The following is a 72,089-nucleotide window of genomic DNA, read 5'->3' as shown; positions in this document are numbered from 1 at the left end:
AGAATGAGGGTTGGGGTAAGTTCAAAACTCACCCACCACATGTCAAGGTTTTCAGAAAAGCTTGAGCACGCAAGAAAGCATAAAAAACTTCAGGGGTTTTATAAATCAATCCAAAATTTCAATGATTTTATTTGGTTTCCTCATGCTTAATGAGGTTATTTTCGAACACATTTGTGTTAGGTTTGAATTTGACCTCTTAGTGGTAGAAAATGTAAATTTAAAATGTCAATAATAGCCCTATGTCAATTTCTAGGTTCAAGAGGGGTTTCTTTGGGGTTTTTTGGTTCTTTTGGTCTACTTGGCTTGTCCTAATTAGTCTAATGTGAAAGGAGGGATTAAGTAAAGAGCTGGCAACAACCTTTACACTTTTGAGGTCTTAGGTTGGGATACATGAAGTGATGATTTAATCTAGTACGTTGAAATAAAATTATTTAATAGTCAAATAGGTTAATTATGTTGTGAAAATTGATGTATTAGGGTTTTTTTTTTGGTCTCTGATCTTGGTGGTTAATATGAATGGCAATGGGGCGGGGCGGGGCGGGGATAGGGAGCCCCTCCCCATCCCCGTCCCCGCTAACGGGGACAAGGTTATCCCCATCCCCATCCCCACAGGGATCCCTATTTCCTGTGATTTTTTATAATGTTAACCATTTTGTTTTTGTCTTTTTATTTTATTTTATTTAAAAAATAAAAATAAAATAATTAAAATTTACAATCCTATTAGAAAAGATTCAAACAAATTCAACTATATTTTTAAAAATATTAATATATAGATGTATGTGTACATGTATACATAGATAACACATGCATACATATACACATATATATTAGTGGGGATCCCACGGGAAGGGGATCGGGGTCCTTGTGGGGTGGGGAGTGCTCTCCCCATCCCCACTAACGAGGATGAAAATTTCCCCATCCCCGTCCTGTAGGGGGGAAAATCATCCCCATTTGGGGCGGATCCCTACGGGGGTCGGGGAAATGGGGAAATTTTCCATCCCTAATGGTGAAGTCCAATTAGTCAAATAAGGCCTAAATTATGGAGATTCACAATTGATAAGTTTTAATTAGTTAAATTGGCTGAAATGGAATCTTAACTTGATGGAGGGTTAAACGAAAGAATTTTGGGATGAAATTTGTTGGGTAGGCATTTTTTGATATCTTAAATTTGATGGAAGTGATGGATCTTTTACTAGAGGTGATATGGATTGAAATATTTGGTTAATGTCCAAGTTTTAAGCTTATAGTCTATCAATCAATAAGGATGCTTGAAATAAAATCTCACTTAATGGTAAAAATGTAAAATGGAGGGGTTTGACTGTGAAATTTGACGTATTAAGGTTTTTTTGGATCTTTAACTACAATGGTGAGGTCTAATTGGTAAAACAAGACTAGAATAATAGAGATTTACAGATGATAATCTTTGATTAATGAGATTTACTAAAACATAATCTTTGCTTGATAAAGGGTCAAATGAGAGAATTTTTAGAAGAAATTTGGTGGGTAGACATTTTTGGACATTCTAAATCTGACGGAAGTGATAGATCTTTGATTAAAGGTATAGGTTGAAAGATTTGGTTCAGATCAAATCTTTTGACTTATGACTTACCAACTAATGAGAAGATCCAAAATGGGTTCTTTCTTGTTTTGGAGGGAATTAGAGGAATGAAATGAGAAACAGGTTATTTTGAAGATTTTGGACTTAATGATAGGTGCTTGGTTGCTTGGGCTATGACTTCTTGTACGATTTAATCAAATTGGAATCTTTGTTGATCAATCAATTAAACAAGGGAGTTTTTAAGTTGAAATTTGGCATGTGGACAAGGAGCAATTGAGTAGGTGGCTCAAATTTGAGAAAGGATTTGTTGATCTTGGTTTTATAGTTCTATTCATTTAAGGCTGTCAAAATGGGATCTTAGAATTTTAAGCTTGATCATTGTAGATTTGAGGTGGGATTTGAGGTGGGGGGTTGATTATATCCTAGTATCTTTTAGGTAAAGGAGATGTTGGATTTGATGTTGTGGAGTTAAGGTTTTAATGTTGCATGGATCGAGACCATTGGAGCGAAGATTGATATGATGAATGGTGGATCTTTGGAGTTTGGTTGTGAAATTTAATTCACAATTGTGGGTGGGGTTTACATGTGAAAGTAGATTTTGGGTTTCGACATGTCTCAGGCTGGTTTGGTTTTGTTTTTATGTTTTGGGGTCTCAAAATTGGGTATAAAGAGGTGGGGTAAAGAAATTGAACAAAAATTGGGTGTTGACACTAATCATATACCCACACGAAATCTTTCTTTAGCTTGTGAAGATTTTTGAAGGGTGATGCCGGATGTGATCTTGATTCTAAGAAACATGTATCAAATGACTATGTCAATTAAACACATCTACAAATTCTCTTGATGAAAATTCTTAGAATCCATTTTTTTGGAAGTATTTTGAGAATGATAATTTTCAGAATTGATGCCAAATGCGATCTAAGCTACTAAGACCAAAACCAGACTATCCTATTAAAGTGTTAAGGCTACCCTTCTTATATTCTTTTGGGAAGTCATCGTGCAAAAAGGGCTCTTTTTCATCCTCAAGTAGAAAGGGGTATCATCCTCTCTCCACATTTAAATGGATAAAATAGAATTTTATTTGTTATTTTTCTTTGATAAATGAATAGGCATTAAGGGAAAAATGTAAAATTAGATTTCCATTAAAATAAAATAGAAGACGGGTGTAAACTACAAGGGGTGTCTTAGTAATACATACATACATACATACATACATACATACATACATACATACATACATAGCAAGATGGTCCACATCACCTTGCTTCCATAGGGCTTTCTCTCTCCCCCCCCATACCTCACCTCTCTCATTTTTTATAACAACCAACCTTCTCTCGTTAATTAGCTCAATATATGTTTTACTCTCTCCTTCACTTCTATCTCTAATTCCCCTCTACTCTCTCCACTTTCCCATAAAAATAGGACCATAATTTATTAAGATTTGGTATAACAAATCAAACAATATTTATATCTATAGACATGATTTCAAGAAAAGAGAGGGGAATAAGGGGAATTTGATGTTTCCTATATATTCATGACATCTTCCATTATTGTTAAATAATCCATTAGTTATGAAAATTATTAAAAAATTCTGGAAAATTTTCTGCCAAAATTTATAGAATAGTTATTTTAGAAATAATCCATTATTTAACAAATATTAAATAATTTAATAATCTACCAAAAATTAATAAATAATCCATTATTTAATAATTTTTTGTTATTAATAAATGTTCAAAATTTCAACATTTTGTGTAATTTACATTAATCATTGTAATTTAAAAAATTTTCATCAAATTTTTACAATAAGGATTATTGATAAAAGATATTACAAATTAGTGTAATTTACTAATTTCTATAAAATCAATATAGCTAACAATTATCAAATAATTTAGGGAACCTCTTTAACTAATAATCCATAATTATTTTTTAATAAGTAATTAAGAAAATTAAGAAATTAATCTATGAAAAAATATTATCCAAAACTAGTTAAATAATAACCCATTATTATTATTCAACTAAATAATTACTAAAAAATTTAGTGAAATTAAATTAGGAAATTAATCTATCAGAAATTGTTTCATAATTATTTAAATAACAATTCATTATTTATTTCAATAAATAATTATTAAATAATTTAGGAAAATTATTAGGTCTATCCACACACCAATCTAGACCACTTGGTTGACTTCGACCATTCCTAGTTTTACATTAATTAACAACAAATGGTTTACTTTTAATTAAAAATAATGCAATTTACCATAATTACATTAATTTACTATACTTGCATTTACTTTGATAAATAGTACATATTTTAGGCTTAAAAAGTAAATATTACATTAATTTATTATTATTGTAAATAATTAATTAATATACTTTACTACTAATCAATTCAATTTCAATAATTTTTTGGAAATTATCATAAAATATTATAATTTATTATTATTCAGTTTATTGTTAGTTAATTAGTTATAGAAAATTATTAGAATTGTAGGGATGACAATTTTCCCAGTAAAACTAAGGCCCTACCCTGTCCCACCCCAACAAGGGAGGTTTTCTCAAATCTTAAATAAGGACAGGGTAGAGATAGGGTGGGGATATAGGGATGGGGTTTGCATATAATTCCTCGAACTCGATGGTAAATTAGTAAAATATCCATGGATATAATATTGATTTTTAAAATATCTCTAAGATTTCATGATATTCTTATAATCCTAGGATCCAATAATTTCATTTATAAAATACCTCAAATTATCATAATCCAATTCCTAAAATATCCCAAATTCACATAATCCTATTTGTATAATATCTATAATTTAGATTTTTTTAGGAGGTTGCCTCACGCTGGGGAAAATTTGGGGATTCCCCATCCACGATGGGGAATGGGTTTCTTGCCCTAAACCTGCCCCACCACTAGGGTCAGAGGGCAGGGATGGAGTAGAGTGTCTTGACGTACGGGAGCAAGAGACAAGGAGGGGACATCATGTGCATCACACACACACACACATTAGTCTAGAAATTTTCTCATTTTTTTGAATTTTTTCTATTCCATGTCATTTTTTAAACAACCAATGAGTTGCTCTCCTTACCCATAAAAAAATTACCTAAAATCTCTCTCTCTCTCTCTCTCTCTCTCTCTCTCTCTCTCGGCCACATGTTATCAATAACCTAAACAATATCCTCTCCTAAAATTTCTCCTAAACTACCTCCCCCACTATCCTCCACTTTCACCTAAATTGTCTATAATTCCTATTTATCTCCTAAATTATCTCTAATTTAGTAGAGAGTTTCTATCCTATTTTGAATTAAAAAATTTTTAAATTATTTAAATATTCTAATGAAATTATATAATAACTTTAAAATATTTATAAAAAATACAAAAAAAATTATAATATATTTAATAATATTCATATTATTAATAATTTTATATTTTTACAAAATTCATCACGAAATTTTGCACTAACAATATAAATTATGGTTTTCTAGATTATTCAATTTAAATTTTATTTAAATAATAAAAATTTAACATTAAAAATAAAATACTATTTAAATATTTAAATAACTAAATATCTTAAATAAAAAATATTAAAAATAGCTAATTAATTATATAACAAAATATTTAATATTATGTAATAACTTTAAAACAAATGAAATTCAATTAACGAAAAATTTTAAATATTTTATATATTATTTTAATATTTAAATAACTAAATATTTTAACTAACGAAATATTAAACATAACTAGATTATCTAAAAATTTCTTAAAACTAGAAAAATAATAATAACATAATATTCAAAATAATAATAATTTAGTATTTTACAAAATTTATAATGAAATTATATAACAATAGTGATGTAACCGTTTTTGGTCACGTACCATTTTTTGTGATGTATAAATTTTTTTTGGCTAAGTACCTCGTGTTTGACCTGGTGATGACGTGCCTTGGTGATGAGCTACTTGGTGGCGAACTCCCTGGGGGAGAACTACTTGGTGACGAACTGCCTGGTGATGCTCCCTGGTGGCGAACTGCCTAGGGGCGAACTGCCTGGTGGCGAACTGCCCGGTGGAGAACTGCCTGGTAGTGCTCCCTGGTGGCGAACTGCCTGATGGCGAACTGCCTGGTGGCGGACTGCCCGGGAGTGCTCCCTGGTGGCGAACTGCCTGGTGACGAACTACCTGATGGCGAACTGCCTGGTGGCGAACTGCCCGGCAGTGTTCCCTGGTGGCGAACTGCCTGATGGCGAACTGCCTGGTGGCGAACTGCTTGGTAGTGCTCCCTGGTGGCGAACTGCCTGGTGGCGAGCTACCTGGTGGCGAACTGCCTGGGGGCGAACTGCCTGGTGGCGAACTACCCGGCAGTGCTCCCTAGTGGCGAACTGCCTGATGGCAAACTGCCTGGTGGCGAACTGCCTGGTGGCGAACTGCCTGATGGCGAACTCGTCACTTGACTTGCTCCTAGGCGGTCTGCAACTCAGAGGATGGTGGAGCTCCCTGGTGCAACGCAACCCGACTACCCTCCGCATGAGGTGATTCTCTCTCCTTTGTAGACGGCGGGAGCTGAGGGACCTGCGAGAACTGAATCAGAGGACCCGGGGGTATTTTCCCGGCGGGGACTCTCCGATGCCTAAGTTAGCATTCTGATTACAGAGGGCTTGGAGAGAAAATGAGAGAGCTAGAGAGCGGGGGTTCCCATACCTCTTTCCCTTTTTTTTCTGGCTTTGGGGGTCGGAGTCCTTATATAGTGGTGCCCTCGCGGGTTAGGTGGGTGAAAAGCCTTCAAATGGTAAGACGTCATATCCCGTCAGAACCGGGGTACGGTGATGAACTCCTCGAGGTTGTCAGGCTGGCGCTTGTGCCAGGCGGCCAGGTCAGCGCCTGGGCCAGGTTGTCAGGTCGGCGCCTGTCAGTCGACGAGTCGGTGTCCGGGCCAGGTTGCCAGGCCGACGCCTGTGTCTGTCGGCGAGTCGGTGCCCGGGCCCAGGTCAGCGCCTGTGTCAGTCGGCGGGTTGGTGTCCGAGCCAAGTTGCTAGGTCGGCGCCTGTGTCAGTCGGCGGGTCAGTGTCCGGGCCAGGTTGCCAGGTCGGCGCATGTGGCAGGCCGATCCGGCCAGGTCGTGTAGGTCGCGCCAGGTCGCGCGCAGGTCGTGCGCAGGCCGCGCCAGGCCGCGCCAGGTCGCGCCAGGCCAGCCAGACCGGTGCCCGGGGGGGGACCAACTTGGTAAGTTGTTGCCTGGGGGCTTGCCTAGTTGTCACGAGGTGCCACGTGTCGCAATTTCATTGGAGGGCCAAATCTGCCCTCATCAAATAGTATAAATTATAATTATACAGATTATTAAATGCAATAAATAATTAATATTTTAAAATTGAAATACTGATATTCTTTAAATAACTAAATAATATTTTAAACAATTAATTTCACTTATATCAATTAATAATTCTAGAAAATATCTTTTCAAAAAATTAATATTTATTAATAAGAAATGTAAAATCTTAATCTATATTTGTTATATATTTATATATATTCTAAAATTAACATTCATTGTATTTTCATTAACTATTTATTCTTTTTATGATAAATACATTTTTATTATTTATCGTATTTTCATTATCAATATATTTTCAATAACTTTGCATTTTCGTTATAAATTTTCAATAATTATTGGAGATGAAACTATTGTTATTTAGGGGTGTTCATGGGTTGGTTCAGTTTGGTTGTAGGTTGTTTGGCCAACCATATCAACCTGATCAGGTTAGAGAGTTGGTCACCCAAAATTGACTGACCACTAGTGAAAAATGGCCAACTCGGGTTGTATCGGTTTGGGTCAATTTTCAGTTTGGTCGGTCGGTTCAAAAGATTTAAACTTAAAAAATTAAATTTATGATCTAAAATATTTTAGACTAAGAAATATGGTACTTTTTCCATTTTTCCGTATTAATAAAATTATATTAAAAATATAAAATATTAATATATATCTATATTTGGGTTGTTCGATTTTGGTCGATTTACAAATAGCCAAAGCGAAAATGATCCAACTTGGTCAAGTTGGAAAATTGTTTAACTGAAACTGATAGAAAATACTAGAAATCCGACCAACTTGGGTTGGTCGGTTTCATCAATTTGATGAACAACCCTAGATGAGATTAATTATTGTTATTTTTGTATTGTAAAAAATTATTAAAAGTAGTATATAAAATATAAGGGAAAATCTATGATGCGGTAAAGATATGGTATCGAAAGAGTTTTGACCAATCAAAATCCCCCATTAATTTTGATAAATGACAATTGATTGGCTACCATGTTTATCATACCAGTTGATTGGTTAAAAAAACTTCGATATCATATCTTTCTCATATCATAGTCGAACCCAAAATATAAATAATTACTAATTATTTAAAATGTTAAAAATATAAGCCAATTATATACTTTTGTGTATTTATATTATTTAACTTTCGCTTAGCAAACCTCATGTTTCGGGGTCCCTACTAGTATGCAAACTATAAGGGTGTTTTAAGTAATACGATAAAGTACCGTGAGTGTCTTAATAAAGGAACCTTAAATTTTCATGTAAAAGATATGTGCATATAATATGGTTTAAACCCAAAACAACAACTATTCTGACCATTAGGCTATGTCTTGACAAGTCATTAAGAATTAGTTTTCTTTATTTTTTTTTCTGAAGACAAAATCATTAAGAATTATAGAATAAATACATATTTCAGGACCTCTCCTAATTAGTAGTTTAAGCTATTAGGTTGATCAACCCTTGGGGATGGTATCGGAATCTGTTTGACCAAAGCGGTGTTTGGCATTAATGCCATTGCTTCCAAAGCTCCACGTCTGTGCCACATCAGAAAAACGGTGTGCCAAGAAATGCAGCCTTTGTTTAGAATCATTGTTCCGGAAAATGGCCATGCATTGGAATTTGGGAAAGTGTGGTTCGAAAAAACATCAAATTTGATGTTTTTTCATTTTTGGAACTATTGCATTGCTGTCACCAGTACCATGACATGGCATCATGTAAACCATTGGATATGTGGACCGATATTGAAAACAATTATAGAGCATTGCTACCAAATAAAACTAGTGCCTTTTCCCAGAAAATATTCTAGGTAACATCATCTATGCCAAACAATAAAAAGAAACCATTTTCTCAAAAAACGATGCAACAGATACAACACCGTTTTATCATATAACGGCTCTGAAGCAACGCATCAGTGCCAAACACCAGCCAAATGGTCCGGCTGGGGTTTGACTCCATTAACAAATAATTAAATTTCAGTACAAAGGTATGGATGAACTTGTGCTTGTTTACACTTGAAGCCTAAGGATTGAGGGACCTTTCCTAAAAGTTTAAGCTTTTTGATGGAATGATTATTTAAGAGGTTTTGACTTTTAAGCTATTATTTTATAAAACTAAAATCGGGTAATGGGTTAGACAGATTTGATTTGAAATCAACCCGTTTAATTCTTTTTTCTTTTTACAATGGATCATTAACCGGGTTTAACCCAATCCCAACATTCCCAATCGCCACCCCTGACCATCATCATCCCTTTGTTGAAAGAGACCAGCCAGGAAGGCTTATGTCTTCAATTTGACATGAATGTTTTACAGTCGGGTGATTTGAATTCAACCCATTTAATTCTATTTTCTTTTTACAATGGATCATTAACCGGGTTTAACCCAATCGCCACCCCTGACCATCATCATCCCCTTGTTCAATGAGACGAGCCAGGAAGGCTTTATTTCTTCAATTTGACATGAATGTTTTACAGTTGGGTGGTTGGTAATTGCTAGGTCAGGTCGCTTCTGGGTCTATCCTTTTCTTGATTCTATGTAAGTGAATTTGGCCCATTTATGTTCTTTTACTGTTTAAAAGAGTTGGATCCGTACCTGTCGAGTTGGTGAGCCACGAAAACACCAATGCACTTTTGTTCTGTATTTTTTTATTTATTTTTTAATTTTTTTAAACTATTTAATTCAGAGTCTTCGTTCAATCCGTGTCTGACGGGGTAGAGGGTATTTCCGTAGTTTAGCCAAACTGTTCTAATTTTGGTCTTGCAGAAAGCTTCTGTGTTGGGCTGATCAAACCAAGGAATGAATTGTTCTTCTCTGGTTAGAGATCCTCATTTAATGTCAATTTTTTAATTGATGTATGGGCTCTGGTGTAAGGATACATGGTGAGTCCGACCCGAATGGATTGAAAATCTCCTAAAGTCAATACTCCTACAACTAGTCTGTAAAGATTCAGCTTAGGTCATGTTTGGTTCCCTGAAAAATAAGAGAAAAAAAAATGAAAATTATGGAAAAGTTTTGTTTGAAGAATTTCATGAAGTGCCTTGAAGACTTTCCCATAAATCCCCTTGTCATTAATGTTCTGACAGACCAAATACAGCCTTAGGCAATTTGGTAAAAAAAAAAAAAAAGTGAGAAGAAACAAAGTTTCAAACAGCTGGTAGACAAAATGGTGGGATAGACCCAAGAGGTTACTATAAAATAGTTTAAAATAATTAGCCAAGTAATTAAGCTTAATAGAAAAGTTCCTTGAAACATGATAAACAACTGATAGCTTTTTTATAGTGGAATTCGGGAGGAAAGAGAATTATGGTTGCGTAAGTTGACCGAAGACATGAAACCATCTTCTCCTATAAATGGCTCCCAACCTGCTGTCCTCTGTGCATAATCAGATTCATTCTCCTCTTCGTTGTTTAGGGCTCTCAATCCCTTGCAAAAGGGTTCATCCCACCTTTCCTTCATTCCCATCAAATTTCCTACCTTTCCTTTGCATTTCCCCTTTCCTATTGAAGAACCTCCCTCTCCCTCTCTCTCTCTCTGAAAATGAAGTTTGTTGGGGAGAAGAGATTTGCTTTATTCTTAGCAGGTAGAGATTCTGATCATGTGAAGAAAGTGTATGGTGGGTACTACAATGTGTTTGTTGATGCATTTGGAGAAGAAGGAGAGCAGTGGGACTTGTTTAGGGTGGTAGATGGAGAGTTTCCAGACAAAGAAGAGCTTCACAAGTATCATGGGTTTGTGATTAGTGGGAGCCCTTCTGATGCTCATGGAAATGATCCCTGGATCTTGAAACTCTGCTTGTTGTTGCAGAATCTGTATGCCATGGAGAAGGAAGTGCTTGGAATATGTTTTGGCCACCAAGTATTATTCTTTTAATTATTATTCTCTTAGAGAAAGTAATCAAATTTAATTTTCCTACTGATTTTTAGTTATCTTTCGTTCATATTTTGCTATTTACTTTTAGGTGTTGTGCAGAGCTTTGGGTGGGAAGGTAGGGAGGTCTTATACTGGTTGGGATATTGGGTTGAGGAAAGTAAAGCTGATGCAGGATTTGCAAGCACATACTGTTTTTGGTTGCTTAACAGAAATCCCAACATTCCTTTCCATCATCCAGTGTCATCAAGATGAGGTATCTCTCTCTCTCTCTCTCTATACTATCTATCTATCTATGCACTGAATGTAAGCATCAGGTATGGGAGATCCCTGCTGGAGCTGAGTTGATTGCCTCCTCAGATAAGACAAGAATAGAGATGTTCACTCTTGGAGACCATATATTAGGCATTCAAGGTCACCCAGAATACACCAAAGACATTCTATATGACATCATTGATCGTCTTGTCAAAAACAACAAGATAGAGGTAATCCGAAGCTTCTTCTTCTGCTTCTTTTCTCTATGTCATCTAATCTTGGGCTGACTATTTTTTCAGAAAGAGTTCGCTGAAGACACAAAATCAAGACTTGAGGTGGCTGAACCAGATAGGAAGACATGGGAGAAGATTTGCAGGAACTTTCTCAGGGGAAGATAGATCTTATTACCCGCATCATTGGGTTTGTAGTAATCCTTTTGAATTTCATGCAAGAGATTGTAAACAAGTCGTTTACTCTTTTTCAAGGACAAATAACAAGCAACAATGTTGGCTTATTTAATTATTTAATTACAAGTCCTGGACTTATTCAAGATGATGTAAGCTATATATGTTATTAGTTGGAGATCGGGAAGGTCCAATCTTTAAATTAAGGCCCACAGATTGAATGTCTTGTTTAACTAAAAATATGCATCCACTAATTAACAATGTGCTAGTAGCTAGCTAGGAGTAGTTAATTAATTCTGCAGCTGAGATATAATTTAAATGGGTATATATAAAAGAGTTGTCAAGCAATGGGGATCTGTTTGATTGATCTTTTGGGAGGCTACATGTACAGATCTATCTGTATCTATATAAGGTTAGGTTCAACTACTATATAGGGAGGCTTTGTTCTCAACACTCACATGGGCCTCCTTCTCCTCTCCTAACCTCCCTTCTCATATTAATTTTTAAATTCAAAATATAAAATCACATTCACAATAAAACCCTCTCCTAAGCAAATGAGCCATTCTCAAATTCAAATTGTCAATCAAACACTCATAATCCCAAGGTTTTACCATTTGACCACACAATTCTTAAACATTCTTCCTCTGATAATTAATTAGTTGGGACCTGTGCAATGCACAGGCTTTGTCAAGTTGTTAACTCAATTAAAATTTTTTTTTGGGTTATGTTTAATCGGTTCAAGTGCAGTTTCATTTCTGTATCATACCCAACTGATTTCCTTTATTTTAAATAACAATTTTCTTGGGTTTTTAAAGAAAAGTTATACATAGACTCCTCTTTTCTTTCCATCTATTAAGTTTCCAAAGATAAAAAAATGTTTTGACTATGATACCAGAAAAAATTGTAACCAATTAACTGGTATAAAAAAATGTGGTAATTAATTAGGTGGTTATTTATGAATTTCAGGGTGGGGTAAAACCCCTTCTAGTATCATGTCTTTTGATCAGCATAGATTTTTCCATAAGAAAATTACGTCTTTTGGTCCGAAAATAATAAAATTATGTTTTAATTATTATTTTCTTTTAAAATTTTATTTTCAAATAGAATCCAAATAATTTCAAAATTAAGTTTTTAAGAACCATATAGGAAATGATTTAGCTCTCACCTATATTATGAAATGCATGGTACCATGCACCATAAACTATAGGTGTTCATAAAAAAATGAAAAACCAAACTGAATCAAGAAAACCAAACAGAAAGGTGCGGTTAACAAAACCAAAACTCAATATTCATATTTTTATATAACATATATGTTTTATATTTTATATGTAATATATACATAAGTATATCTTATTTTATATTAAATGTAAAAGTTTTAAGTTTTATTTTAATATATAAATAAATATTTATGAATTGATACATGTCAGCACATGTGTCAACACTTGAGTCAATTCAAATATGAGAATTGTCCTCCTAAGTAAGGCCTTATATAGATGAAGGCAAAATCTTCATTGTCCTTCCATAAGAAATGTGGGACTTAGGAAAACACGAATTGGATTTGGTCCTCAAAGTCACTTGCAGTTGTGCATTGTGAATATCTCCCCATAAATAAAAACATAAAAGTATACGTAGATATTCCCAATACGCAACTGTGAGGTGCTAATAAGACGGTTTTGTGAGGACCAAATCTGAATCCAAAAAACACTAAATGGTTGCACTAATTATTTAGTGTTGTTCCTAGTCCCACATTGCTCAAGAAAGGTCTTTCCTTCATCTATAAAAGGATACTAAACCAAGCCAAATCAAACACAACAGTTAAATGAGGCTCATGCCTTATTTTTTGTGCCATAGGCCTAAAGCTTAGCTAGAGGTGTAAATTGGGTCATACCACTCGCGGCCTACATGCCGACATGGCCTACGTGGCATGACTTGCAAGCCTGCACCATACCAAGCACGGTCCACTTGAGAAAACCATCAACAACAAGTTTAAGCCTTTTGGGAGGGTTATAGAAATACCCCCCAATACCTATAAACAACTATACAGAGGGTATTTATGTATTTTGGCTTTGGGGGGAAAGAGAAATGACAACAATGGCCATCTAACAACTATTTAACAACTAGTTTGGGGGCATTTGGGTAAAGTGATAAATGACTTTATAATGATCAAAATACCCCTCCCAATAACTAAAAAATTACTAATTTTTTGGGTATTTTGGGAAATTAAATTATTTTTAATTCCTATAAATAGTCATATCCTCCACCATTCTCATCACACCAATTCTCATACTCTCTGTCTCTCATACATACATACAATCTCATACTCCCTCTCTCTACTCTCCAATTCTCAACTTTATTCAAATTTCAATAAATAGGCTTGCTCAAGTATCTCAAGTTAACAATTTGGGAGGCTTTGAGGCTTCAACTGTTAAAATCAAGTTGAGATTTTGAATCAACAATTCAGGTAAGTGCAATTAAATTCATTTTTACTTTTTAGAATTAAAAAAAAAATGGAATACTCCTCTCTCAAAACCAATTCCCCAACATGTTTAATGTCAATGATGCTATGTTCAATTGCAACATAATAGTGTTAGCACCGATATGAATACTATTGATATTGTTGGAGTTCCCACCCCTAGTACTGCTACTAGGGAAAAGAAAAATAATGGCACTAAATTGAGTAGCCCAATTTAGAAAATATTCAACATAGAGAAAGTTGAGTAGCCTAGTTTGCTCTCCCATGTGAAAGAAGAACAAGAAAAAGGGAAAGAAACATCACAAACACAAATTAGGTGTGGGGTTTTGAGTAGTTACAAATATTCTCAAGAAAAAATGAGGCAAGAGTTAGCAAAATATATTGTACATGCTGAACAACCATTTTTATTAACTTAAGATACTAAACTTGAAAGATTTTTACGTAATTCTATATATCCACAATTTAAAAAAGTTTCTAGAAACACTATTAGAATAGATGCTTTAATAATTTTTTATTCATATAAACAAAACTTAATTTCTTTTTCATCGAATCTTAATTCTAGAGTTGTAATTACTTCTGATATTTGGACCTCTAAATTTAATATCAGTTATATTTGTGTTACCAACCATTTTATTGATGAATATTGGATTTTACAAAAAAATAATTTTAAGTTTTACTAGTCTTGAATGGGCACATATTGGCTAGCTATTACTTCAAGTATTTTAAATACTTTACATGCTTGTGGAATTGAAAATAAACTTTTTTCTATTAGTTTTGATAATGCTACTAATAATGATTCAATAATAAATATATAAAAATCTTAATTAAAACCATACTTAAATGATAAATTATTTCATATTAGATGTGCATGTCACATCTTAAATTTATGTATTCAGGAAGCTTTAAATATTATTTCTCATTATATTTCTAATATTAGAAATTGTATTATATATATATATATATTAAAGTTTTGAACTAAGAAAACAAGAATTTAAATATTTATGTCAATATTATGGTTTAAAATATAAACATTTTGTATTAGATGTTCAACATAGATGGAATCCTACCTATTCTATGTTATAAAGTTGTATTTCTTACAAGCAAATTATTACTGATTTTTATAATGCAAAAATGCATGATATTATACTTAAGGAAGACTAGGAAATGATAATTTGTATAAAAAGATATTTTACAAAAATTTTATGACGAAACTAATGAATTTATGATTAGCGAAGGTTTTGCAAAATATACAAAAATTTCACAATTTAAAACTATTGTTGAAATAATGAAAAATAAATTTGAAAAATATTGGAAGAACATTTCTCCTCTTTATTTCTTAGCTACAATATTAGATCCTAAGATTAGGAAAGATGGTTTAGATGTTTTACTTGAATCTTATTATGAAAATATGAATATTAAAATTGAAAATAAAAAAAATAGTAATTTATTACTTAAAATGTGTAGTTTATATGAATCTCAAATGATAGGGCATAGGAAACTTACAACCTGTATAGGTGCAACTTCCACTTTTGAAACAACTAGTACAATTAATGGAAAAGAAAATTTCCGGTCTCTAATAAGTAGGAGGCAAAAATCCGGTGCCACTTCATCAACAAGTTCACTTGTTGAACTTAATTTTTATTTACTAGAAAATTTTTCTAGTTTAGGTGATTCCTTCAACTCAGAGAAAATGAATAATTTTGATATTTTAGCCTAGTGAAGTGGACATGAAAAAAATTATCTAGTCTTTGCTGCAATGGAACCTTATCTACTATAGCTCTATCAAAGTCTTGTATTAGTGTAGGTACTAAAGTGCTGGGCGATAGGAGAAGCTGCATGAGTGATGAAAGTCTAGATGCTAAGGATAGATTACAAGACAAAGGAGGGCATGACAATACACATGATGTTTCACTTGAAGTAAATGATCAAAGTCAAGGAGATGGAAATACAAGTGAAACTTGAAAAAAAAAATATGAAGTCAATATTTTTTTTGTATACTCAATAATTGTGTAGCATTTTTTAAAATTATTGTAAATTTTGGTTTTGAGTTTTGTGTAAATTATTTGTTCTTTTTTCAACAATGTAGTTTTTTATTATCAATTTATAATTGGATTATATTTTTTATATTTTATTCCATTTTCCATATTTCATCATCCATTAACCATTGTATTTATCAAATTCAAATGAAATAAAATTCCCATTTTTCCACTTTGTTGGCCATTTTGTATATTGTTAAGTATTTTCTTATTTCTTTTAGATTTTTTTATTTTTTTCAATTTGTTCTCATAGGAAAGTTAAGTATTTTAGTTTTACTTAGCAAAAAAAATTAAAATGTCGAAAAAAAACAATCCTACCTAATTTGATCGAGGCCCAAGGCCTGACTCGTAGCCTAGCTCGGATTAAATTTGAATCGAATCAAGCAATATCCAAATTCAAATCCAATTAGAAAATCTGATATCCGAATTCGATTCGATATCCGATAAATATTGAAAATTAATATTTGAATTCAACCAAATAATTATTTTAGGTAATTAATAAATATATAAAATAAATATTTTATTTATATAAAGTATATAAATATTTTATATATTATATATAATAATTATTTTAGTTATATAATTTAATTATTTTATATATAAATTATATAAAACATTTAAATATTTTATATATTATATATAATAATTAAATAATCGGTCAAATTTGGATATTTATCGAATTGAATTAGGTCATATCCAATTAGCTATTCGATTTGAATAGGGTACCTAAATTCGACCAATTAGATATTCGAATTCAATTTGATTATGTCGAATCTCAAATTTGAAATCAGATTTTCAAATACCGTTGACACCCCTAGGCCTCGTGTGATGCACAAAATTGGACTTAAAACTTATTGTTCTATAGAGCTAAACAACCCAAGGGTAGGGATGGCAATTTTGTCCATCCCCGCCAAGTACCCGACCTCCCCGATCAAGCAGGGATGGGATGGAGATTGCCTTGGTGGGGATAGGGTGGGGATGGAATTAATAGGAATATTTGATTGGAGACGGGGAGTGAAGTCCAGACCTCGCCCCATCCACGATTTTATATATTAAATATATGTGTACATATTAAATTAAATATAATATTATTTACAGTATTTTTATATTATATATATATATATGTGAAGATACATTTACAATATTATTTGCATTTTAATTTTTTCTTTATTTTAAATAAATACATTTCTAAAAACAAACTTTTAATAAAAAACTTCAGGGATTCAGATCCCGATGGGGAAGCCCTCTCTATCGAGGACCAAGGATGTAGACTAAAATTTTTTACAATGATTAATTTAAAATTCGAGGTCAGGATGGGGAGTGTGATCCCCGCCCATTTCCATTCCTACCTTGGGAGTCAACCCCTAAACCTATAACACCCCCAAACCCATAAATATAGTTCCACTAATTATGGTAATTATAAATGTAGTATGCAAGACTTATGAAAATTATTAAAATTTTCTAATTATTTATTTAAAAATTGGAATTTTAATGATTTAAGTTTCACTAAATTAACAAAATCACTAATTATTGCTCAAAATTATAGTAAATATCAAATTTACTGAAAATATAAAAATAAATTTATATTTATTAAAATTAATTTTCCACAAAAAAAATTACTATTTTTTTTAATTATAGTAGGTCTCTTTCATCTCATTTTGATATTCCAGAGGGAAATGGGGGGATCTTCCTGTCTCTACCCCTACCCCTTAAGTCATATTTCCAATAAATAGGGGAGGATTATTAGAGAAGTTGCTCTGGTTCTTTGTTTAGTGAGCAGATCCAAACTCCCATTATTGAAACATTTATGTGCTACAAAACAGGAATAAATAACAGAAAAAGTTAAAAGCAAAATTCAATAAATGTTGTATCAAGTTGGCTTTATTAACAAACTTGATTATGGATGTAGACTAACATCAGCCCAAGTATTGACTTGCAATGCTGGACTTATTTTCTTGGGGCTCAAGGTTAAACCTCAATAACTAGCTAGAAACTCAAAAAAGAAAGAAATATTGCTTGGAGTTGAAGTCGTTAGTACTATATATTGTTAGGTTTAATATTGACTAAGTCGAGCACTAAGTCCTTGCCTTCCTTGGTTATAAGAAAGCTGCGTGGGGCCTACAAGTGGAGGAACAAGTGCTGGCATCGGTTTGGGGGCACAGTTTCTACTTTCTAGTGTTTTGAAGTGGGCCCCACACGGGAGTGTCAGAAGTTGTGTTTTGCAAAAATCTGAAAAAATAACATGGGCTTTCCAAACACTGTTTAAATTTGAATCAATTCTGAATAGCTTCTCCAAAACACCGCGTTCAACCACCACAACACACCCCAAATGCATAAGCCCTCCCAAATGGGCTGTAAGTTAATCTGCTACCAACTGCTTTGAAGAATTTCTGGTAAGCTATTTCAAAGAGGTTGAAGTGGACAGCACTTCAAATTGACTGACAGCCAATTTAGGCTCTCCAAATTTTTTATCAAACATAGATTATAAGCTGTCTATGCAGGGTCCACTTCAGAAAGCCAGAACCCTCCCAAACGGGCACCAAGGTGCATACATTTAGATTTAGATGATTTGTCAATATAATAAGATTTTAGGGTTAAACTCCATATACCCCCATATTATAGGAGTTTAGGATTGTTTGATTTAACTACCCAAATTTCATTTTATACCAGATTCCCCTTAGGCTGCATTTAGCATTCATTTTAAGGACTTAATTCCTTTTTACAATTAAAATGCCCTTATGAACACTAAATTATTAATTGCAAAAAAGAGATAAATCCTTAAAATAAGAAATATCAAATGCAGCCTTAAACACCTCCATTGAAACATCAATAAAGAGTTAAATACTAGACCGATCAAATAAACGATAGATTCTCATAAGCATAAAAAAAGATAGAAAATAAACCAAGCCTTGTTCACTTGAAAAAAAAATAAAATTTGCCTTATTATATTTTCTTTTATTTATCAATGTCTCAGGATTAAAGAATTTTCTTTTGAGGCAGTGTTTGGTTCTGGTGCAAAAATAAATATGTATCATTCAAAACCCCTCTAACTGGTTCATGAATTCAAATTGATTTAATTTTACATCGATAAATTTTATATTCCAATCAAAAGGTTTCTGGTTGTAATGAATTCTAAGACTGAAATATACTTTTTTTTTTACATTGATTAAGTTTTTATTAATTTTTTCCCTACAAATTAACTTTGTTCTTATTTTGAGTATAAATATGTGATAGCTGTCATTATCAATATAAAAATTTATGCTTACCAAATGCTTGCAAAACTGAAGAATACAGTTATATATTCAAGGCATTTGCACCACAAAGAAAGGCAGTGTAATTTGATTTGCTTGTTTGAATGAAGTTTAGAAGAACACAAATTTAGGTTTTGCTTGTTTGCAGTGCAATTTCGTTTATATTGTAAATTGAAGAAAATTGCATAAACCATAAGCAGAAGCATTCTCATTTTGAGTTTTAAAAATTAATTAACTGAAGATTGGTCGATACAAGTTGAAATTCTCTCTTTCCCTCTTTCATCCCATAACAAGTTGAATTCCAGAAAAAAAGAAAAAAAGAAATCGTCATCATCTTTCCTAAACTGTAATTATAAGGAAATGAAAAGGTAAAATATAAAAGATTTTTGAATAGCAGAACAGGACAAGGGTGGAGGATGCACCTGCCCGAACCTCTTGAATATATCCTGTAAAAACGAATGAGTTTTGGTTAAGATGATCCTTTAAACAAGATCATCGTTTGAAAAACAACTTTTCAGACTTCAGACAAGTTAAATCCATTTGGGAGCGCTTTCATGTTGTGGCTTTTGGTTTTGGGAGTTGCTTCTCATCCATAATCCCTATAAACAATATGGCCAATAAAAGAGATATTAAGGTGCATTTGGATAAACTTCAGTATTTGTGCTTTTAAAGCCCAAAAGAACAAAACCCAAAAATTAGATTTTGTGCTTTGGGTCTTAAAAGTGTTTTAGCTAAAGAGTATTATATTCTTAAAAGCAATTCTTACCAAACGCTTACAAGTTATGGGTGGCCACGAGTTGAGCTTTTCATGAGCTATTTGAGTTTGTCTTATAAAAAGCTCAATTTGATTCGGTCTAAACGAGATTTGAGCCGAGATCGAACCTAATATATAGGCTCATTTGTTAATCGAGTGAAGCTCAAAACCAATAAATAGGTCGAGCCTGATGACTTAGGCCAATTGGCAAGTTGAACTTGAATAACTAGATATTTGGCTCGATTTTGCTCAAATCCATCCCTTCACAACACTTATTGGCTTTTTGGCTCAATTTTGTTTGTACAGCCAAAGCTCAAAAGCAAAAGGTTAATCCAAAATGGAACCTCAACCTACAATCATTTAAGGAATTTCTCCAAACAAACCTCTTCCAGTAATTTCTTCCGGGCAGCTGAACCAAGCCTAGCACCTCTTTTACTTAAATAAATTAAAAAATAAACCTAAGCCCTCTTATACTCAAAAATGAAAAAAAAAAAAAAAGCCAAAGCCCTCTCAAGCCTCTAAAACAGACAAACCTAGAAATTCTAATTCGTTTTCTTCTTATACGAAAATGGATGAGCAGGTTGGTAGTGGGTCAGATCACACCCATTTTGGAAGATATAGAAATTGAATCACACCAAAGATTATGTCGGATTTGGATTCACCACCACATGCCCGTTCCTGTTCAAGCAATATCGCAATCTGACCCGCTCCATCGGATTAAACTCTAGTGACTGGGGACAGGGCATATATATATATATATATATATATATACGTGTGCTTTATTTGGACCTCAGAGAATTAGGACCCACATCTAATGGGCCTAAGACAAGAGACTGATTGCACCAAAATCCACATGTTCAATTAAGTACCATTAAATAATTGCTCATTATATATGTTTTGTTTGAACTTTAGAGAATTAGGGCCCATATCTAATGGGCCTAAGACAAAGACAAGGGACTGATTACACCAAAATCCACGTGTTCAAATAATTGATCATCGTATGTGCTTTGTTTGGATTTTAGAGCATTAGAGCTCAAATCTAATGGGCCTAAGACAAGAGACTGATTGCACCAAAATCCACACTATCAATAATTATAAATCCCAACGATCTTTTATGTGCTTTACCTCAGTTCTGGAAGCACAAAAGCTGCCCATATGGACTATGGCAGCATGGATTTGTTGAGGTTAATAGTAACTGTCTTGAACGGAGAGATACATGAGGCCTATCCGATCGTGAGATTTGAGCCCTTGACATCCTTGCCAGGTGTTCAAGCCCATTTTGTAACCCTTGAACAGATGTACCACCACTTCTGCCCAATACTAAGAAACTTGAAAATATTATCTGACTTAGCCTAATGGTTGTGTACGAACCTACCTTAATTAGATTGGTACATGAAGCTATCCACAGTAAGGTTTAAAGTATCGACATGTATCATTCAGGGACCCCTCTAATACGCCCTTATAGTGAGTGTATTGGGGGTCTGATCGGTTCAGAGGATAAAATCAGTTCCCCTGAACCTGTTTTGAAAAAAAATTAAAAAAAAAAAGTAAAAAAAGGGTATTGATTCATCCAATATGCCCCAATCGACATATCAGGCGTATCGATATTGTGAATCTTAATCCACAGTGTGAAAACCTAATGGATATTCATAGGGGTGCAATTCGGGTTGACACGAATTAGCATTTTACACTATTTTGGCCGGGCCCATTCAAATCTTGACAAAACTCACCTCTAGTGAAGAATATATGTCGTGATTTCTTTCCTGCCGCATCCTCCATTATGTCCCATTTAGAAACCTTAGATATCAAATTGTCATTAGAAAGATCCTTGGAATTTCAGCTCTTTGGACAAATGGATTGGAAATGAATTCAAATTCAAATTCGGACAAATGGATATCATTTTAGCCCTATTTATACAGGGTTCATTTGACGTGTGAATATATCATCATGTGAGAAATTATCATCTAGTTTTTGTTTTCTTGCACATCTGCAAAATATGTTTTTAAGTGAGATTAGAGAGAACGAATCTGGTCTTCATTTTATCTAAAGTTCAAAGTATCAATACTTTTGATATGAAAATTTTAACCGTAGATGTGTAACATCACATATAATGTTTAAAACAAATAAAATCATGTAACTCTCATTTTTTACAATATCAATGACCATGAAAATCAATAGGTATTGGTTGATATGGATTGATTGTTCCTTGATTCAAAGATAAGAATCCATCATCGTTTAATCAAGCCAAATTAACAATTTGAATTGAACAGCATGATTGAAGGCGCCACACATGAAATGTATGTCTGGTATTACTTAGATGAATGATTTGATATAAAGAGATGGATTTGATAAATAGAGGTGCATAGTGGAGAATGAGAGTAGAGTGAGAAGCACAAACAGGATAAAGATGGGAAGAAAGGTAGGGGACAAGAATGAGAAAACCAAGAAGAAATAGTAGAAGATTCTAAGGCTATGTTTAGTTTGAAGGAAAAGGTAAGGAAATGAAGGGAAATGTAGGAAAACCTTTATAAACCTTGTAGGAAAAGTGAAGAATCCACCAATGGAAGAGAGTAAAACACTATTTCATTTCATATAAGTTAATAGATGATTAACAATAGATTTGTGAAAATGGGCATGTCAAACCATGTTGAGTCCTGGTTATTAGGACTGATGGCCTTACTAAAGAGGGGGTGAATTGGATAGAGATTTAAAAATCAATATTTGATTTCAAATTTGAATTCTTTGACTGTTAATCAGTCAAGGTCAAAACCCTTCCTCTCAAACTAAAGCTAAGCCTTCTTGATGGTAAACTCGAGATGTAGTGGAATGGAGGCTTAGTCAATTTAGTTCAACATTTAATCGAAATGTTACGTACTCTTTCATTAACCTAACTGCTGAGAAAAAAAGAAACTATAACTACAAAACAAATAAATAATATGATAGTAGGAGCTACATGTGTTAGCAGCCAACAAATAAGACTAATAATACCAATCACTACTAACGAGATGATAGCAATTGATAAGTAGATAAAACAAATAAATCTGCAACTTGTTATTGATTGGTGGTTCTACAGTTAAAACAAATAAATGTAAACAACTGTAAAAAATAAAGGGCAGCTGAATGTAAATGGTAGTTCCATCTAGTGGTGTGTGTTTGAGCAATTAGAGAGAGAACCAACCCCTAACAGTAGCAGAGAGATAGACCTTCTATAACGTGGTAGCTAAGATAAAAACCAATTATCTAGGTATAATCAATTTGAGATTCAAACAGTGATTAACTGCTACTAGAATCTCAAGGAAAAATCTAACTATAGAAATATAAATATGGTTGAACAAAAATGAACAATAAGCAGTTAGAATAATGGTTAGCAGTGGAAAAATGTTAGTAAGCAATAAAAGCTCCAAATTTGCTAAACTAAAGAGTTAGTGCAGTTAGTAATGTTAGTAACTTAGTAACTTAGTAAATGTACTAAATAACCTTGTATCTTGTAAGTGTAAACAATGAAAGACAAAATAAAATAAGATTTGCAAGATCTCAAGGGATCAAGTTATTTCAATTATGAGAATGTTAGCAATGAATAATAAACTTCAAAACTTCAAAAGAAAATGCAAAATCATAAGACACACAAGATTTTTATAGAGGTTTAGCTAACCTTGCCTACATCCTCTACCTTAGACCATCATTCAAGATTTTCACTAACTGATTAGACTTCCTAGAAACCAACCAAGCCTTTATAAATAGTAGGACTTAACAAGTGCCTGTAATACTTGAAACTAGCTGGACTTTATGGGCATTAATACAACCTGAACTAGTAGGGCTTTCGGGTGCCTATAAAATCTTGTAGCTAGACTTAATAGAAGTGCCAACAAGATCTTAATGGTGTTTAACAAGTTGAACACCTACCTGCTCAAAGATCTTTCTTTCTTTAGCACATGAGTAGACTTATAAGCAAGAGAAGCCTCCCAATAGATAGGTGGGATTATGCAAGCTCAATGGCTTCTCAACTTTGCTCACCTCTAACACTATTGAAATTCACAGATCTCTTCAAGAAAATAACTCTAGCCTAACTTGCTCTCTCTGAAAAACATTTATATACAATATGTACAAGGAATGCACTTATTGTTTTTCACAAGCCTAGATCAAATCTCTTGCTTTTTATTGATCTTTTGAATCAAGTTGAATTCCTCTATTTATAGAGGATTTGGGAGAAAATAATCATTTTATAGTTATTAGAGGGGTTTTCTTTCTTTAGTAATAATTCAAATTTCTCCCAACATGTTAAAACGCTTTCTAAAGATGGTAATAGTCATTAGAGCCTTCAAACAGTCAATTTTTCTTCCAAGTAATCGACTATTAATTTTGTTAGTTGACCACTTGATGAAGGGAAGAAATCTTTTTTCTCTCCTGGTCGACTGGTTCCTCCATAGCAGTTGACTAGTAACATATAAACTCAATTTGTCTGGGTTAGCCGACTATGCTTTTCTAGAGAGCCAGTCCAATACATAGCAGTTGACTATTAATAGACAATCCAATACTTAGAAACCTTGAAGATTTTGGTCCAAAGAATTAAAAACTCTTTCATTGGATTCAACGGGTATTTTCTTGATTTTTATCTCTTGTTTAATCTCAAGAAAACCTAGGAATCAAACCCTTTAAAGTTTATGGTTTTTAAGGTTGATTTTACCGAGTTCAATCTTGTTGAGAATCTAGTGAGTGCATCATACAACTGATCACAAGATCCTAAAAATAAAAATACAATTTGAACACTGCTTAATGTAGTCTTCTCCTTGGCTAGATGTTGTAGCAGATGTTTTTTAAGCAGCTCCAAACGTACTAAGTCTCTTAATAGCCTTGATGCTTGAATTTCTTGGATTTTCCTCAACTTAGAGAGATGATGATAGTGTAGAAGCCTTTGAAGCACAACCAGCCACCTCAGCAAAATTTCCACTTCATCTTTGATAGCATTCTAGTTTTAATACTCTTTTAGCCTAGAGAAACTTAGTTACACCATTAATACTATCAAATATTAATGAGTTTGTTATCAGTTATCATCAAAACGTATAGGTCCAATGTAGTCAAAAGGCCAAACCTGATTTTTATGCTTAATGGGTCTCCCCACCATGGCCGGATCTAGTCCCAACAAGCCATTGATGGCATATACATCAGGAACATCTCACCAACGGCTTGTTGGGAGATGTTCTCGATGTATAATTGCAATGGCTTGTTGGAACGTGTTGGGACCAGATCCAAACTCCTCTCCATCCAAGTCCAGAAATAGAACATCAATGGTGACAGCTCACATCAAGACCTAGGCTCAAATCATACTTCATTTTCTTTGAGATGGGTAGGGATGTCAATCCATCGGGTTCAATACAATTTTGCTTTCACCTTAACCTAACCCTCTAATTCTCCCACCCGAGTTAGATATGATTCTGACCAAATAACAAGTAGTTTCTAAACCCAACCTGACACCATAGAGTTCAACTTAACCAGCATCTTCAATTTTATTTTTTATAACACATTTTGAAAACCCAAGATCTATTTATAGGTTCCAAGGTGTCACTTCCTTCACTAAAAGAAGAAAAACAAAAACAAACATGACTTCAAAGCTATATGGAGTTAGATGCCGTATCACATTGCAAACCCAACGGGCTAGGGCAGCAAAACCTTAATCCAACTTAGGTTGAAGAATCAAAACCCTAACCCAACTCTACACCCGAGTAAACCTGACCTTAACCCGACCCTATACATAAAATCCGGGTGCTCATTGGATCACAGTTTTATGATTTTATCAATTAACCAGGAATTCGGTTTTTTCAAATCATACAGATCATCATTTAGCTGGGACCCAGAAAGGTCATTGGGTTACCGAATCACTGGTTCAATTTTCCTGTTCGATCCGAGTCTTACAACAGTAACCACACTGGTCGTGCCAAGCTTGTAGGATCTCCAAGCCTCAATATATTTCTTTACCAAAAAGAAACAAAAGCCTACTTCCCATTGCAGTGTTTATCAGAGTTTTTAAGAGTTCTAACGTAATTTTCGCGCACCGTCCAAGTTCTGTAAAAGTACTATAGCTCGATTATACTCAACCAAATCACAGTTCTCTTTGCTGAGACCCACTGAAGTGTAGCTATCTTGGGGACCCAACACCTTCCTTTCAGGAGTCTTCTAGTAGCAGACTGTATTACTCATGATGCTAAATTTATATCAAGATATAAAGAGAAAAACAAGGTTAATTTCCACTTGTAGGCTGGCAAAGAAGCTTGATTACTACGTTGATGTCAGTTGGTTTACTGAGAGTTATGGAATCATATTTCCTGAAGTTTTACTTTATAAAATCCACCACCCTCTCCTGGAAGGAAACACAGCTTGGTTCAGGTTCTTATTCCGCATTGGGAAATTGGCTCTCCAACCCTCCACCCCTTCTAGATCTCCTCACAAATTCCAAACCCAGCTGGGCTCGATTCTTTCTTTATTTTCAGTTCAGTGATCGACCCTTTTGCTATTCATTCTTCCAATTCAGTCTCATAGTCTGTAATTCCGCTCTCTTGCCTGCAAAGTACAAACCATCGCTCATACTCTATGAAGGTTCCAAGGGAGAGAAGGTATGCTTTACTGCTAGCTGCAAATGACTCTGATTATGTGAAGAAAGTATATGGTGGGTACTTCAATGTGTTTGTTGATACGTATGGGGAAGAAGGAGATGAATGGGACCTGTTTAGGGTGGTGAATGGAGAATTTCCCAAAATGGAAGAGCTTCACAAGTACCATGGCTTTGTGATCAGCGGCAGCCCTCATGATGCTCATGCAAATGACCCTTGGATCTTGAAGCTTTGCTTTCTGATACAGACACTGGATGCTATGGAGATGAAAGTGCTTGGAATATGTTTTGGGCACCAAGTAAGTTGGATAACTGTTTTCATTTGTTTCTGTTTTTGGGTTGTGTTAATTTCATAGAGGAAAGTAATCATTTAGAAACAATTAGGTGCAATTAGCTCATAAAGCAAGCATTAGCCAGATCTAACAATTGGAGATCTCTGTCCTTTGTAGAGAAGAATTTATTTTGATGACTTTATATATCTGCCAAGAGATTTCTATGCTTCTATATATCCACCAAACCTGGGCCTGAAATATTCCAACAGATGCACACTATAGTAGAATCACCTGCTTTCTCATCAGCAGCATCAGAATTAATTTTGATCACTTGGCCTTTGAGAGGAATACACTTAGTGGATTCTGGGGTTGGGGCAAAACTCTACCTTCTATCTAATTACAACCTTGTTCTATATGGACAGCTATATATGGAATAGCCTTTCTCATACAAAACACTTGTTTATTCCTGTTAAACCATATAACCATAACATGAAAGCTGTTTCTATGCTAAATTATCAACATCTCCATCCTTTTATCTGAAAACTGTTCCAAAGAAATTTGTTGAATTTTGAGTCTAATTTGGCAAAACAACTCAAATTTATGATGCTCCAAATGTTCTTGGCAAATGAACATTCAAAAGGAGGTAACATGTTTCTTCTACAGAATTACAAAGAGGGCAAATTGGGTTAACATCCTTTCCTCTATTCTTGATCAGTATCTTATTGGTGGGTAACCTATTTTGGATCACAAGCAAAAAAAAATGAAAAACTTGAAAAAAAAAGAAGGTAATTTGGCCCAGCAATTAATTTTCCACACCGGCCAGTAGGTTTTCATTCGCTTCCAACAATATGTCTTTCATCAAGCATGGTATAGCTAGATCTGAATGAAAATCTGCATTTGGGATCTGGACCCCAATACAGGGAGTCTAGTTGAAGCTTGAGAAGGATAGGAGTTGCTTAAATTTTGTCAGGAGAATTGATGGATTTCCAGTTTCCATGATCTGTTAATGAGATCGACAAATTCAGACAGACCAACTTCCAGATTTACTTCTAAACATAAAAACTAGCTTCTCAGCATTAGTGGGATTCCAGTTTCAATGATATGTTAATGAAATCGACAAATTCAGGCAGGCCAACTTCCAGATTCAGTTCAAAACATAAAAACAGCTTCAAAAGTGAATTCATCACAAGCTCAATGATAGTTTATGAGCGAAAGCTTGGACGATTTTTATGCTTTGGAAAGTAAAGAAATTAGTGGGTCGTCAGCTGTATATATTGCTTCTAATTAAATGTGTTTCCCTGTACGCACTGTCACCACTAACCCGTCATTTAGAGAGTTTTGGTTTCAGGAGTAGTTGATAGCTTTCAGCTTATCTATTTTTCAGGTCTTGTGTCGAGCACTTGGTGGAAAAACTGGGAGAGCCTACAGTGGTTGGGATCTTGGTGTGAGGAAAGTGAAGATCATGGAGGATTTACCCCCAAGAAGCTTCTTTAATGATCTAAAGGAAATCCCACCTACTCTCTCCATCATTAAATGTCATCAAGATGAGGTTCTCTCTCTCTCATTGTTTTAAGTCTTGATATTTGGAAAATTTAGGCTTTCAACAACCCACCGACACAATATATTTTAAATAATAAATAGAATTTTTTCTGAGATTTTGGGATTTTGTTTATTTAATTAAAAGCTTTGATTACAGACCCAAGTTACAAAATGACAAAATTTTCTGAAATGTTCTCTCTCAAGTACCTGAGCAATGGAATAATGAATGGATCAGGTATGGGAGGTCCCTGTTGGAGCTGAAGTCATTGCCTTCTCAGATAAAACAGGAGTAGAGATGTTCATCCATGGTGACCACATATTGGGCATTCAAGGTCATCCTGAGTACACAAAAGATATTCTGTGTTATCTCATTAATCGTCTTGTGGATAACAACATCATCGAGGTAAATGAAAATTCACCACCAATTTTTATGCATTAATTAAGAAATTTTCTTCTCAGTAATCTAATTCTGGGCCAACTGATTACCAGAAACTGTATGCTGATGATGTGAAATCAACATTGGAGATCTTCGAACCAGACAGGAAGATTTGGGAGAAAATCTGCAGGAGCTTTCTTAAGAGGACATAATTTTAATCCAATTAAATTTGTAACCAACTTATTCCAAAGCAGTAGTTTCTCCTTGGTGGAGTCCAAAGTTGAAAATGATATCTCCAACTCCAATGAATGAATCAACTGCTTACCCAAAGAAAAGTAAGAATAGATCCCTTGGTTTATCTATCTTATAATGATTTTTTTTCCAAAGACTTCGTTTGGAAACAAAGTACATGGAGTGTAAATCCTGGTCCAGGGTAAATTTGCACTTTGGTTCATTTTTGCCTGTGTCTGGCAATATTGTATTTATATATTGACAAATGACAAAAAGTACATTTTTGAATGCATATTTACATTGATAATGAGATGTAAAAGTACATCAATAAAAAAGAAATAAATTTGCATTCAAGTGAGCTTTTGATAAAAAAGGCATATGCTTTATTGGAATTCATATTTGCATCCATTAAAACTAATTCAATCTTACACTTTATATGGACCGTTTTACACTCTACATATTTGCATTCACAATTATTTGCATCATTTCCAAACGCAGTCTAAAGAGAAAAAAATGTTTAATTAATAATCACTAGGAGAGGGATTAGAGATGGCAACATGGATTCCTGGAGGATTTTGTAAATTCTACCCTTCTCACCTCCCCAAACCTCATAACCTGTAGTCTCTCCCAAATCTTCAATGAAATGGATTTTCAAAATGCAAATCCTCCCTGTATATGAAAGTGCAAAACCCTCCCCATCCCTATCCTCTTGAGAGTGAGACAAGTATTTAAGCAATGAACACAAAATAACATAAACAAATATCAAAGTTTCCAATTATTTAATTAAAACATGTAGAAAATTAACACATAAATTATTAATTATCCTTCACATAAGATTCAAAGCATTATTAAATTCAACACATAAATATAAGTTTATATTTCTTACATCAATAATTTAATTATAAGCACTAGGGATATCTTGTAAAATCCCAAAATATCTCTTCAAACAAAAAAGAAAAAACTGCCCTGGCGGGAAAGGTAGGGGCAGGTACCAATTAGGTAGGACAGAAATTGCTATCCTTAAGAAAATCCCAAAACCTGTCCTTACCCAAAATCTGTTCTTCAAACCAATGTTTAGAAAATTGGACAGAACAAATTAGTTGGACCAGTTGAACCATGACCTGGCCCCTAGCCGATTCAATCATACCCCAAAGCCATATTAAAAAACCAGCCAAAACCACTAATTTGAATGGTCAATCTTTTAAATTTCTTTAGCATATAAATGCAAACTTCTAAAGCTATAACTTTGCATTCAGATGTTTGATTGGAGTAATCTTTTTTTTTTTAACTTTTTGACCTCTACGTGTTTCCATTTGGTGACTTGCCCCACTATTTTTGCTACACATGCCTTTTTTTTGCCTAAAATACCATCCCACTCTATTCTTGATCCCCAGAGTTTTGGGTTTCTCCAAATCCACGACGAGGAGGCGGGGCAAAGCGGGGCCCACAGGAACGGATTAAACTACCATCTCTATAAATCTGTAATGTAATGAGATTTTCCTGTACAATTATTACTATAGATAATTTGTATTGTAAGTGTAGGGTGGTTATATACTTGGGTTGAACATGTGAATCACATTTGGAAGATTTGAGCTGAACGTATAATGGCCCACCTCACAAACTCATAAGGCCAAAAATCTGCGATTCTAAGAAGAAACACGTGGGCTCATTAAAAATTAGCGGGCCCACAAGTAATGGGCTGCTGGATAAAGAAGTAATGTGTTGAATATCACATCACAACTGCAAATAACCTTAAAAAAAACTGCAAGGAGAGGACAAAATTTATGAATACATCATGGTTTTCAAAATCGGACCAGACCAGACGGTCAGACCGGAAAAACCAAGAACTGATTAGGTGATCAGTTCCATTTTCTCCTAAAATCGAATTTTCTCTAAAAATTGTTGATTTTGGTTAACAAACTGCTGACCCAACCGGTTAACCATTCGAATTGTTTAAACCGTTTGAATGGTTTTCATCATTTTTATTTTTTTTTTATTTTTATTTTTGTCAGAATGGACCGAGCTTTCGAACCAAACGATTGGACCATTCAACCCAGTAACTGAACCCTGACCAGTTCGGTCTCTGAATCGATTTTAAAAACCATGGAATACATTATGGAGTTCAAATAGGGTTTATATTGAATTTTTTGCGCACGTTAAATCAAAATTTTAACTAACCATGTTGTAGATGTTACATCTATTTTTTTTTTTATTATTGATTCATATTATATAAGCTGCACTTTCACGTTTTACAATATGTATTTATCATTAACCATTTTAACAAAAGATGTGTCACTATGACATAATTGAATTATGTTACAATAGTTATAGAAAGTATAAACAAAAGGGGCTTAATTATTTTGGCCTTAGACTATTATGTTTTTAAGAGTCTGACCAAAGGCTCAAAAGATTTTTTAGCTCAGTTTTGCTGCCCAAGCACAAAACTCAATAGCATAAGCTTACCAAAAAAAAAAGCCTTACAGCCCATTTGGGAAGGCTTCAGCTTTGGTTGATTTGTTTTCACTTTAAAGAAGCGACATAAGTAGCTTCACTCGAAAAGTTGATTTTTGGGCTATGAAGCATATCATGGCTTTCTAGGCTTTTTCACCATATATAGCTTTTAGGCTTTTTCTGTGAGGCCCAGCTTGCAAATCTAGAAGCTGCAGCATAAAGGCCCTTCAATACTCGTTTGGGAAGGCTTTCAGGGTAAAACTTTTGGATTTGCAAGGTGGGCTCGCACTCAGACAGCCTATAAATAATGTTTGGTGAAAAAAATTGGAAAACCCAAATATATGCTATTTTCAGTCCAAAAAAGGGCTTGGGGCTTAGTGGAAACAGCTCAATCAAAACCTCAACACTCCTAAAGAGGATCATCTCTCATTTTCAATGAAAAGTTGGTCCACATTTGTTCGGCCTAGTTGGCTCAAATTTGGCCCCATCAATCAAACACCATCTAATCTTGGGCTCCATGGGCCAAATCATATACCCAAAGTGTTTTGTAGGCTGCATTTGTTTTTGGTGTAAATTTCGTCGATTTAAAGTACATTGATGGATTTAAACGCTGATGGGTTTAAAATTATTGAACCATTAGAACCTTTTTAAAGTGTAGTAATAGATGTAATAATACGTCAATGTATTATTATATCAATTATCGATGTAAAACTCAAACAATGGAGTACATTGAAAACAAACACATGGAAATACAGATCACGAGTGGAGTTTTACATCGGTCTGTATTTACACCGAAAATAAACACGGATAAATACAAACCAATGGTGGAATTTTATGTTGATTTGAATTTACACTTGCAAACAAATGCAGCCTTAACATTTCTTAGCCAACAAAAGGCTTTTCCTAACCCTAGGAGGAATTTTGAGGTAGATTAGCATGTAAAAAGTTTCTCCCCTTAAATATATTTGGCATTAATCATTTAGGCCTAGTTTGGAAAGAGTGGAAAAACAAAACTGTACAATGCAAATACAAGAGTTAGATATCTTGTATTTGCACTCATCGTCTCCACTCTCTTGTTCTCTCTTGTTCTCTTTTGTCTTCCAAGAAACTCTATGACGACCTAGGCTTTCAAGAACTAATTTAGATCAGTTTTATTTTTTGTTTTTGCAAGAAAAATTCAATAAGAAAATCATTACTTCAATTGATTCAAGCAAGTTTGATCACGGTTTTGCTGAAAATAGCGTTGTTGAACCAGCTTCACCTACACATTGTGCCTTTTTCAATGGAGACTGGTTTTAGGACTGATTTGGGCGCGAAATTCCACCTTAGGATCTATGCTTGTGGTATCCATATCATGTATAACTTCCCTTTTTTATTTGGTTTCAAATCTGGTCCAGTTCAGTGCAAGATTGATCCAGAAACAGAAAATTCAATTTTCAAATTCACTAGGAAATCGGTTCCCACAAGCATTTAAAAAAATTTTGAAACTTTGTCTAGCCATCTAACATGGCTCATCCATCCATACAATGGATTCTAAACCCTTCCAACAGTCCACCTGATCTCGCATCTCACCTATAGTGGCTTCACAATGTAGCACACGCATGTTAATGGTTGTGTACTTGTTAGTGGATTTCTCCCGCTTGCTTGCCTTCAATGCTTTGTCATTCACTGTGTCATCTGTAGGTGCATCATCGATCTCATGGGATGGGGACAGTCCATGCTCGATCTCCATGTCCCTGTTGTGCTTCAAGCGGTAGCTGCATTATGGGTCAAATGTTAACAATGAGCTCCTACTCTGATACCAACTACAACAGTAGTTGGCTTACTGCACTCTGATACCAACTATCACGAGGCTAGTTGACGAGGCCCCATGCGATGCTCGATTTGGTCAAGTAAGCCTATGAAAGTAAGCAATAACATACAAAAGGTAATAAATGAGGTACACAAATTAGTCAAAAGGCGCAAAAGGCATTGTGTATTGCATTAAAGATGGCAAGTGCAAACACACAAGTTTGTGTCGAGGAGATCTCATGCTTAACCTTTACATAGTATTGGCACCACTCAACTATCTATCTCCCCTCAAATAGTAACTTAAACTTTTGGTGCTTTGATAGAACGATACATCAAAATGTTGAAAAATCATACTAGTAATTACAATAATGCCATTAGCATTCCCCCCATACAAAATACATATGTTGCCCCATCGAAGATAAAATAGGGGACACTCTGATGGCACAATACGGGCACAGTGATGGAACTTGATGCTACGGCAAAATGGTCACTTGTGATAGTGGGGCATTTGTGGGGCGCAAATGTGAATTCTTGATGACCACCTAAAACTAATCATCACGGTTGATGACTCCATCTATCACGTTAACTACCAGTTGGTGCTCTAGCAACTAGTAGTAACTTTCTAAAACCTTTTTCAAAAAAACTGTTTTGATCGACCAAAATACTATTATTTTTTGTTGAAAACTATTGGAAAAACTTTTCTTAATGATTTATAAAATCAAAACTTGGATTTGAACAACCAAAAATTGTTCAAACGATAATTTTTTAATATGCCATGTCAGAAACTAGGCCTCAATACCAAATGATAAATTTAATATTGTCTCTTAACATATAGAAAACATTAATGAAACAAAATAAGAGGAGTTTGGTGACTTACCTCCTATCATGGTCTAGCAATTGGTAGTAACATTCTAAAACATTATTTTCAAAAATTTTGTTTTGGCCGACCCAAAATACTACTATTTTTTTGTCCAAAACAATTGGAAAAACTTTTCTTAATGATTTATAAAATCAAAACTTGGATTTGAACAACCAAAAATGTTCAAATGATCATTTTTTATTTGTCATGTCAGAGACTAGCTAGGCCTCAATACCAAATGATAAATTTAATCTTATCTCTTAAAATATTAGAAAACATTAATGAAACAAAATAATAAGGGTTTGGTGACTTACTACCTACCATGGTCGTTTGAATGTGACTCCCCTTTGTTTAGTCCAGAGGACTTTTCTAATCTATCCAAAACTTTAACACCTAGTTAACCAACTAGAGTTTTTCAAATGGGAGCAAATTTTATCCCAAAGTTCCTAAACTAATTCAGTGGTGGAACCCACAAGTCAACTTGAACAACTTAGCTCTCTTGAAGAGAGGAAAGTGCAACAATTTGTATTACAAATAAATGAAGCAAATCTTTATTTTATGCATTTACGGCATTTTTTCCACGGTCCCACCAAATTTATGCCCAAATCTTAATTTTTAAATATATTAGTAATTAAGCATGTGCGTTGCACGTATGAATTTTTTTCATATTAATTACTTGAAGTTTAGATATATCATAGTTAAGATAGAAATTAAAAATTAATAAAACTAACAATATGATTAAAATTAAACTTTACTTGTACAAAATGTACACCTGTAGAAATTATAAATTATAATAACAATTACTACTACTACTACTAGTATTACTACTACTATTACTACTAAATTTTGTATTCCATTTTTGTCTTAAATAAAAATAGTTTTTATTTTAACAATTATTTTTATTTAATATGATGACTATATAACATCAGAAAAATATGTTCCAAAATGTCTTTTACAAAGCTCTGTACTTTCTTTTAATTTTTTTTTGTGTTCTATCTTTTTTTAAAATATTTATTATTCAATTATGATATCATGGATTTATTTGGAAAGCTGGATCATTGACTCACCATTTAAATAACAAAATAGCTTTGCTTTCAGATTAGTTCAGTTTTAAATTATATATTTCATCAACATTAAATAAATAATTTTTACTTATAACACTTAATTTTTTTTACATAATAAATATATAATTTTTATATATTCTTTTGACTATATTATATTTTATGTATAATATTTATTTTTATGATTCTTTGTATTTTCTAATTTTAAAAATTTTATTATCATTTCTAGGTTGATTTTAATTTTGGCATTCCATTTTCATCATTTATGAAAATACTCCTTACATTTCATACTTAATTTTTGTTCAGTATAATGAATATACAATATTAGTGATGTGCCCAGTTCTTTTTTTTTTGTATTATATATTTATTTATTTTAATTCTTTATTATTTAATTATGACACTATTTATTAATGCATTTGACCCAAAATGGTTGAATTGCTTACCCACCACAGAGAGGGAAGAAAATGGTTTTGTTTTCAAAATATTTATTTTTATATTATTAAAATTAATATTGTGGATTTAAGTAGTAGAATATCATGATGAGAAAAATATATCTTAAATATAGGCTTTAATAAGAGAATATACCTTAGATATGAGATTTAATGAGAGATAATATGAAAATAGTTTTACTTCCAAATTCCAATTCGTTTTAAATTTTACATTCCATTTCCATTATTAATAAAAACATTTCTTATTTATCATCAATGTTTTTAACATGTTGTTGACTTGGTTGATTGAATCATTCAAACCCTCACTCGGCCATGATTCTGGGTTTGTTTCTATTAAAACTCTCCCTTTCAGTTAAAAGTTGTTTAACCCGGGCGGTTTAACCATTGACCCGTTTGACCTAGTAAGCAGGTCGTAGGTTACGCATTTAATTATGTGCAAACTTTTGGAAGCCATAACTTTGCACTTTGTTGTTCGATTGGGGTTATCTTTTTTTTTTTTGAGTAAATTTTCAAGATCTATATGTCCTAAGCGTCGTAGGTGTCTTGTCTTGCTATTTTTGTGAAAAAACCCTTTTTAGCCCCAAATTGCAATTTTTAATATTTTTATAATTAAAAACTGAATTAAAAAGAATAAATAAATGTAACATAATACGTATATTATATGTAATTAATATATGTAAAACATAATTATACTATTTATTGATAAAATATGTATTTTTACACATACACACACACATATAGTGTTGACACAGAGCAATTTAACTCGTTTGACCTTGATAGTCAAACCGGTGACCTATAACCCGAAGGCAAAAATGGGTCAGCCTCTGGGTCAGTTTTTAAAACATTGCTTATCATACTTATTATTGTTTAATATGTCAAATATATGATGTTAAAAACGTTCCCATTTTTTTTAATTTCTATATTTTGTGCATTTTATATATTTTTGAATTTTATTATTTAATTGTAGTAACATGGATTAAATCATTTGACCCAAAGGGTTTAATTTCTTACCACTGCTTAGATGAAAACACTATTTTGTCTAGGTAGATTTTAAAAGTATAAGTTTTTATGTTATTGAAATTATTAATTTTTTATGTATGGGTTTAATTATAGAATTTAATGATGAGAAGAAACAAACAAGCCTTAAATATATGATTCAATGAAGGTGAAAATTAATACCTCAAATATTGGATTTAATGTGAGAGAATTGAATGCGTTGAATATCTTAAAATTACCTCTTTTCAACTCATTTAATATCAATAACCAATTACCCTATTTGTCCTCATTTTTATCAATAAATTTAAATAAAGAGGGGTAAAATTTGTCCTCAAAAAATTCCAGAAATATTCTTGAGGCCATTCGTGCTTTTTAAAGTAGTATAGATATATTAATATATACTAGTGTTTTCACCCATGTGATGCATGAGTGAAACAGAATGAAAAAATAATAGTTAAAACTATAATTAAATTCACTAATTCAAATTAAGTATGACAAAGAAAATACAATTTGGGATGAAAATATGAAAATATCGACTTGACCACAAGTTGAGAAGGAGTTGGATTTAGACCATTAGAATGGTTCTTAGATTTGACCAAATTGAAGTGATTAAGATAACACAACCATATAATTTTATGATTTCCATTGAATTGTCATTTCAATCAGACCAAATGAAATCGATATATCAAATGGTTAAAGAGTAAACAATCATAAATTTTATGATTTCTTCTTTGACGTAGATATATTTCTTATGGTTAATTGAATGTGGATCCCCTTCTAGACAACCATAACATGGCTATAATAAATAATTGAAGCCTTCTTATTGTACTACTATGTTTCACCCATAGCTCAAAAAAAAAGAAAAAAGACTTATCCAATCAATCCCTAAATTAATATTAATCTCATAATAGGGGTTCTTATTAAAATCGGTATTAATTAAATAAGAGATGTATTTTGTATTATTTTCAAGTTTTTGGTGTTTAGATAATTCCAAATGCATGACTTTTATATCAAGGAATTGGAGATGATTTAACACATTGATTGACACAGTGTAGCATTGTGTTAATCCTAAGCGAGGTTCATTAATTTATATTTTTATTCTAAATATTAGAGTGAATTTATAGAGTATTTGATATAGGATTTAAGAAAGAACATAAATAATGGTAAAATCATTGGTTATGGGACCTCTAACCAACATTTAGCAACCCCTATGTGTTATGTGTATAGCGTACGTGATGTAGGTATATTTGGTTGACACTCTAGACCCCGACACATGGCATCGTTTAGGGGTACTTCTATCAATTCCAAATCCCACTAAGGACAATGGGATAATTCCCTCTCTTGACAGTTGCGGCACATTTATTGTCAGCGCATGATCTAGGCACATTTACTCCTGACACGTCAATGAAGGGGTCATGGTCAGCCAATGCCTCTCTGTCTCCCCCTGCATGACTGCAATCTATGGGATGGTTACCCATCGTTCATTACTCCTCTTCCAGGCAACTCCAACTATAAAAGGGGCATTGCAGCTAAATGTACGACATGCATACTTGAGCTAGCACTTACTCTATTGTGGTGACCTTAGTTTACTCCAAGCCCTCAACTAACTTAAACGTCGGAGTCCTCACCCCTGGGAACACTCCTGGAGCCTTTGAATTTGGCAACAACATAACTAATAATATGTTGCAATGAGTTTAATCATTAAATAATAGATAAGTCACCACCAAATACTGTATGTGGCCATTTATGTAGAGGTGTAAAGTGAGTTGTGTCGTGCTGGCACAACACAATTTTGTGGGTTGTCTTTGCTTTAGCAAGTCGTGCCATGCTAACACGTGGTCCTAGGTGGGTCGTGTCCTGCCTAACCCAAAACTCTTCAAAGGTTAGGCCTACAGCACAAGCCTAGACTGGGCTCGGCCACAAGTTGTGTCGTGAGAGGCATGATTTTTTATTAAAAATTCGAAAAAAATGAAAAAAGTTAAAATAAATTAACAAAATAGACAAGAAATTGAAAAAAAAAACTTAAAATTTTATTCTATATGAATTTGATGTATACAATTGTTTATATATGAAATAATAAAATGGAATTAAAAGATTACAATATAATTGGAATAAAATAGTATAATAAAATTGAATTATTATATATATATAGGTTGTTTTGTGCCAAGTTGTAGGCCTATACCAGCATGATCCACTTTTTTGTGCTATGTCATGCCAATGCACGTGCCTCAAAACCCAAGCCCAACACAACCCGGGGATATGGGCTGGTCCAATTAATATAGCGATCGGACTATGTCGGGCATAACCCACGTTCGAAAGGATCCAATCCAATATTATATACATATACATATACATATATATATATATATATATATATATATATATATATATATATATATATATATATTATGTGTGTGTATGTATTATTAACTTATTTATATATAAGTATGTAATTTATATTGCATTTTTGTAAACTTTTTATAAAAAACTTTTATATATATGATAAAAATAGTTAAAGAAATACTTTTATTTTTTGTTTTTCTTTATGTAAACTATTATATTTTCTTTATAATAATTTATTATTTTTTTAAATAAATCAGATTGGACAAATTCAGATATCTGACATCCTTATCGAATTCAAATCTGAATCAATAATTGTGAAATCCAATCGGATCTTCGGATCGGATCAGATCATACCTATAGTTTATCAAATCGAATCCGGATATACTGTGATTTGAATCTAATCCAATCCGTTTACATCCTTATAAAAAGGAAAAGTGAAATCAGGTTTTTTTATGGAACATTACTACCATCCTCATTTTTATTATAGAAGATAGAGAGATATTAGGTATAGAGGAATTAGGGTACAATTAATGGTTAAGGAGGGGTAATAGTGAAAATATAAAATGTTGTATATATAGTTTAAAATACAATTATAATAACAATGATTAAAGAGGGGCAATAATAAAAACAAATATACAATTGGAATAAATACAACTGAAATAATAATGACTAAAGGAACGCAATAATGGAAATAGAAAAAAAAAAATATATATATATATATAGAATTGACAATAGAATTATTAATATATTGAGTACCGAATAAAGCTTTTACAAGTTGTGGGAGGTCTGTAAAGGTATTGCTGCTCAATCTTTTACTATTGCCATGCCTTCTTCATTATACATGACAATAATGTTTGCTGAAGCATGTACTTCTGCCTTTTCATGGTGGATGACTCAGCCACGCCTATTGTTTTATTGAAAATTTTTGAACATTTATCATGAAAAAGGGGAAGTATGTACTTCAAAGGTGGAATATTGTCTATCCAACTATATATATATATATATATATATAACCTAGGGTTGTTCATGGGTCGGGTTGGGTCAGTTTATTAATATTTTTCCAATCGATCCGACCTGGTCGGGTTACCTAAAGATGAAACCGAAACTGACCCTATATTAAGCAACCGACCTGGTCGGTTTGAATCGGTTTGGGTCGGTTTTGTGATATTCAAAGTATCACTTGGCCTTGTCCCTTCTTGCTTGTGGCTGGTTCTTTAAAATTTGAAATTTGAAAATTTTGATTGTTGAGAGTTGAGAGAGTGAGAGTGCTTGAGTTGAGGGCGGACTAAGTTACTAAGAAAATAAGAGTCAAAGAGAGAAGAAAAAAATGACACCTATTTGTCATTGCCTATTTGGTGTAAAGGACCTTAGAGAGTAGGTATCATTTCTTTAAACCTTTCCAAAAAATGCAAGAAGCTATCAAGCTAATATTTTTAAAGGAGTAAAAGTAATTGGAAGAAGACTTCTAATCTAAGAAAAAAAGGACATATATTTGTCATTGCTTATTATTTGGTGTAAAGGACCTTAGAGAGTAGGGATTCTTTCTTTAAACCTTTCCAAAAAAATGCAAGAAGCTATCAAGATAATATTTCTAAAGGAGTAAAGGTGTAGGGAGTAGGACTAGAGATTCCTTGCCTTGCAATGCTTGCCATTAATGGCAATCCTAAAAAAAAGGCTAGAAACTAAGTTAGGTTGTAACTAGGATAGAGACAACCTAGTTAAGCAATAACCAACAAGTAATAAGTAGTTATATAACTCGGTTCGGTTCGGTTCAATTTCGGTTTTCATGTATAAAAATTGAAACCGAACTGAACCGTCGATTTACCCATCTTTATAATCCAAAACCGACCAGTGATGAAGAAAAATTGAACAACTCAGATTGAATTAGACTGGATATATCGGTTTGATGAGTTTGAATTTTGTTATGAACAACCCTAATATAACCTCTTATCCTATAGCTTCTCTCACATAACTTGGACTGCATTGAAATCGACAAATCAAAGGAGAATTAATTATTCATGTAAAAGAAATGATCCAACGGGATAATGACACCCACACTAGATAGGCATTGGTTGATGGGTGGTCCTTTTCTTTTATATATGATGAATGTGAGTATTTATATAAGTTCCTTTTTGCATGTGCAATAAGTAAGAGATAGATGAACTGGATACGCCAAATCTTTTGATTTTTGATTTTTGAAGACAGAGGACAAAGTGACAGAGATTAATAGAATAGGATAAACTGTACAGATTTTAAATGAAAAGAAGTTTTTCAAATATATATTGCACTATATAATCCCAAACCATTTGCAACCTACGTACTCTATACATTCATATATATGATGAAAAGGAAAGACAGAGGACAAAGAAGCATATATCGTTGGTTTTCTATTTTGATTAATCGAAACTGAATCGGTACCTTCAATTTTTTTTAAATATTGAACCAAAACCAAACCAACTAATTTCATTAATCAAATTTTTTGTTCAATTTCGATCAGTTTTTTCGATCATTCCATTTTTCGGTTTTTTGTCTCACCCCTATTGTTCAAGCCCCGATGTATGCTGGATCGAAGATGAATACAAATAATGTTGGGCCATGGATTTAATTAGTGAACAAAAAAACTTCTGAATGAGTCCATGGATTTAATTGTGGAGCAAAGGAGTGACAAATAAGGACCGACACAGTTTTCCCATGTGAGGGACTTATATTATTGATTTACTAGTACAAGTCCAAAAATAAAAATAAAAATAAAAATAAAAAGAAATGGATTATTTTAATATCTTAATACTGGGTTAGTCGGACAGTAGAGGTTTGTTGGGATACTAGTGGGAACAGAGCAAGGTGTATATGAGGACCACTCGCCCTGGAATAAACTTAAATAGGGCTGAAAAGGATAGGATACAACAATAGAATAAACTTAAATACAAAATTTTTTATAGATAAATAACTTAAATATAAATTTAATCTGTTAATATTTTGGATATTATATATCAGTAGTAAATTGAATTAAAATATTATATAATAATAATAATGACTTTGATATTATCCATCAAATGATTTAAGTGCTCATAATTTAATAATGGAAACCACCTCGGGGCTTTTGATTATTGATGTGCACACCAACTCGCCTACTTCATCTGCTGCTCATCATATGTGTAATTTCCAACAGCATCACTAAATTTTACATGCCCAAGTATTTATACACATTTAATTGGACAAGTGTCATATATTGAATGCAAATGCATAAAATAACAACAGCACAAAAGATGCAACAAATGGAAATTCATTAATAGAGTTCCAATCCAATCTTATAAATATTGATTCGAATTTAAATTCGATCAAAATATCAAATATTTGAATCTGATTTAATCCGATTTTATTTAAAAATAACAATAAATTATTAAAAGGAAAATAAAATATAACAGTTTAAATAAATAAAAACAACAAATACAAGAATTTTCAACTATTTTTATCATATGTATATATGTTTTATAAATAAATAAATAATATAAAAAATTTTACAAAAATGTATTATAAATTACATATTTATAAATAAATAAATAACTTATTATATATGTATACATATATTGAATCCTTTCGGGGTGATCCAAATTCTAATCAAATTCTCCCATCCAAAAATCTGGGATATCCACATCCGACAAAATAGGATCAGACTTGTTCATTTGCACCCCTACTCATTAAAAAGGCAATTACCAATTAAACAAAATAAAAATTTATTAAAAATTATATTAAGATATTTGACACTTACATTCGATATATGACACGTGTCCCATCAGATAAGTATGATTCGAAGTGCAAAAAGCTGTAGGAAACCTAGACTTCATTTGAGCCTAAATGGCTTAATATAAATATGACCGATTTGAGTCTGGATTAACTATGAAGCAGGATCCATCCATAATTAAATGGCTTAATGCTGCTGCCTGCTGGGTCCCTAATCCCTATAGCTATAGGAAGCACCATCCAGGCGTCAAGCGTTACCCAGACTGAGACTGCCGCGTTAGGCATGTAGAAAGTGCTCGGAAGCGCGTTGTAAATTTTGAAAATATTACCCACGTGACAAATAAGAACATACCAAACTGGTGAAACAGAGGTTGGACATTGAGATATTTTCCTGTAAATCCAAAAAAGACTGAAAGATTATGTCCTGAGATTGATATAAATATTCCTCCCAAATACTCATAAGCACTCATCTCCTTACTTGATCTCTTTTATCCTCCCTGTACCTAATCTTCCCCCTCACCCCCTCTTTCTCTCTCTCTCTCTCTCTCTCTCTCCATCTACATGAAGATTGCAAACGGAAAGAGAAATGCTCTACTTCTGGCACTTAGAGATTCTGATTATGTCAAGAAAGTGTATGGAGGGTACTTCAATGTGTTTGTTGATGCGTTTGGGGAAGAAGGAGACCAATGGGATTCGTTCAGAGTTGTGGATGGACAGTTTCCTGATATGCAGGAGCTCCATAAGTACCATGGATTTGTGATCACTGGTAGCCCTTATGATGCTCATGGAAATGAGTCTTGGGTCCTGAGACTCTGCATTCTGATACAGACATTGGACGCCATGGAGAAGAAAGTGCTTGGCATTTGTTTTGGGCACCAAGTATGTTAATTATACATAATACTTTATATATGCCATGCATTTTATTTACTGCATGCCCAAAAAGCAAAAGAGATTAATTCTTTATTTGTTTCTTAATTAGGTTTTGTGCAGAGCTCTGGGTGGTAAGGTAGGGAGAGCATTCAGTGGTTGGGATATTGGTTTAAGGCAAGTGAAGATTGTTGAGGGTTTGCCTTCATATCATCTCTTTGGTGGCCTAAAGGAAATCCCATCTTCCCTCTCTCTCATTGAGTGTCATCAAGATGAGGTACCTCTCTCTCTCTCTCTCTCTCTCTCTCTCTCTCTCTCTGATCATGGAGAAAAGAAACAATGGAACAGGTGTGGGAGGTTCCTGTAGGAGCTGAGGTCATTGCATCATCAGAGAAGACAGGAGTAGAGATGTTCAGCCTCGGAGAACACATTTTGGGAATTCAAGGCCACCCTGAGTACTCCAAAGACATTCTATATAACCTCATTGATCGTCTTGCCAACAATAACACCATAGAGGTAACTGCTTCATTAATTTCTTTATATGTAGTTTATCAATTTGCTCATTAAGAAACTGCTTCTTCAGTCATCTAATCTCAGACCAACTAATTACCTGCAGAAACAATTCGCCCAACAAACCAAATCAAGAATGAAAGTAGCTGAACCTGATAGGAAGACTTGGGAGAAGATCTGTAGAAGCTTCCTCAAGGGCAGATAGCCTCGACTAATTTCCCAATCTGTATCATTTTTCCTTTCTTTTGTTTGATTATGCTCATCAGTATATTCAGAAGTCTTACAATAAGACTTGTTTAAGTTACCATATACTGTGTCACTGTACACAAGCATATGGAGCATCTAATAAATGATGAACAACTCAATATGATGCAGTTTTTTGTTCTTGTTACAAGATTGAGGAACTGAAATTGTTCACCTAATTACCAAAGAATTTGGACCCACAAGTTGGTGTCGGTGCTCTCTCTCTCTCTCTGGATATCTCTATTTTCTACAACCAAAAAAAAAAAAAAAAACTGGCTAGATCAAGTATATCATTTTGATCCATAAATACAATATCTAATTGATTCAATTGTCAACGATATTATTCAATTGGACTGACTATTATTTCACTCAATTTTCTAACTAGAGATGATTGGTTCGATTGTCAACGACATCATACAATTAGACTCACTATTATTTCAACCCTCCTCATGGCAGAAACTGATCAATATTTTTTTTACCTAACAGTGTACTGTACTACAAATTATATAGGTTTGGCAATTTCTCACCCAACCAACTTGACTCATCTATCTAACCAAACCCACCTATCTATTTGGTGAAGTTGTATATGGGTTGACAATTCATTGAATGAAATGGGTTGCGTTCCACATTGACCCCCCTCCCCCCCCCCCCCCGGGGCCCCTTAATGAGATAGGATTTGGTGGTTAAAATGTGATAAGACAAGGATTAAGAGAGCCTGTGTTTGATTAGTAAGGTAAGATTTGTGAAAAATGCAATTCTATCTACCTTATTTGAGATTTTTACATGGTATTTTGATCAAGCCTAATGGCCTATTTCAATGTGTTCCCACGCTTCTGTGGGTGGCCAACATTTTTCCTCACCCTCACTCCCTCCTCTCTCTTTCAATCAGGGTTGGACTAGATTTGGGTTAGATAGACCCATATCAAATTAGCTGAACACAACTGTTCATCAGTGGGCTGTAAAACCAATGATAATGCTCTACACCAGTTATAAATACATGGGGGTGACAATCATTCAATCTCTCACTTAACATATATGGTTGACAATTTGACATGGGACGATATCAATAATTATGCAGCGCACTAAACAGCCATCACATTCAACTAATCCGATTGAATAGACAAATGACTCATTGATGCCGACCCCTGCCCTCTTCCTCTTCCAAAGAGGTCATGGATCGATCAACCACCATGCTTGGATAGCTGAACTTTTACACTTGGTGTGACTAAATATCTATTTCCTTCTACAATAGGTAATTATCTAGAATGGTGGACAGATAGATGTCAAAAAAAAAATTAAAAATGGAGGAAAAGACATAGGGATCAACGTCAAAAGAAAAAAGACTAGCTGTTGGGGGACCAAGCAGCCTGGGCTGTTGGAAATGTTCTTGGACATGACACGTTATCATAGGTGCGGGATAAAAGAGTAATGAAACTCAATGTTCCCTTTGATCAAAATACAAGTAGGGGACTGAATATGAGTAAAAGAGTAATTAAACTTTCCCTTTATCAAAAAGACAAGTAGGGGACTGAATATGGGTTGACATGTCATGCCAACAACCCAGGCTGGTGTTTCTTAGACTTTGGTTGCAGTGCAAATTCATTTGTAATGATGCAAAACTATGATAGTGCAAATGATTTAGCTGTAAGTTTTGATTTATTTTTGTTTCAAATTTTATCCTACTTTGTTTGGTTGCATTAAAAATCAAGTAAAATAAGACCTAAAACAGAATAAATAAAATCTAAAACAAAATTAAATCAAAATTTGCATTTTTTTCATTTGCACTCTCATACATTTGTACTAGTGCAAATAAAATTACAAGGCAACCAAATACAGCATTAAGAAGAGTTGGAATCAGCTGCATATAAGGGGCTACTAACCACTCACAAGTAAATACGACAATGTTCCATACACTAATATACAAACATAGATTCAATGCGTACAGAACATCACTACTCATTGGTTATATAGCCACACTGTTAGCAGCAGATTCAGAGTGCTTCAAGAAATGATCTTTAGAGTGAACGAACTTTGGCTGTGGATATTTAACAGTTATACTGACACACAGTCTCTCTAGCAAGTCTGGATCACCTGCCAATAAAATATGTTCCAACCCTCTAACAACACTTCTCACCATGAGATTGGTGAGGGATGGAACGTGTTTTGTTGGTAGATCTCAACTCCTATCTATCTATCTATCTATATCTATATCTATATCTATATCTATATCTATATCTATATCTATATATATATATATATACTAGATATGTAGCTTGTTATGGACAAACGTAGTACACCCTAGTCTTTTCCTCTTTGGCTTGCAATACAAACGCCGGACCGGGGTATTTATGTACCCCGGTTCACGTTTGCAAGTGTTTGTTTGATACGTAAAAATGTATTTTCTGACATTTTTGTACTCTGAAAAAAGAGCATTACTGTACCTATTTTTTGGATACAATTTTGTGTTCTTTTGATAATTAACTTTTTGACCAAAGTTATGACATTAGAGCATAAAATAGTTGAAGCATTTAATTACGGGCCCACACTTTTACACCGATTTTAACCAAACAAGATGAATGCAAAAACGGTTTAAAATGTGAACCGTGTTTACATTCATAAACCGAAAAATGAGTAAATATGTAGTGTACATATTTGCGTTTGCATTACAACCAAACGCAGCCTTTATAGCATAATGGAACAAGGGTTGTTACTATCAATGGTGCCCCCTTATGAATGGCCCTTGGAGCAGTAGAGAACAACTAGCCCAACGCAAAATGACTAGTGTTCTTAGTCACTGAACATTATTAAACCACACAACTACCGACACAGAATCCTGTACAAGTATACCTCCACCAAATTAAGTTTATGGTGATCGATCATTTAAGTCGTTGTGGATGACAGGAACCGATAGAACAGAACTGCCAGTGACCACATAATATTGGCCCTGTATAACGAACAAAACTGTGTAACCCGGCTTAGATTTACACCCCTATCTGGGGTAAATTTTGCACTTTGACACGTTTTTGCATTTTTTACTGTAATTTTTTGTCTCCCAACTTCATCTTCTTTCATATAAAGTGGGGGTCACATTGTTTTACTTCTCATTTTACTCTTTCCAGAAAAACAGAAGTAAAATCTGAACCAAAATTTGTAACCCTTTCCATTTGTAATATTTTTATGTATTTTCCCTACAAATAAACAAAGGCTTTGTTTCTCTTAGGCTGAATTTGGTTCTCGTGCAAATCTGAACCTGATACAAATTTTGCACCCAGATTAGGTTTGCATCTGTTTGTTTGTAACTATGATTTTGTACTTCTACCCAATACAAATTTTGTTCAAAAGCCTCATTCACACTCACTGACAAGAGTGTAAATTTTGCATCTTAAAAAATGAAGCAAAATTTACACCACCTTCCTCCCTCAATCTCACTCGTATAAAATAGGGACTACATCATATTGCTTCATACCTCATTCCCAAATAAATACAGCAAAGTACCCAACCATCAAACTGCAAAAGGAAAAATAGTTATCATAAGCTCATTACAGCCAAAAATCAAGTCAACCTTGTTGAGAAAATCCAAGAAGCATGAAATGAAAGGAAACAAAATGGATTATCCATACCTCCACTCCGTCTACCTAGATCTATTATGGTATGAAGGCTTTATCTCTTTTAGGAGTTTGAACCCATTACTCATGCATGACCAAATTGGTTTTCTGGATTTTCTTCGACCTATGATAGTAGACCAAAGGTGTCTTCTCCCCCATGGATTCCCCATACTTGTCCTTGACAATAGTCTCCCTGCTGCCACTTTCAAGTAGCCAAGCCTGGCTTTGTTGCCTAATTCCATCACAGTATCTCCTGCATCAGGGTGCAAACTACAAATATGTAGAATAGCTCATCTCCAAGGTCAAAAGTCATATATGCACATAAAATCCTCTCAAGTCAATCGCTATATTCAAAAGAAGTGAAATAGCTAAAGATTGGGAATTATTACATACGTGCAAAGATTCTGCCCTTTTTTTTTGATAATTAATTCTGCCCATTATTACATCAATAGATTGGAGGAGAGAGAGAGTAAGAATTGATATAAAGATTAATGTGGTGATAAGTGTTGAGATTAATGTGGTGATAATAGGGTTGAAGTGGAAAAGGACAGACTGGAATAAGTGATTGGTGATCAAGAACATCATTGAAACATAACTTCTTTCTATAGCATAGACTAGATTTTGAAACATTGTCGTAAAATAGGAAGATTTCTCCCTCCATCCAAAGTCATATTTCATCTCTCCTGGGCTTCATCAGATCAATCTCTACATATGCTTCCAGATGAGGTTGATATATTGAAAAAGTTGGGCCGTCAATTCTTGGTAAACTCCAAACAAGAAATAGTGGTTACTATTAAATAGGATTTATTTAAAAGAATATATACCTGAAGAACTAAAAAGATGCATGGTGCAGATAAAGATGATCAAAAATTGGAAATACAACGTCCAATGGAACAGCATTAAGGCTTACACTGGATGATCAAGGACCAAAAAAATGGGATTTCACAACGCCTTCTTCACATTGATAATTTGATCTCTATATACTATGGTGTGCATCCAAGATTCTAGAGAAAAATCCTTTTTGATGAAACCAACAGCCTATGGAACCAATTAGCCATGCTTATCATGGTTCTGTACGTGTGGAAATTTAGGCCATGTTTGGTTCAACTCTCATTCTTTTTCATTCTTACCCAATATGAAATTATAAGATGGAAAAGAATTAGTATAAATGGGTAGAATGAGAAGATATTGCTAAGAACCAAATGCCCTTTTTCTAAAAAATGTATTCTTTTTATAGCAAGAATGAAGTAAATTTTAACTTGTTTGGTTACAAATTTCATTCTCATTCATTTTTTACATTAATTAAAATAATAACATAGGTAATATATACAACACTAATAGCAGATATGCGGAAACATGCAACCCCACACCAACAAAACAAAAATCAACCATGTGGGACCCACAGCACACAATATGAAAAACACAAAAAAAAAGACAAGAAACCTCAGAAGCTTTTGTATTTTGTTGCATAGGGAAAATATTAAAAATATTAAAAGCAATGTCTAACATCAAAATGAACAATATGAAGTATAAAATGTGAAACAGTTTCGTCAAATTGTCTACTCTCTGCATCAGGGGTATCTTATCGTCTTTCCTAGAAGATAATATGAAGCTCAAAGCCCAAATCTTTACAAAGGAATTATAATGCAAGTACAGCTCAAAGCAAGTGCAGGCATGGTAAGGAGCAGCGCCGTGGGGAACTATTACAGTTTTTTTCTTCCTACAATAATTAGGAAGAACAAAGGCAGTTCTCTATACACAAGATTAGCCTCTACATGAGGGGACTAAAGAAAGGAAAACTCGGAAGTAAGGAATAAATGTTTCTCCTACTAATTTGATTGAATAGACTTCAAAGCTCCTGTACCACTGAAAAGCTTTTAGGACTTCATGTTAGGATTGAAATTGAATAGAATCATGTGTTTCTACGACTCTTGATTCCCGCCCACCAGTCCATTTACAACTGACATTGATTGAAGTGAATCAATTTTGCATTATGTAAAGCTCTAAAAGCTTCATTTTACCGGGAAAAATATGGCAGTGGTCAATGCTGTGGAAATCAAAATGAACTGGAGCATAAACAATTATTGAAATTTTATAATAAATTTCAGCATATATCTATTACACATGGATTTGTCATTCAGTTCTGTTTTGATGTAAGAATGCTATGGCTACCTGTATTCCCTGAAACCATGTATGCAATTAAAGAGTCCTGGAATATAAATAATGGGAACCGGTTAAACCTCATTGATGAGATCAAATAACAAAAATAATGAGATTAACTGTCTCCACTAGCTATTTTGGTTCATAGCATAAATACAATTAGCCATGCTTATCAGGTCATCAGCCCCCTACTGTATATACCACTGAGTTGGTGCCAAGATAAAGACAACTAGCCATTCTGGTTGCAAATACAGCTCTGTACTGCATAGAATAGACCTAGTGCTGCAACTCCATTCTATGGATCACAAAGATTGCAGAGTTTGTTTATAAGCATATCTCATTAATCCAGACAAATAGAGTTAGAGTAAGATTAAAGTAACGAGTTGGAGAACAGAATGCAAAAAAAAAAAAAAAAAAAAAGATAGAACAGTGAATAACTCTTAACATAAAACAGAACTGAATGAGAAATCCTTTCACAAGCACACCAGTGAAAACAATGAGGAACAAACGAATATAAATCAGGAGAGAACTAAACAAAGTTCTCTTTTATACTTCTATATACAGCATCAACTCCACATATATCTTACTATCAAAAGGAAAACAAAAGAAAAGGCAAAGGAAAAAAAAAATACATGGGAAATCCTAAAAATAAGAATCTAGAGTTCCATCCATCAAACCCACTAAAACTACATTTACTAGACTGACTAGACAAAGCTCTTAATAAATAAAATGCAAAGTGAAAGATTCAACAAATCCTTGGTATAGCTGCAACTTTACCTTCAGCTTCTTTCCAGCCCTTCACCATCTGAGTGAGGGGTAGATTTTGTAACCAATGCCTGAATATTCCTTAGGCATCTATAAGTTGTTCTTGACATATTTACCAAAAAAAATAGTTGCTTTTCACAGTGCCATGAAGATAGAGTGGCCATGGCAGAAACGAGAAATGGAAATGTTGTAAAAAAAGCAAGGCTGTTAGACTCAGACCAAAGCAGAAAATTGGACAACCAGAACTGAGATCTGGAAGCCAAATTTATTTGGTATCAATTTTCTTTTTTTTTAATTTTCACATTTTTATTTGAACAGGTGGAACAGTGGAAATGGATGGTAGACCATTCAACCCCTGATCCTGTTATGGGCCCGGGCGTAGGATCTCGTCACGGGGCGGTTTGTGGGGAAAACTCCTTGCCTTCCCTTGCCCTTCCCTTTGCGAGTTGAAGCGCGTACTGCTGCCGTGTGGTGTGTGCCGCTGCCGGGCAGTGCGTGCCGCTGCCGGGCGGTGCGTGCCGCTGCCGGGCGGTGCGTGCCGCTAGGCGCGCTGCTGCCTGTGATTGCAACGCAGCGTGTTGTCGGGTGTCGTGTCCATAACATTACACCCCTCCTGGACAACGAGCTTGTCCTCAAGCTCGAGGTCGGGGTAGGCGTTGTGCAGGTCGGTCCAGGGGATCCAAGTGGCCTCCGCTGATGGTAGTCCGTCCCAGTCTACTAGAACTTCGAAGGTGCCCTGATTGATGCGCGTCCGGACCAGAGCTCTAGGTTGGAGGATGGGTCTGCCGTCCTTGAGAGGGCGTAGAGGAGGCACTTGCGTTGGGGGAGTCCCTGTAAAAGGCTTTAGTAGGGACACATGGAAGACGTCATGGATTTTGCTGTGCTCTGGCAGTTCAAGTTGATAGGCAACCTTCCCGATCTGTCGAAGAACCTTGAAGGGCCCGTAAAACCTTGGGGTCAGCTTTTGGGGGCCCCGTCGCCTGAGGGAGAGCTACCGGTAGGGCTGGAGCTTTAGCTAAACGAACTGTCCTGGCTGGAAGGTGACCTCGCGGCGGTGCTGATCGTAGGCTATCTTCATACGTGCCTGTATCTGCTGCAAACGTAAGGAGACTTCAGCCAGTAGGGCATCGCGGTCTTGGAGGCTGCGGTCCACTTCTTCCAACCGTGTTGAACCAGGTTCGTAGGAGAGAAGACGAGGAGGGTCTCACCCATACACCACGCGGAAGGGAGTCATGCCAAGGGACGAGTGGTAGGATGTGTTATAGCAGTATTCGGCCCAAGGAAGGCAGTCCCCCCAGCGTCGTGGTTGGTCCCCTACGAAGCATCGGAGGTACATTTCTATGGTGCGATTGTCCGTTTGCCTGTCCGTCTGTGGATGATAGGCGGAGGAAAAGGCTAGGGTCGTGCCCTGTAATCTGAATAGCTCCTTCCAGAAGGTGCTGGTGAAGACTGCATCCCTGTCACTGACGATGGACTCGGGCAGCCCATGTAGGCGGAAGATGTGCGTGAAAAAGGTGTGGGCCACAGAAACTGTGCTGTAAGGGTGGGACAATGGAATGAAATGAGCATATTTGGAGAAGCGGTCCACCACTATGAATAAGATGGATTTCCCACCGACTTTAGGCAAGCCTTCAACGAAGTCCATAGAGATATCGGCCCAGATCTGCATTGGGAGTGAAAGAGGCTGCAGGAGTCCTACTGGGTGTAAGTTCTCCCACTTTTGTTGCTGACATACGGAGCAGTTCTGGATGAAATCCCTAACCGTGCCTTGCATACCATGCCAATGAAAGTCTGCACGGACGCGGTGTAACGTCTTCTGAACCCCTTCATGGGTGGCGTTGTGGATGCTGGCGAGGATAGCTGGAATCAAGGGGCAATCTGTTGGGAGATACACCCTTCCCTTGTACAGCACAAGTCCCTCGTGGATGGTCTAGTTTGGTTTGGTCGTGCCAGACTGCAATTCTTGCACCAGGTCTCTCCACGTTGGTGATTGGGGCAACACGCTCCTTAGGTCCTCCAGTAGGGTCACGCGGGGCTGGGAGACCGCGCAGAGGTGTGTCGTGTCCTCTTCACGCCTAGACAGCGCATCAGCGGCCCAGTTAGAGGCTCCCGCCTTGTGGTCTATGCGGAAGTCAAACCCTAGCAGTTTGCTTGCCCAGTGTTGTTGGGGTGGAGTAGTAAGCGCTGCTCTATAAGGTATTTGAGGCTGTAGTGATCTATCTTGACAACGAAGGGCCTGCCCCACAAATACGGCCTCCAGTGCTGAACGGCCTTGGCCAGTCCGATCAATTCGCGCTCGTAGGCCGGTAGCTTGAGGTGCCGATCTGCTAGTTTGCGGCTGAAGAAGGCTATGGGGTGCTCTTGTTGTTGCAATACTGCGCCGATGCCTATGCCAGACGCATCACACTCCACCGTGAATTCTTGGTCAAAATTTGGTAGTTGCAGCACGGGGGTAGTGGAGAATGCGCCCCTTAGGTTTGTGAAGGCGGTGTTAGCTGCCTCATCCCATTGAAATGCATTCTTCTTCAACATCTTGGTTAATGGGGCCGCCAGGAGTCCATAGTCCCTTACAAACTTGCGGTAGTATCCCGTGAGCCCCAAGAACCCGCGGAGAGCCCTAATGGTCTGAGGCTTGGGCCACTCCCGAATGGCTTGAATCTTGGAATTATCTACCGAGACTCCTTCCCCGCTGACTATATGGCCCAAGTAAAGGACCTGCGGTTCTCCGAAGGAGCACTTGGTTCGTTTTAGGAAGAGCTTGTGTTGTCGTAGCAGCTCCAGAACTGTCCTTAGGTGACAAGCGTGCTCCACCCACAAAGTACTGTAAATTAAGATGTTGAAAAATACTATGACGAACCTGCGGAGGTGGGGCCGAAATACCTCGTTCATCAGGGCCTGGAATGTAGATGGGGCATTGGTGAGACCAAAAGGCATGACCAGGAATTCAAAGTGGTCGTGATGCATTCGAAAGGCTGTTTTCTCCACATCTTTAGGGGCCATTCGGACCTGGAAGTAACCTGACCTGAGATCCAACTTAGAAAAGTACTAAGACCCGTGGAGCTCATCTAGTAATTCGTCTACCACCGGGATCGGGAACTTGTCCTTGACGGTTCTACTGTTGAGCTCCCTGTAGTCCACACAAAATCTCCAGGTGCCGTCTTGCTTTGGCACCAACAAGAGTGGTGAAGAGAATGGAGAGCGGCTGGGGCATATGATTCCCTGTTCCAGCATCTCTGTACACTGCCTCTCTATCTCGTCCTTCTGTAGGTGCGGGTAGCAGTACGGTCTCACGACAACGGGTCCTGCCCCTGGTATTAAGGGAATCCGATGGTCACACGACCGGCCAGGTGGAAGGCCCTTAGGCTCTGAGAATACGTCTGAAAAATCGGCAAGAAGCCTCTCCATCTCTGCGGTGTGCAAGGCGTCGCCATGGAGACTATGCACCTGTGGTTTTCTTGCTCTCATCTTGGTCCCTTTCCAGGTGACCCGTTTCCCATGTAAGTCAAACGTCATGGTCAAGGCACTGAAATCCCATAGGATGGGGCCGAGGGTGATGAGCCACTTAATTCCCAACACTATGTCGAACTCGTCTAGGGTCAGTACAAATAGATTTGCGAGGAATGGTTCAGAATCCACCTGGATTTGGACGCTTCGGCAGATCCCTGGACTATGAACTCTCTCCCCATTTGCTATAGCCACCTGGAGCCGCGGTCTGTCTTCCATTGGTAGCTTCAATTGGAGTGCAGCCTGCTTGCTGATGAAGTTGTGGGTGCTCCCTGAATCAACCAGAATCAGTACCCGTTGTCCTACCACCTGGGCCTGCAACTGCATGGTTTGGGAGTTTTGGACTCCAGTGATGGCATGGAGGGAGATCTCGGGTTCTAATGCCGCCTGTTCCTCTTCTTCATCCTCCAGCTCGTCTACCAGAAGGTAGAATAACCGCTTGCAACGGTGGCCAGCTGAGTACAACTCGTCACAGTTGAAGCATTGGCCCTTGGCTCGGCGCTCCGCCATCTCGGCCCTGGATAAGCGCCTGATGGGAGGTGCTGTCGTGCTGCTACCCATGCTAGTTGCAGATCGGGTAGTGTTGCTGGTGAAGGGGTGTTGTTCCCTATTGGCAGCCATCGAAGGCCCTCCTGCTGTAGACCTTGGGTTCGCCCAAGTCGTTGCGGGACGCCCCATGCTGGACGGCCCTCGGCTGATCTGCAGCTTGCGCTCGAAGGCTCGGGCCAGATTCATTGCTGTGACCAAGTTGGGTGGGCTCTGCATCTCCACGTCAACTCTCAGAGGTTCAGATAGGTCGGCTGTTAACATATCCACCTGCTGGTCTGGCCGAACTAAAGAGGCTCTAGCGAGAAGGGTCTGAAACTGCCGTTGATACTCCGCGACGGTCCCGGTCTGCTTGAGGTTAATGAGCTCCCCCAAAGGGTTGCTCGTTAATGGGGGCCCGAACCGGAGGAGGCAATACGACTTGAACTGGCCCCAACTAAGGCCTGGTTCTTCCTGCTCCACTCGGTAGAACCAGAGCTGTGCTTCATTGGTCAAGTGGAATGCTACCAGGCTGACCTTGTCCTTCTCTTCTGTGCGCTGATTGCGGAAGAATTACTCACAGCGGTACAGCCATCCGAGTGGGTCACCGCTGCCGCTGTATGAGGGAAACTCTAGACGACTGTATTTGGGTATGATTGCTGCTGTCGGTGTGTCGTTCTGTCGCTCACCAGAGCCCTCTGTCCGATCTGGGCGGCGGCTGTGGTTAGTGGTTGCCCCTTCAGGGCTCCCTTCCCTGGTGGAGAAGTATAACTCCAGTAGACGCCGAAGTTCCCTAACGTCCTCTTTAACTTCTCTTACCTCCATGTGATTTTCCACGAGACGGTGTTCCAGCTCGTGAACCTTGGACGATAGCTGCTCCATGTCGCCCATGACGCTTGGCTCTGATACCAAAATGTTATGGGCCCGGGCGTAGGATCTCGTCACGGGGCGGTTTGTGGAGAAAACTCCTTGCCTTCCCTTGCCCTTCCCTTTGCGAGTTGACCCTATGGTGACGGACTGAGGGGTGATTTGTTCAAGAGATCACCTAACTCTCCTTGTTCTTTTTCTTGACTGAAAATTCGATACCTTTATTGAATAAAATCAACTCCTTAAATAGGAGATTACAAGAGGGTTTCCTTCTTGTATTCGGCTAAGATAGTCCCTCTCTTATCGCAACTTAAACTTCTATCGAAACTCAAACTCCTACTTCTAAGGGGAACACAAAAATAGGGGATAAGGGAAAGGTACAGCTGGCGTTGGCAAGCAGGGCTGCTGTGGCCGGATAAGAGTGGGCCCACCCGGATGAGCTGTTGTGTGGGCCCCGCTCTACCGCTGGCGCGAGCGTCTCTCCTTGCTGCTGCTGTGAGGCGCGTGCTGCTGCCGGGCGGTGCGTGCCGCTAGGCGTGCGGCTGGCAGACTGTACCGCGGCGTGCTGCCAGGCAGCCTGTACCGCGGCATGCTGTCGGGCGGTGCGTGCCGCTAGGCACGCTGCTGTGCGCACTGCTGCCTGTGATTGCGACGCAGCGTGTTGTCGGGTGTCGTGTCCATAACAGATCCAGTCACCAAAACGGTTCAGTCATGGAAGCCAAATTTGGTATCAATATAGACAAGCGGATCAGTCAGCCAACAACAGAGCAACATATGGTTTTGTTATGTTCACAACTTCACATCACATACAACCAAACAGAGTTTAGATCCATGATTGAAGGACTAGAAGCAGGACTAGAGACCAAAAAAAAGAGAGAATATGGAGAAACAAGAGAACGTGAAGAAGAGTCACCGAGAACCACATAAACCCTAAAGAGAATAGAGGTGAGTGGGGTTGGCTGTACCTCAACTGTGACTGCCGCTGCTTCACCGATTAATGCCCTAAAATGGCAGAAAAAACAAATGAATCAACAGTGCAAAGAAGAAGAAGAAGAATCTGAGAGAGAGATCTTACCAGACACCACTGCAAATGGCCCTAACCTGAGAGATCTGAGAGAGAGAGGGGGGAATGCTCTGTATAGAGCAACAGATAGACAGGGAGAGAGTTAGAAGGGTCAAAGAAAAAAGAGAATCAGCAAGGTGGGCATGAACGTTTTTCGGGCTGCAAGCTAGATAAATTTTCTTGCCATGACCCAACTTTCATTCTGAAAAGAATTGAGGCCCATGGCAAGAAATTTTTGTCCAAATGCTCTCATGTTACAGAACTGAAGTCAGAACACTATTAACACCGTACCTTCTGAACCTGTAAACATAACATAACCAAATGTGCAAAGACAGCATTCAGATTTTAACAGCTAAGCAACTTCTGGAATAATTTCCAACCCTGAACTCTCTCTCTCTCTCTCTCTCTCCTAGACAAAAATAAACTTCCATGAAGCTACACCAATTCAAGGACAAAAAATGCATATCAATGATTTTTAGAATTCTTTATTAATTTCAGAAAAAACAGTGATGGGTTTCGCACAAAGTTCTCCCCGAAACTGAATAAAACACTGTACCTAATTTAGAAAAAGAGAAACTCCTCAAATTGGAACTTGAAGCCTTTAACAACTGCACTAATAAGAATTAACTTCAAGAACCACAAATCAGATTGTGGATCACTAAGAACCAACTTGAAAAGGAACCCCTGCAATGTGCTTACCACCTACAACCAAATTGAAATACCTGGAGAAAAACCATGCTTAAATTCAACATATGATTTAAACAATAAAAGAGAATGTAGAAAGTTGGAGGTTCAGAAGGGAATATTTTGAATCCTAGTGCATGATGAACAAGAGAGAGCACACCTCAGCTTCTTCTTTTCCTTCTAACAAGTTTTGCTGTAGACCCATTCCACCCAAAGTAAGAGCTTTCTGATGGGAAATAGTTCACAGGAAGATAAATACTATGGACTTTGCTACAAAAGAGAAGACCTAATTCCTGTCTCTTCCCTAACTGGTGTGATGGGAATCAACTTAAGGCAATATCAAAAGAGAATCAAAGCTGCTCCTATGGTCATTTGGCATCATTACAAAGACGTGGGGCCCACATGGAAGCTGGGTTAGCAGTGGATCAACTTGGGAAGACCCTAGAGTCTTTAATCCACCTTAAGATCTCTTTGTATGGAGAACATGTGGATGAAGCTGAAACAAGGAGGGAGAGGGTTTCAGTATCACCAAGGCCTGAACCACAAGCCCATGATCCACAAGATTATGGATATGACTCACCCAAGGAAGATGATTTTGGAAACTTTGATGGTGCTGATTTGCAAGATAATGATGTAGATGCTTCCCTTGTGAATGTGGTGAGACAAATACTTTCTATTCCAAAGAAAGAAGAAGATTGAAGGCGAATTACTATTTTTCAAACATTGGTTAGGTGTGGAAGTCAAGCTAGAAAGCTTATTATTGATGGTGGTAGCTGCATGAATGTGGTGTTTGAATCAACTATTGAGTGCTTGAAGTTGCCAACGAAACCACATCCTCACCCATGCAAAGTTGCTTGAATCGACAACACCTCTCTTCCGGTAACAAAACGGTGTTTGGTTTCTTTTTCTATTCATCAATATTCATATTCTATTTGGTGTGATGTTATTCCCATGAATGTTACTCACATTTTACTTAGACGACCTTGGCTATATGATTGGGGTGTATACCATTGTGGAAAGTTAAACACCTATGACTTCATTTTAATAACCAACTAGTCATTTTAAGGCCAATGTCAATAGAACAAATTAGGAATTATAGTGAAAAGACCTCCAAGCTTGCTGCTGAGTCAAAGAAGGCCTTACACATGATCACCAAGAAGGAGTTTGAGCAAAGAGACGGGGGTCATCTATGTTGTAGTAGCCAAAGAGGTGCAGAAAACAGCACCTATACCACTAGTGATGCACCTCCACTCCAAAAGTATACAAGTTGTCAGATTTTTCAGATGTGGCATAGGAAGAACTGCCTAATAAATTGCCACTAATGCACAACATCCAGCATGCTATTGATTTTGTTCCAGACTCCCAACTTCCTAACTTGCTTGCATATCACATGAACTCAATAGAACATGCTGAACTTAAAAGGCAAGTTGAAGAATTGTTGTTAAAAGGTTTCATCCGAGAAAGTCTTAGTCCTTGTGCAGTTCCAACACTTTAACACGAAAGAAGAATGGCTCTTGGCATATGTGTGTTGATAGTCAAGCAATTAATAAGATCACCATCAAGTATAGGTTCCCCATTCCTAGACTTGATGATATGCTTGACATGATGGCTGGTGCAGCAATCTTTTCTAAGATAGATCTTAAGAGAGGGTACCATTAGATCCCGATGACAAATGGAAGACGGCATTCAAGACAATTGATGGCTTATAGAAGTGGTTGATTATTCCCTTTGGTCTCTCTAATGCACCTAGCACTTTTATGTGGGTTATGAATCAGGTACTCCAACCCTTTATTGATGGTTTCCTTGTTGTTTACTTTGATGATATACTAGTATATAGCAAGGATGGGGATACACATGTTGCCCACCTTTATCAAGTTATGAGGGTTCTCCATCAAGAAAAGCTCTACGTTAATTTGAAGAAGTGTTGTTTTCTAGTGCCTAGTGTCATATTTCTTGGTTTTGTTGTATCATCTGATGGTGTGAAGGCTGATCTAGACAAAGGTTAAGGCCATAGTCGATTGGCCTATACCTACCACACTACATGAAGTTCAAAGTTTTCATAAATTAGCTACATTTTGTAGGCGTTTTATTCAAAATTTCAGCACCATAATTGATTGCATGAAGAAGGGCCACTTCTTATGGTCTAATGCAGCAACCAAGGCATTTGAGGAGATCAAAATGAGACTAACAACATCACCATTCACCAGTCCTTCGTCTCCCAGACTTTTCAAGGATCTTTGCAGTAACTTATGATGCCTCTCATGTTGGGATTGGAGGAACTCTTAGCCAAGAGGGTCACTCAATGGCTTTCTGTAATGAGAAGCTTAATGAAGCCAATCAAAAATACAACACCTATGACAAAGAATTCATGTTGTAGTGCAAGCCTCGTGTTATTGGCAACACTATCTTATTTCTGACGAATTTGTTCTCTTATCTGATTATGAGGCTTTGAAGCACATTAATTCTCAAAAGAGGTTGAATCAACAGTAGTTGATGCACTTAGCCGGGTGGTCTGTATCCTCTCTACTATGGTTGTACAGGTGGTAGGCTTTGACTTGCTCAAAAGAGACTACCCTACATGTTGAGATTTCAGCATTATCTATGCAGATATATAGTCAAGACAGCAAGCATCATACCCAGAATTTTCATTACATGATGGCTTTCTCTTCAAAGGGACTCATTTATGTCTACCCAATACCTCACTTAGGAAAGAGATAATTTGGGAACTACATGTAGGGGGTGTAGCAGGTCATTTTGAAAGGGACAAAACTATTGCCTTGGTTGAAGATCATTTCTTTTGGCTAGGACTCGAAAAGGATGTACATGTGAGCTAGCAAATGGAAGGAAACATAATGTTGGTTTGTACACTCTGCTCCCTATTCCACATTCTCCCTAGCAAGACCTTAGCATGGATTTTGTAATAGGCCTCCCTAAGATTCTATAGGGGCATGGTTCCATCTATGTTGTGGTTGATCGCTTCTCCAAAATGGCTCATTTCATTTCTTGTAGTAAGGCATTTAATGTTGTACACATTGCACAACTATTCTTTAAGGAAGTTGTGTGTTTGCATGGCCTACCCAATACTATTGTTTAAGATAGAGATGCCAAATTTATGAGTTACTTTTGGATGACTCTTTGGCGTATGCTGAATACTAAGTTGAAGTTCTCTTCAGCTTTTCATCCTCAAACTGATGGGCAAGCTAAAGTTGTGAATAGAAGCTTGGGAAATTTACTACGTTGTTTGGTGAGTGATCATGTTACACGGCGGGATTTGGCGTTGCCTACAGCTGTATTTGCCTACAATAGCTCCGTGAACAGAAGAAGTACATGTCATAGCCCCTTTGAGATAGTGATGGGAATTAAGCCTAAGAAGCCTATAGACCTAGTTCCTTTGCCATCAGAAGCAAGACCAAATGCTGGCATCAAGTAGATCTCTAGAATCTGGACCCCCACCCCCACTGGTTCTTTCTCATGTGCCTCTTTCTTCAAAGTTTTAAACTAGTCCACCAGTCCTGTAGCCCTCCCTTTTCCTATTAATGAGGTTTGGTGCAGACCAATTCCTCCTAGGGTTGGTAGTTATTGCTGGGAAGCCTTTCTGGAAAGATTCAACACTAGTGATCTGCTCCAAAAGAAAAGACCTGATACTTGCTTGTCCCCTCACTAGTGTGTTCTTTGTAAGGCTGATGGGGAGACTGGTTTTCATCTACTGGTGTCTTGCCAATTTGCAAAGTCTATTTGGGAGTGGGCTCTCTTCTCTCCCTATTTGGGTGTAGTTGGAACCCTCCATCAAATTTGCAAAGTCTATTTTCCCCTTCTTTTTTCAGGTGGCGTATGAAAAAGGGAAGGAATATGTGGAGAGGACTAAGGGCTATGGTATGTTGGTCATTGTGGAAAGAAAGAAACTCCAGGATATTCTCTGACGTGGAGAGAGGTGCTGAAGAACTGAGGGCTCTAATCCTTAAAAGGGTAGTACAGTGGATGAAATCCCTAGAATTCACAGATTATACAGCGGATGACATGTTCAGAAAGTGTGGTGAGATTGCTAACTGTTCCCAGACCAAAACAGTGATGAGTGTGTTTTGGACCCCCCCCTCCACCTGCAGGTTTCATAAAACTTAACTTTGATGGGGGTTGCAGAGGGAATCCTGAACAATCAGGGATTGGGGGTGTTTTCAGGGATGAGAATGGGGTTGTTCTAGCCATGTATTCAGGCCCCATTGGAGTCGGAGATCCATGCAATTATGGAAGGAATACAGAAAGCTAGGGAGATGAATATCAACAAACTCATAATTGAGGGGGATTCAGAGGTGGTGGTAGGATGGCTGAAAAAAGACAACAGCGGTTTATGGCATTATAGTAATGTGAGGAGGAGATTTAGATGGCTGGTTCGAGGAATGGAAGTTAAAATCATTTGGGTAAAAAGATCAACTAATTCCTTTGTTGATGGGTTAGCTAAACAAGGGGTGGAAAGGGAATCAATGTTTTGGGCACAGCTGTAAATTTTTTTTTTCTTTTCCCTTTCTCTTTCTCTTTCTTCTCTTTTTTCCTTTCTTGGGGCTCAAACTGCATTTGGAAGATAAGAAAGTTTGTCTTCCTCTTAGTATTTTTTATTAAGATTATATAATGAATTGTGTTTTTTTTTTTTTGATAAATTATATAATGAATTGTGTTATTGATCAAAAAAAAAAAGAAGAAGTTAGGAGGAAGATTGCAACCAGCAATGAAGCGTATAAGTCCCATGCTGACCTACGGTGCAGATTTACTGATTTTAATGAAGGGGACATAGTAATGGTACAAATCAGGCCTGAATGTTTTCCTAAAGGTGTTTATAAGAAGCTTCATTCAAGAAGCTCAGGTCCTTTTAAAATCAAGAAGAAAATCAGTTCTAATGCTTATGTACTTGATTTGTCTAAGGATATGGGTATGAGTCATGTGTTCAATGTGGAGGATTTAACGTTATATCATGGTGATGCAACCAATATGGACCAACCCGTAGGCCGCTTACCACCAGCCCCCATTTCCAAGAAAGAGATTGAAGATTTTATTGATGACCAAATTATTTCAACATATCATGGGGGATATCTCAAGCTCTTGTCAAATGGAAAGGTCGTTCTCACTCTGATTGCACTTGGATCACTGCCAATGAGTTCCAATGCCTAAATTGTGATATGTATGAGAGGTACCTTCCATTTTACTCGACGGAGCCCAGTTTTTCCAAGCCAGGGAGAGATGATGGGGATCAACTTAAGGCATATCAAAAAAGAACCAAAGCTGCTTCTATGCACATTTGGCATTATTACAAAGACATGGGGCCCACATGGGAACTGGGTTGGCAGTGGATCAACTTGGGAAGACCCTAAAGTCTTCAGTCCACCTTAAGATGCTCTTTATGTGGTTAAGTTTGCCATTGGACAAGATTTATTTAGTTTTCTTACATTTCTGGACAGCAAAGGTATTTTTGTAATTTTGCATGTTAGGAGGGTTATGTTTGGGAATAGATCTTAGTCTAGTAATTCCCCTTTGTTTGGATTTATGTTTGTAATTGTTTGGGGCAGGTTTAGTCTAATCTAACTTCTTTTTGTAAGTGGCTTGTTGGGCAAGCTAACTTGGGGGGCAAGTTTCTTCCTTTGAAAGCTTCTTTTTATTAAGCTTGTAACTTTGTATGGCTCATTTGAGGATCAGGGTTTTTTTTTTTTTTTTTGGTGATTAACAAAGAAAGTTTCCCTACAGAATTTGGTGTGATTGCCAAGTTGGGGGTGTGATTGCCCTCACCCTTAGGTGTGATTTGCCTAGGGTTTTCATCTTATTTCCTTCTCTTTCTCCACTGTTTGCTACACACTTAGGCCTAAGTTGGTTGCAAGAATAGTGCTGGATCACAAAGATCCTACATCATGGTGTGCCTTATGTAAATCCAATAATGAGAGTTGCCTTCATTTACTAATTTCTTGCCCCTTTGTTGCAGATATTTGGCTTTGGTTTTTTCTTTGCTTGGGTGCAAGTGGACCTTAGCAACGGAGGTTAATATTTTTTTTTTTTTTATCAGTACGGAGGTTAATATGTTATTTGGGGAGGGGTTAATATGTTATTTGATCCCTCCCTGTTTACTTGGCCAAAGAAGAGAGGAAGGATACTGTGGAGATGTGTCAAAGCAGCCTTGATTTGGACCATCTGGGAAGAGAGGAATGCAAGAATCTTCTCAAAGGAGAGAAGCAAGGAAAGGGTTAGGGTGATCCACTAGATCAAGACCTCTAGAGTTGTTTTCCCAATTTTATTTTGGTGATATTTGGAGGAATTGGGAAGCAATTGCTAAAAACTCTAAGGAAAGGACAGAGTGGAGGTTCTTTGGGTACCACCAATTGAAGGTTTTGTTAAACTAAACTTTGATGGGAGTAGCCAAGGTAATCCAAGCCCTTCTGGAATAGGAGGGGTTTTGAAAGATGGAGAAGGTAAATTTATAGCACTTTTTTCTAGCCCTGTGGGTATGGGTGACTCCTTCAAAGTGGAATTGCTTGCTGCAATTCAAGGGGTGCAGATCGTTAGTGAGTTAAACTTGACAAATGTGGTGCTTGAAGAGGACTCAAAAGTGGTGGTAGAATGGCTGAAGAATCTAGAGTCTATAATTTGGTGCTATAAGAGTGAAATGAAAAAAAAAATAATTTACATGTCTAACCAGGAATATGAATTTGAGGATACAATGGGTGAGGAGATCAGCAAATGGGATGGCGGATGCTTTGGCTAAGCAAGCTAAGCAAGGGGTGAATGGTGAATAGGCCTTCTTTATTCAAGGCACAATTGTAATCTGTTTTTTTCTTTTTTTTTTTTTTTTGTATGAGAGGTAGCAGCTCATGCCTCTCCAAGGGATGCTTGTAAAGATATTATATAAAGTCTGTTAATAAAATTCAAGTTATTTAGAGAGAGAGAGAGAGAGAATATACCTGCAGCAGCATCTAAATATATGGACACAACCATCTTTTGGTATTGGATAGAGTGCTGTCATATAAGGCCTCCAATGGTAGACCCAACTATTCTGTCAACTAAAATCAATGAGGTCTTAAACCATAAATTTCCCATTCTGTATTACATGGCAATATGGCATAATACTCAAAACCCATTTCCTCCAATAAGTTGCTCTGTTCAGACTTCAAGTTGCAGTTTCTGTAGATCAAAAGCTATCTTCAAAATATCAGATTCTGAAATATTACTTGGGGGATAAGTGCTTTCTGCATGCTGCATTGCCACTACATCTATGGCCATCTTATCCATGATAAACAAAACTTTTGATCCTCCATAAAATCCCAATCAGGGATTCTTCTACATGATTAACCAAGATGCTTAATTGATCTTCTAAAAAGGAGGGAATCTCAAATCACAAGAAAAATGTAAAACAAAGAATCCACAAAAAGGAAGTGGCAATCAAAGTCTACAAGTCCCAGTCTCCTTCCATGTAATCTATACCATGCATTATACAATCAACATTAGCAACATAACCCAACATCCTAATCTCCACCATCAGCTCTTCCAATATCTGATAAATCTCTTCACACTGTGGGTGTGAGCGATCTTCAGCATTGAAAGCATGCACTGAATTCTTCACTTCAATCCAACTCCAACCAGGAACCTTCCTCACCCCTCTCTCCCTCATGACCTTCTTAACGGTAGCTCTTTCATCCCACTTTCCAAGACGCCCATACAAGTTAGAGAGAAGAACATATGTGCAGTGATCTTCAGGCTCTAGAACTAGCAAGAGCCTCGCAGCCTGACTAGCCAATTCTATGTCACCATGCATTCTACATGCACCCAATAGAGTCTTCCACACCATGGCATTAGGTTCAAATGGCATGGACTCAACCAAGGCTTTTGCTTCAGTAAGGCATCCGGCCCTCCCAAAAAGATCAACACCACATGCATAATGCTCCATCCTAGGTGGAATTCCATAATCAGCTTCCATAGATTTTAGAAAATGAAAGCCTTGCTCTACTAAACCAATGTGACTGCATGCAGTGAGAACAGCAACAAAGGTTATATGATCTGGTTTTACCCCTTCTTCTTGCATTTTGAAGAACAAATCAATAGCAACTTTACCATGACCATGTTGTGCATATCCAAACATGACTGAGTTCCACGTGATTGAACTGTCTTTAGGGGTTGCTTCAAAAGACATTCTTGCATCTTCGATGACCCCGCACTTGGAATACATGAATATTAATGAACTAGCTACAAAGTCATTTGACTCAAAACCACATTTAAAGACTAATCCATGAACTTGTTGACCCAATTGGAGGGTTGCCAAATCAGAACAAGACTGGAGTACTGCAGAAAAAGCATAACAATCAATCTCAAGCTGCATAGATCGCATTTGTTCAAAGATCTTTAAGGCATCTTCGCTCAACCCATTCTGTGAGAATCCAGTCAAAATTGTATTCCAAGATACCCTATCCTTGAATTCCATTAAGTCAAATTGATATAGTGCTTCTTCCATGGACTTGCCATCATATTTGATATACATGGCAATCAATGAATTAGAAACAGGTATTGCTTTTTCTAATCCCTTTTTAATTACCAGCCCATGCAAGGATCTCCCTTGGTTTTCATGTTCTTTGCAAAAAGAAGCACTTATTACACTTGTATATGTATACATGTCTTGTTCAATCCCAAGCGCATGCATTTTCCTGAAAAGCTCAATGGCTGGGGCCCCATAATCATGTACTACATAAGCCGCTAACATGGAATTCCATGTAACTAAATCTCGACTGCCATCTGCACTATCAAACACCCTTTGGGAATCTTCAATAGACCCACAGTTTGAATATGCTGTGATAGTGGCATTGCAGGATGCCGTATCAGATGCGCGTCCATGTTTCACAACCTTGGCATGGATTTGCATGGTTAGCTTATAGAACTCAGGGTCATCAAGCAACGTAAGAAGGGGAGTAAAAGTGGCATCATCAGGTCTCAAACCCTCCCTCTCCATACGATCAAGTAGCCAGAAAGCAGTCCTACGATCAACAACTTGAGCAAACCCCCCAATTATAGCATTCCATGAAACGAAGTTCCGCTCAGGCATGCACCCAAACACTGCATACGCATCTCCGATTCTGTTGCATTTTGCATACATGTCCAATAATGCACTCCCCGAGAAAACATTCTTCTCATAACCCATCTTAACAATCACCGAATGCACCTGCTGCCCAAGATCAAGGCGACCCTCACAGGCAATTCCTTTTAGAATGCTGCCAAAGGTGTACTGATCAAAACTGAATCCATCTCCCCTCATGGTTCTTAGAAGCTCCCAAGCAGTATCAAAGCTCCCACCATTCACATATCCAGTGATCATTGAATTCCAAGTAACGGTGTCTCTTTGTGAAATTTCGTTGAACAGACTGTGAGCACAAGTTACATCTCTGCATTTCACATACCCACCTAGGATATTGTTTGCAGTATAGGTGTCTACTATGGTGCCTGCCTTGATAGCTCGACTGTGGGTAACCAAGACCGTGTACAGCGCTGAAGTTTGGATGAGAAATTGCAACGGCTTCGTATATGGGTAACGACCATAGCTGCGTTTTGAATGCAGACATTGAAAGGGTTTATTCAGCACCCCCTCAATGCAAAACATATATGATGTTTCCTGTTAGTCCGCCTCCATTCCCGTGACTCGCGTCTTCCTTCCCAGTTCGTCCAGTGATTCTCTTCGCAGTCTTTCTGGCTCGAGCGGTGACATCGTGACAGGGCCAGAGCGGTAGGTATATAAAGGGACAATTACCCCGTTCGTTTTTGGTACTAAGAGGGCAAGTGTAACACCGGAAAAAAAACCCGTGCGGCGTTCAGGCCAAGGCAGGCCAGGACAAGCCTTTGTGTGCTTAGAGGCTATGAATTGCCCGATGAGATGGCTCCACTAAGGTTAATAGCACTGGATCATGACCTCAAGTCACATGACCGGGGCACTCTGCTGGTTCTGACCGGTCCATAGGAAGCGCCACTTACGCGCTAAAGGGGGACGGTCATGAAGTGAAGCGACTGTGCGCCGAAGAGGTGACTGGGCACCAATGTGAAGGGTCTCCTATATGCCGATGATGATGGGCACCTGTGTGCCATGTTGAGAGGCAACCGCTTGGGCCAGAACACACCCGTGCACTAGGGGCAACGGGATAGCTCAATCAGCTTGGGCAAGGGGCTGGCAGAGGTAAAAGGGTCAAGCTTGAGCCAGGCCCGCATGTCAAGCCTCCCTTGAGTGTCGGCAACGCAGTGCTAGTCCATGCACTGCCCCCATGAGCATGTGTGCGTCCATGAGGAACCCTGGTAGCCATGCTAGCCATTAACCAGGGCCGCCCCACAAGGGAAGTTGGTATCAGAGCGAGCTAGCCAATTGTTGTCGCAGTTGGTGTCAAGCAGATTAGCCCAGAGCCAGTTGAAACGGTCATCTCGACAAGCAGCACATTGTGGGGTGCGGTCCCTAGGCACTTCCACCCAGGATCAAGCAGAATTCAGATCAGGCCTAGCAAGAGGTCATTCATTGTTCGCGTCCCCATTCCAATGACCCTAAAAATAGCTTCCCTTGCGGGGGCAGACGCATTGGTTGTTATACTCATGCGGGGGCAGACGCGTGAGCCTTGATAGGAATGTGGGTACACTGGCCGTTGGAGCATGGCGGCCCTACACCGGCAATGCATCAGGTGGACATGCTCAGTTCAACAAGGCAGAACACTTGCAGCAACAACCGCTCATCCCAAGGCGAGTGCATGTTTAGCAACATCATGGGTAAAAGTTGCCACACTCGCGTTCATTGCGGTCAGGTCTCCTTGAGGCAGCAGAACATTGGGGCCCCCTCGAAGTGAAGAGGTAGCCCGAATCGGCGTGGTGAAGTGTAGTTTCGAGGGCCAAGAGAGCATAAGCCATGGACTAGGTTTAAGTAACCCGCACACGGTGAGGTGAAGTCTGCAGACCAGCATGGTGAAAGGGTACCCAGCACACATCGCCAACAAGAGGAGTAGACCTATCAACATGTTCGGTAGCACCACCGAAAATCTACCAAGAAGACGGTCAAGCCTTGAGGTAAAGATGATACATGGGGCAGACCTCCGCGAAGCACACATCCAATTTCTTCGAGGGCCCTCTCACACAGTTCAACGGCATAGCCATTGCGTGGTTTGAGTAACCTCAACACAGGGGGTGAAGTCCAGGCAGGCCGGCATGGTGAAATGGTTTCGTCCCCATAAATTGACACCAACATAGGCAAGACCCGGACTGGCCAGACGAGCCCTGGAACTGACAGACAAGTGGATGGTGCGGGACACAGACGCCCATTCACATGAAGACCATTGTCGATACGGCAATGGATTGAGTGGGGGAGCCTGTCACGGTCTAACACAGGCTTAGCCTTGCCTACGCTTGGCAGGCTTACGTTAAGGGACACCATCATCATTTTTGCCTGTAAGATTTTTGGGAGAAGTGATGTCATCTTCAGGCAGACCACCAAAAGCTTAACGTACTCTTTGAGGAGGGGTGGTCAACCTCCTTGGGTGCCTAACCTTGGCACTCCTATACCAACTTCCCTTGCGGGGCGGCCCTAGTTAATGGCTAGCATGGCTATCAGGGTTCCTCGTGGGCGCACACTTGCTCATGGGGACAGTGCATGGACCGGCACTGCGCTGCCAACACTCAAGGGAGGCTTGGCATGCAGGCCTGGCTCAAACATGACCCTTCACCATGTCAGCCCCTTGCCCAAGCTGATTGAGCTATCCCGTTGCCCTTAGCGCACGGGTGTGTTCCGGCCCAAGCAGTTGCCTCTCAACATGGCACATAGGTGCCCATCATCATCGGCATACAAGAGACCCATCATATCGGTGCCAAGTCACCTCTTCGGCGCACAGTCGCCTCACATCATAGCTGTCCCCCTTTAGCACGTAAGTGGTGCCTCTGATGGACCGACCAGAGCCAACAAAGTGCCCCGGCCATGCTACTTGAGGTCATGATCCAGTGCTACTGACCTTGGTGGAGCCATCTCATTGGGCAACTCCTAGCCTTGCAGCATACAAAGGCTTGTCTTGGCCTACCTTGGCCTGGACGCTGCACGGGTTTCTTCCGCTGTAGAACTACCCCCGTGACAATGTGGCATCCCCTATCAAACCATAAAAAGGAAAGATGTAATTAGTCGATGGAAACTTACGCTCCGCTCGCTTTTGCATAAGTTACTTAGCCACTTAAATGCATTTATCCGGTAATTAATGGGTCGGGTAGCCCGATGGCTCGGCCCGCACCCCCGGTCGGGCTTGGTCATATAATTAGGCCCGTGAGCCTAACACAATAAGCCCGAGTTTGTTTCGGGCCGGGCTTGGGATTTGTCAAAAAAGCCTATCCCGACTCAGCATTATATATTTTATAAAATATATAATATGTATTTTATATATTACATAAAATATATAAATAATATAATATTTATTGAAATATATATTTATAATTTAATATATACTTTTTATATTTTTTTTTCTTTATAATTTCTCTCTCTCTCTCTCTATTCAACCGCTTCAGCAGTAGTAACAACATGGGCTAAATTTTGGGCTCGGGCCCAGGCTCGGGCTTCGGGCTTTTATGAGGATCGGGCTCAGGCCCAAGTTGTAGGCCCGATGGTCGGACTGGACTTGGGCTCGGGCCTTAGAAAAATCTGTTAATATAGAGTGAAAGCCCAGCCCGACCCGACCCATGAACAGGTTTACCGGTAAGTGTTTCGGGTGTATTTATCCATGTTTTTTTATTTTTTGTATAAACAAAATAATCATCATTTTAGTCATAAAAATTCTATCATCAAAAGGAACATTCTTGTTCCATCCAAGTGTTGGTAATTTTCTCAAAATATTCATTTAGGAGATGGGTATCACACTATCACTTACATAGGAAAATAAAGTTTTCCTGATCCCTACATAAATCACAAAAAAGAACATCAGCTTCTTGGTCATTCGGATTGTAAATCCCATTTAGGGGTGCAAATGGATCGGATCCAATATCCGGTCCTATATGATCGAATTCAAATCACCCATGTTCAGACAAATGGGTTTCTCATGTTAATGGCTGGTTGAGAACCATTAGCTCAGCCAACAAGTACTTAGATTATGTGGCTTATGCTTTTGACCCTCTCCTATAGGACAATAGGATTATAGATCTAATGCAAGATGATGAGTAGAGCGTGCATAAGCAAATAAAAAACAATAGAAATAAAGCAATAAATAACTATCATCAGAAAATTAGCAATTGTTACTAAAGCAAAAGGAAATAACACATAGGCATGCATAGAGGTCAACATGACCGACGGAATTTCTTATGCGGGTCAAAGCATAGAGCTGACATGACCAACAAAATTTCCAACGTAGGTCAAAGCATAGATGCTAACATGACCGATGGAATTTTTGACGCGGGTCAATGCATAGAGGCTGACATGACCAACAAAATTTCTGATGCAGGTCAAAGCATAGATGCTGACATGACCAAAGGATGATAGACATGGGATAAAGCATAAAGGCTGACATGACCGATGGATTTTCTGACGTGGGTCAAAGCATAGAGGTTGACATGACCAATGGAATTTATGATGTGGGTCAAAGCATAGAGGCTGACATGCTTGACAAATTTTCTAATGTGTGTCAAAGCATAGAGGATGACATGACTAACGGGATTTCTAACATGGGTCAAAACATAGAGGATGACATGACCAATGGGATTTCTAACATGAGTCAAAGCATAGAGGATGACGCGACCAATAGAATATACTAATGCAAGTCAAAGAATATAGGCTTACATGACCAATGGAAACCAATGTGAATATTATCAATGAAATTGAAATTTAGATACTTTAACTAACAAATCTTCAATCAAATTATAAACTCAAAAAGCAGAACACCGAAGTGTGAGATAAAACACCTGAAGGGATTTTTTTTTGAAAGATAAGGCAATGGTTTGTACGAAAAAGAGATTTTAATAACCAACATATAATCAAGCAAAATGATATGATGTGATGGTGGAAATAGGATAGAAGTTGAAAATGCACTATAAAGGTTGAAACATCTCCTTAAACTGTGGTACAAGAAAGTATTCAATTGTCAAACAATGCACAAGGACATGAAATATGGGAATGGTAAGAATAAAAAGTTTCAAAATCAAATGGTAAAGTACCTTCAATCTGAACTCGTATGAGAGTAATTATATCCAAATGGGCTATATCTTGTTCGCATAAGATGAGAGTGTGTATCCTCTCATCTAGATCATTACTTAAAACTCATTGAATTCAAAAGCATGTGCGATGAAATTGTAAGATATTGAACAAGGAATTCATTGTAAGAAAAATCCTTTATCACAAGGTGTCTGCCCCAATTTTTCTTTTTTGTTTTCTTTTACTCTTTTCTCTTTTTTTTTTTTGGATAACATAAATGATGGATTGTGAAGCTGATACTTCAATGGAGAGAGTCACAACTATGATCCTTAATTGCTAGCCAAATAGATCTGTCCAGTGCTGATTTGTCGATTTTTCAAAGATCGATGAGATCTTGTTCTTTAGGATGAAACGTGACATGGGATTGGGGTTATAAATGATGGGTTAAAAGGCCCAAATAACAATTAATATAGGCATCTACTCCCAACATCATATTTTCGTTCTCTTTTTTATTATATTTTCTTTTCTCTCTCTCTCTCTCTCTTTGA

The 72,089-nt window shown here is 37.0% G+C and overlaps 4 protein-coding genes and 1 long non-coding RNA gene across 5 annotated transcripts; 3 read left to right on the top strand and 2 right to left on the bottom strand.

Annotated features, from left to right (window-relative positions):
- The first annotated feature begins 10,147 nt into the window (after positions 1 to 10,147).
- LOC104589829 (gamma-glutamyl peptidase 5-like) lies at positions 10,148 to 11,583 on the top strand. Its single transcript, XM_010248264.3, has 4 exons — positions 10,148 to 10,710; positions 10,814 to 10,978; positions 11,040 to 11,207; positions 11,277 to 11,583. Exons 1-4 carry the CDS (start codon positions 10,393 to 10,395, stop codon positions 11,373 to 11,375), a joined length of 750 nt encoding a protein of 249 aa, XP_010246566.1. The 5' UTR covers positions 10,148 to 10,392; the 3' UTR covers positions 11,376 to 11,583.
- Positions 11,584 to 26,256: 14,673 nt separating this feature from the next.
- Positions 26,257 to 29,030, top strand: LOC104589830 (gamma-glutamyl peptidase 5-like). Its single transcript, XM_010248265.3, has 4 exons — positions 26,257 to 26,798; positions 28,156 to 28,320; positions 28,546 to 28,713; positions 28,800 to 29,030. The coding sequence occupies exons 1-4, from the start codon at positions 26,481 to 26,483 to the stop codon at positions 28,896 to 28,898; spliced, it is 750 nt and encodes a 249-aa protein (XP_010246567.1). The 5' UTR covers positions 26,257 to 26,480; the 3' UTR covers positions 28,899 to 29,030.
- A 14,033-nt stretch (positions 29,031 to 43,063) lies between these two features.
- On the top strand, positions 43,064 to 44,379 carry LOC104589831 (gamma-glutamyl peptidase 3-like). The gene is made up of 4 exons (XM_010248267.3): positions 43,064 to 43,487; positions 43,588 to 43,752; positions 43,824 to 43,991; positions 44,092 to 44,379. The coding sequence occupies exons 1-4, from the start codon at positions 43,170 to 43,172 to the stop codon at positions 44,188 to 44,190; spliced, it is 750 nt and encodes a 249-aa protein (XP_010246569.1). The 5' UTR covers positions 43,064 to 43,169; the 3' UTR covers positions 44,191 to 44,379.
- A 3,075-nt stretch (positions 44,380 to 47,454) lies between these two features.
- LOC148802089 (uncharacterized) lies at positions 47,455 to 64,329 on the bottom strand. Its single transcript, XR_016082750.1, has 3 exons — positions 56,620 to 64,329; positions 47,849 to 48,086; positions 47,455 to 47,735 (listed from the first exon to the last, which is right to left on the bottom strand). It is a non-coding gene; the product is annotated as an uncharacterized LOC148802089 (long non-coding RNA).
- Positions 64,330 to 64,355: 26 nt separating this feature from the next.
- LOC104589832 (Pentatricopeptide repeat (PPR) superfamily protein) lies at positions 64,356 to 67,180 on the bottom strand. Its single transcript, XM_010248268.3, has one exon. The coding sequence runs from the start codon at positions 67,015 to 67,017 to the stop codon at positions 64,822 to 64,824; it is 2,196 nt and encodes a 731-aa protein (XP_010246570.1). The 5' UTR covers positions 67,018 to 67,180; the 3' UTR covers positions 64,356 to 64,821.
- Between the last annotated feature and the right edge of the window lie 4,909 nt (positions 67,181 to 72,089).

Source organism: Nelumbo nucifera, chromosome 2 (genome assembly GCF_055504915.1).
Source record: "Nelumbo nucifera cultivar China Antique chromosome 2, China Antique-T2T, whole genome shotgun sequence".
Classification (NCBI taxonomy): domain Eukaryota; kingdom Viridiplantae; phylum Streptophyta; class Magnoliopsida; order Proteales; family Nelumbonaceae; genus Nelumbo; species Nelumbo nucifera.
This window is presented reverse-complemented; position numbering and strand designations above follow the sequence as displayed.

Bases quoted from the DNA above. Each gene is read 5' to 3' on its own strand.
- LOC104589829 (XM_010248264.3), top strand. From the start codon at position 10,393: ATGAAGTTTGTTGGGGAGAAGAGATTTGCTTTATTCTTAGCAGGTAGA. The intron at 10,979-11,039 runs GTATCTCTCTCT...TGTAAGCATCAG, and splicing joins TCCAGTGTCATCAAGATGAG to GTATGGGAGATCCCTGCTGG. The intron at 11,208-11,276 runs GTAATCCGAAGC...CTATTTTTTCAG, and splicing joins TCAAAAACAACAAGATAGAG to AAAGAGTTCGCTGAAGACAC.
- LOC104589832 (XM_010248268.3), bottom strand. From the start codon at position 67,017: ATGTTTTGCATTGAGGGGGTGCTGAATAAACCCTTTCAATGTCTGCAT.
- LOC104589831 (XM_010248267.3), top strand. From the start codon at position 43,170: ATGAAGATTGCAAACGGAAAGAGAAATGCTCTACTTCTGGCACTTAGA. The intron at 43,488-43,587 runs GTATGTTAATTA...TTTCTTAATTAG, and splicing joins GCATTTGTTTTGGGCACCAA to GTTTTGTGCAGAGCTCTGGG. The intron at 43,992-44,091 runs GTAACTGCTTCA...AATTACCTGCAG, and splicing joins CCAACAATAACACCATAGAG to AAACAATTCGCCCAACAAAC.
- LOC104589830 (XM_010248265.3), top strand. From the start codon at position 26,481: ATGAAGGTTCCAAGGGAGAGAAGGTATGCTTTACTGCTAGCTGCAAAT. The intron at 26,799-28,155 runs GTAAGTTGGATA...TCTATTTTTCAG, and splicing joins GAATATGTTTTGGGCACCAA to GTCTTGTGTCGAGCACTTGG. The intron at 28,714-28,799 runs GTAAATGAAAAT...ACTGATTACCAG, and splicing joins TGGATAACAACATCATCGAG to AAACTGTATGCTGATGATGT.